The following is a 71,928-nucleotide window of genomic DNA, read 5'->3' on the forward strand; positions in this document are numbered from 1 at the left end:
CATGAATCATGTGGGTTGTTGATATTTATGTTTCTAAAACCCCTACTTCTGAGCAAGAGGGCGGGAGGAACTCCGCCTCCTGGGGAACCATAAATTCCTCACAACCGCAGCTTTAAATATGAACTTTTTCTGTTGGGGTTGAACACTTTCAAGAAGTGCGCTGACCGACCGACACGTGTCCTGGAGACAGCGAGAGAGAGAGAAAAAACATCCGTCATTCCACCACAGACAATTTATATATTTTTTTAAAAAAAACAAAAACATTAAAAAGTTCACAGAAAGTTTACCTTTTTTTTTAAGTGATCCCTCCCGCCACCCATATCGAATGGTGACTTTTTCTGAGTGTATATTGAAAGGGGGGAATTTATTCTTCAACTCGGATTTATGCTTTGGACACCGCTCCCTCCTCAGGAAAAAAGGTTTAGTTTTTGAGGAGGGGAAAAGACAGGAAAAATACTTGAGGCAAGTTTTTGTGTGTGGTTGGGTGGAAGGCGAAGGCGCAGGCGCAGGCAAGAGCGCCACAAATTCAAACGAGCAATTTCGTCCCTCTCTACAAGAAATAAAAAGCTTCTTGGTTTGTTTTGTACTTCTCTTTCCCGGGGGTTTGCTTTCTGGTTTTTTTTGAAGAGAAGGAAAAAGTATGGTAGACAGAGGGCCCTTGCTGACTTCTGCCATCATCTTCTATCTGTCAATTGGAGCTGCTATATTCCAAGTCCTGGAAGAACCGAATTGGACCGAAGCGGCGAAACGTTACGAATCCCAAAAGACCCAGATCCTTAAAGAACATCCCTGCCTCACCCAGGCAGCCCTGGAAAAGATCTTAGAGGTAAGAATTGGACCCCCACCACCCCCCCGCTTCTTCCCTCCCTTTTCTTTAATTCCCTTTGAATCATTCACTCACACTCTCCCGATGCAAAAATACCATTGCATTTACTAATCATAAAGATATTTCTTTGAATGGTGCAACTTCTGTACTCACCCACCCTCCCTTCCCCAAAACCTCAGGGTTTTGAACAGCTTTCCTGAATCCCTTTAAGAAAAAAAGCTGTCTTTCTCACGTTCCCCAAAGTTTCCCTCAAATTGTCTTTATAATTTTAAAGACCTTTAGGGTTTTAAAGTCACCCCCCCCCCCCAAATTATCTTTAAATTCATCAAGGTAATTTGGGGATAAGTTTAAAATATAAGTTTCCCCCAAATTACGTTCTTGATGTTGAAGTTTCCCCCCACATTACCTTGATGAATTTAAAATTAACCCAAATTATCTATAATTTTAAAATCCATGCCTGATTTTAAAATATGCCAAAGTTTCCCAAGTTAACTTTCATATATATATAATTTTAAAATATCCCAAAATTAAGTTTTTCATGTGTGACTTTTCCAAATTACTGAGCGACTCACGTTAACAGGACGTTTCGGGTAAAGGGACGTTACTTATTTCCTAATGGAAATGAAAATATACTTAAAAAAAACTCTTCCCTCGCGGCAATCCGACGTTTTGTTTTAAATGTTGAGCCCAGGCTGACAAGAGTCTCAAGTTATGCACTTAGAACTCGAGATTGTTTCATTTGGAGTATTCCCAAACTTCGGCATAACAGAAGCTGTGTTATATATATTTTTTAAAGTGTCGGCAATGGAAAGGGAGAGGGGAAAAAAAAGCGCAGAAAGTATATAAGTGATGAAACCTGGCTCTCTGTGAGGGGAGAGAATGCTCAATGCTTTACTGACCCTCTGTGGGAACCGGGCAAGGGGGGGAGGGAGGAGAACTCGCTCCCAAAGGCCTCGCTTCCCAGTGAAGTGCAGAACCTGGTGTAATAATGTGACGGTGGTCCCTGCTCGGCAGACACCACTTTACATTTTTAGAAAGAAACCTAATGCTGCAAATAAGACTACATCACATGTTAAGACTTCAGTGTGGCTGCAAGCTGGGAAGTGTGTGAGGTGTATCAGATTGTCTTCTGCGGCTCTGAGACAATTCCTCATAAATCACTATGTATTCATTGACTTGTTAATGTCATTCTAATATCCTTTTGGCAATAGAGAGTTTCTGTAGCTTCGCAGCGATCTCACCTCTATGGGAGATTCGTGATCCCCGTGCAAGTATCAATATTTGCAATGCCCCCTTTACACCCAAGAGGGGGAAAAAAAGTTTTTAAAAACTATTATAACTAACAAGCGGGAAACTCTTGTCTCTTCCCCCCACCCCCATCCAAAAAAAAGAGATACGTTTTCTGGGAATTCAGATGAAAATAAGTTTTCTTTTAAGCACCGCACCGTCAGCTACCGAAGCAAAATAAACATGAGCAGGAATTAGTGCACGCTGCTTATTCACTGATAAAAGACAACTCTCTCTTTACACCGCGGGGCAGAACACACTTGTGTACACACAATAAATAACTCAGCAACTGCGAGGCGGGAGCGGAGGGGATTTAAACAATTAACGGAGAAGGAAAAAAGCCGACGTAGTAGGGGGAGAATGTAGCGTGCTGGAGAATGAGAGCATTCTTGCACCAAAGGCCCGTGACTGAGGAGGGAATAAAATGTCAAAACTTTAAAACTTCGGATTGGATTGCACTTATATTTCCTTTCTTTGACTACGAGCCACATGCTCAGGTCTCAAGCTTTGAACCCTCCCCGGTTTATATTCCACCTGCAGATACAACCGAGCTAGTCTGCTGTACTAAGACCCCCTTTTGTAAAGTTGTGCTTGAATAAGGGGGAAGGGGGGTCGATCCGTCGCTGCAGTAACTCTTTCTCACAAACCCTAACGATGCAAATGCCTTGGCTGAAGAGAAACGCGGGGCAGCTGCAATGTCATTTCATTCCTGGCTACCTTCATGGAGGTGTCTGATCCCTTTCTCTCTGACTTGTATGAAAGTTTTTGTAACTCTAAGCTTATTATTGTCACAAGTAGGCTTGTATCAACACTGCAATGAAGTTACGGTGCAAATTACGTGGTCGCCACACTATGGTGCCTGTTCGGGTAAGCTGAGGGAGAATTTAGCATGGCCAATGCATCTAACTGTCAGCATAAATGTGTTTTTTTCAAAGATGTGGGCAGCAGGGTGGCACAGTGGTTATCACTGCTGCCTCAGCACTAGGGGCCCGGGTTCTGTTCCGACCTTGGGTCACTCTCTGTGTGGAGTTTGCATGTTCTCCCCATGTCTGCGTGGGGTTTCCTCCGGGTTCCTCCCACAGTCTGCAAGATGTGCGGGTTGGGTTGATTGGCCATGCTGAATTGACCCTTAGTGTCAGGGGGATTGGCAGGATAAATATGTGGGATTACGGGAATAGAGTCTGTGTGAGATTGTGATTGGTGCAGACTCGATGGGCCGAATGGCCTCCTCCTGCGCTTTAGGATTCTGTGAGTTCACTGAGCATTGGTAGCATGTTGCCTTGCTGTCAGGGGCAGTCACTCTCACTTCACCTCTGGGGTTCAGCTCTTGTTTTCTTTGGACAAGGAGGTCAGGTGCTGAGTGATCCTGGCAGCGTCCAAACTGAGCAGCAGTGGGCAGATGATTGTTGAATAAGTGTACTTGAGAGTACTGTTGCTGACCTCTTCCACCACTTTACTGATGACTGCGAGTAGACTGATGGGGCTGTAACTGGCTGGATTGGATTTGTCCTGTTTTATGTGGACTATGTGCAGCATAACATAATAACGGGTGGCACAGTGGTTAACATTGCTGCCTCAGTGCCAGGGACCCGGGCTCAATCCTCGGCTTGGGTTACTGTCTGTAGAGTTCGCACGTACTCCCTGTGTGTTCTCCGGTTTCCTCCCACAGTCTGAAAGATGTGCTGGTTAGGTGCATTGGCCGTGCTAAATTCTCCCTCAGTTTTCCCAAACAGGAGCTGGAGTGTGGCGATGAAAGGGATTTTCACAGTGACTTTATTGCAGTGTAATGTTCCCAGGCTACTTGTGATAAATTAATAAGCTAAAACAGTTGGACTGCAGTACTATTCTGCTCATGTTTCCCCCCCCCCCCCCCCACCCCACCCCATTCCTTTGCTCCCCTCTGCCATCCCTTTACTTGAAGTCATTTGCCTGTCAACCCTTCCTGAATATTGGGGAAGCGGTTGGGTGTTTTTCACAGTGAAGTGCACGTGTTCTGTGTTTTTGCAGAGACGCCAGTGGTGGCTCTGGACAGAAGTGAAACTTGGTGAGTAAGAAAGGGATTGTGATTCTTGATGGGCCTGGAGGTGGGTTTTTTCCATTGCAGAAGTTGTGAGAGAGAGAGCAGCGTTCGATATTTAGAGACAAGTTTTTGTCACCTGTCTTGGCGCTGATTTGTTAAGAGTTGGAAGAATGTTGAATTGAATTGATTGATTATTGTCACATGTATTGAGCTACTGTGATCAACACTAAGTCTGGTGGAACCATTGCTTCAGCTTTGAAAGCCTTGCTTCCAGAGGAAAGAAAATAATTCCGCCACTTAAAAATCGGCACAACTTACTCAGAAATTATACTGTCTGACCATTAGATGTTGGAGCAGAAGTAGGCCATTCAGCCCATTGGGTCTGCCCCACCATTCAATGAGATCGTGACTGATCTGAAATGATAATCCTCAACTTCACTTCCTGCCTTATCCACAGAGCCATACAGGTGGGACAGAGGCTGACTTAATTCAGAACAGCCTCTTTTTAAGATTTTGTTCTTCTTCCACTGCCTGTTTCTGTTCCTTAATTTTTAAATTGTAGAGTATTTTCTTTTGAGGGGTTGTTATGTTGGTGGTCAGTTATTGCACACCCCTCCATTTGCAACTGGCTAGTGTTCAGGAGATGACAATGGCCCTTTGAGAGAAGCTATCTACATTCGGGTATCCTTGAGCATACCTGCCATATAATGCTGTAAATTGCTTTTAAGTCTTTGCCAAAGATCAACATTGTAATTAGTTTTCCCATGAACATAGCACTTATCTCGCTCGGGAGCAAGGAGATAAATTAACCTTTACTTACAAAACTTGTAAAAGTTAGTCTTGTTGCTTTCATGGAAGGCCCATTGTGAAGTAGGTTTTCAAGATGTCCCACTCTCTGATTTGAGAACAACATTTGGTGTCACTGTCCTTACAGTGAGAGGAGGTGGCTTTAGTTTTTTTCTTTCATACAATGTGGGCATCCTGTCAGGGCCAGCACTTGTCCCCAGTGGCCCTTGAACTGATCACTTTCTTAGGACAGTTAAGAGTCAACCACTTTGCTATGAATCTAGAGTCACATAGAGATCAGACCAGGTAAGGACGGCAGCTTTCCTTCCCTAAAGGACATTACAGAACCAGATAGGTTTTCACAACAATTGAAAATTGTTTCATAGTTACCATTATTGAGATTCACTTTATTTTTATTTCCTCCAAGTTGTTGTAACTGAATTCAGATTCTACCTGCTGCCATAGTAGGATTTGAACCCACATCCCCAAAGCATTAGCTGGAGTTTCCAAATTATTAGCCCTGTGACTAGTACTGGTCCAGTGGTGAAGTATGAAGAGCAGTGGGTACTGCCAACATTTGAATGGAGCTATTCTGATCCCCCATGGTATGAGTAACGAAACACTGGTGCTATTCGATTGCTTGTGTGGAACAATCTGCTGTTGATTTTTGAAGAGTTTTTTTTACCAGCCGTGGCTTAATTAAATATCATTCTTTTGTCTTAGTCAAAAGGTCATGGAAAAAGTCCCACTCCAAAGACTTGAGTACTGACTCAAAGCTGACATGTCAAGTGCTGCACTGTCAGAGGTGTTATTGCCACTTGGGTGAGACATTTAACTGAGATACTTCCCACCCTCTCAGGTCTGCGTAAAAGATCCCATGTTCCAGTTTTGAAGAAGAGTGCTAACTGGCCAGAAGACAAAGCAACTTAGATAAGAAATCAATTAAAAAATGCAGAGACAAATTCAAATTCTCCCACAGAAACTGAAGCAGGTATGACTCGGTGTCCTCGAGTCCTAGAGCAGGATTTTACAGCCTCATTCGGGCAAGATGGGAAATTTCCACCGGAGGTCAACAGAGATTTCCATTGTCGGACCCTCGTCCGTGCTGATTCCATGGTGGGCGAGGCAGTAGAGTTCCGGCCATAGAACCATACAGCCCTTTGGCCCATCAAATCTACACTGACGCTAACTACCACTAAAGTCGTATTTGTCCCATATCCATGAATGTTGTGGTGTTTCAACTGCTCATCCAAATACTTTTTAAAGCTTGTAAAGTTTCTGGCCTCCACCACCTTCTGTAGAGCATTCTCACCACCCCCTCTGAGTGATTTTTGTTTTCTCAAATCCTCTCTGAATTTCCTGCCTCTCACCCTAAAACTATGCCCCCTCATGGTTGACCCCTCAGCCAAGGAGAACAGCTGCTTCCTATTCATCAAGTCCATTCCCCTCATAATCTTACACACCTCAACCATGTCTCCCTTAGCCTTCTCTGCTCTAAAGGACGACAATCCAAGCCTACCCAGTCTCTCCTTATAGCTCAAATGCTCCATCCCAGGCAACATCCTGGTGAATCTCCTCTGTACCCCACTCTTGTGCAATCACACCCTGCCTATAGCGAGGTGACCAGTGTTACACACAGTGCTCCAGCTGTGGTCTCACCAGTGCTCTGTACAATTCCAACATTGCATTCTTGCTCTTGTGCTCTACTCCATAACTGATAAAGTAAGTGTTGCATATTACCTCTCAACTACCCTATTCTACCACCTTCAGAGATCTGTGATTAAGCACCCCAAGATCTGTCTGTTCCTCTGAGCTTCCTACCATTCATTAAATATTCCCTTGTCTTGTTATTGCTTCTAACCTCTTCTTCTCCCATAGTTACCCAAATACTGACATGAGACTGATAATTATTTGGTTCTTTTCTACACACCATTCTTGAAAAGTAGTACCACATTAGCCATCTTCCAGTCCTCTGACACTTCCTGGCAAATATTTATCCCTCAACAAATATCTCTGGTAATTTATTTTGTTGTTTCTGGGAGCCTCTTTCTCCTCCCACCTCCTCCGCCCCCTCCAAACCATGTGCAAATTGGCTGCCTTACTGTTGAAGTTACAACAGTAACCCCTTCTTATTAGGTATGAAGTCCACAGCGACATCCTGAGGTCATCAAAAGTGCTTTATTAATGCAAATCCCGTAGAAGTTGTTGAAGCAAATTAATTGTAAAACTTAGGTTCCATGGTTAACTCGTTGATCTATGTTGCGTTAGCTGATCATATCTCAGGGGACTTGCAATCCATCAGCATTCCCGTTCCTACTGTAAAATGCACACCAGGATAGGTGTTTTCAGGTGCAGCTGTGAAGTGTCCATGGTTGAATATTGTATCAATGCTTATGTGCAAAGAATAAGCCACTTCTCAGAGGAATTAAAGCAAGAGACTGCAGATGCTGGAATCTGAAACCAAAACAGAAAATGCTGGAAAATCTCAGCAGGTGTGGCAGCATCTGTAAGAAGAGAAGAGAGTTGGTATTTCGAGTCCCGACAACCCTTGGGAAAGCTTTGACAAAAAAATCATCTGGACTCGAAACATTAGCTCTTTTCTCTTCTTACAGATCCTGCCACACCTGCTGAGATTTTCCAGTATTATCTCTTTTGGTCTCCAAGGAATCAGATATTTTTCTGGTGCTTATAGGAAGGGCACAGTAGAATGAATCAGTGTCCCCAGGAAAAGTTGGGAAAGGGAGTGGTTTTGAGTGAAGAGGGGATGGGAGCTGATATTGGAAGGGGGAAGAGTACTGAGGAGGTGGTGGCGGGGATGCAGATGCAACATATTTGTGCATTTATTTTGGGGGGAATAAAAAAAACATTCAAATATGTGTCTTTTCTTTTATAGTTCCACAAGTTTTCCCCAGTTGCCGGGTAATCTTTGTATAGGTGAGTGACGCTGAAACTCTACCCTCACCCACAGAGGGAGGAGTGGGAGAGCGTCGGTCACTCTTGCTAGTTGCAGCCAAGCTGGTTTTCATCTCTCTCGTGCTCTCATGCTCTCTCTCCCTCCCTCTGCTGATGAAACCGCTTTTGAAAGCCGCTCCTTGCTTGCGAAACCTAAGGAGATGTGACGGGGTGGAGGGTGGGTTGGGGTGGGAGTGGGAAGAGAGTTCCGATTGCGGCCACCTTGGCTGACCAAGACGTTTTGTGTTGTGCATGGGTGTGACGGTGCCTGCTTGTTGCATGAACTGTTTTGCCGTGAGTTTTCTGTCGGTCATTTCTAACTGAAATTTTAGTGCACTCTAAAATATATTTTCTCGTGCAGCTATGGTCGGCGACATAATTGCATCACGGCTGAATGGGCTAACGTCGCGGCGTACATGAGCGCTGCTGAGGAACGGTCCGCCAAGCAGTTCGCAGTGGTGGTGACCCCCCCCCTCCCCCTTCAGTAAGCTGAAATGACTGAACTCTACCTTTCTCTCTTTTTGACTTGACTGTTGGGGGGGTTTTAATTCCCTCTGCTTGCATGGTTCAGTGGCTGCGGGTAAAAGGGGCAGAGGTTTGGGGCAGAATTTTAACGCATTCGTTAACCAGCACGCATTCAGCTCACAGGAAAGGGGGACCCCTTCGTTCTGATTCTGAACCAGTTTGGGTTCAGTCGTGGCTACAGTGATGGCCCTTTTCACCCATATGGTAATGCCAGTGATAATGATTGTTTGTTTTAATAGATTCCTGTTCTGCTGATTGTCGCATTCCAACACGTACTTCAAAGGTTGCCCTTTGCCATTCACATGCAAACCATTTGATCACTTTTATAGCTCCCATCATCTGATTGCGAACTGCAAGGCTTGCATGGAACTTCTCAAGGAATCCTTCCAAAGCACATGAATGCTCGGCACAATTTTTAAATTCTGAGAGGATTTGACAAGGAACTCTTCCTGGCTACCCTACCTGTAGCTGTTGACTCCTTGCTGGAGTACTGCAAGGGATGCTAGTAGCCCTCTTGTACCATGGCTTAATTGCCAGCCTGATTTGTGCAAGCTTTGACAGTGAGTGTTGACTGGCTATTCAACTGCAGAAACTGCCACAGCCAAACCTGGTCCTGCCCTAAACTGACACATTTTAGGAGGAGTCGCTGAAGGTGATCCAAGCGTCAGGTCTTTAGGTGGTTTATTACACTGTGCAGATGGATTTATTTTGCTCTCATGGTATTTGTTTCCTCTCTATCAACCCCATTTTTTTTTTAGCTCAAAGGTACTCTCTCTCCTCAGCTAAACACTACTCAAATAACCCTTCTTCCTTCCAGGTCAATTAGACACTGACCTCTGGTGCTAGGGTCTGAACCCAATCCAGATTGATGGAGGGGGAAAATTCTCTGTCTGTTCTCTGTAAAAGGAAAATGAAACTGAGGTGTCTCAAACTGGTGGCTGGTGGACGTGGATCCACAGCAGTGCTACACACCAATTGACATTAAGTTAGTAACCTTGCCTGGAAATGCCACAGGGTTGATGGTGTGTGTTGGGAGGGGTGGGGTGGGATGGAGTGGTGGAAGATGATATCAAGATGCTAATTTGCCCCAGTTTGCAGTTGAGGTTTCTTGAATCGAGGATGTGAGAAATGGTGGCTTGAAATTCAATTTCTGAAAGGGGTGCAAAGTGGGCGGTAGCCAATCGGTCACCCATTACACATCCCAACCACCCATCTATTCTTTCCGTTCAATTCAATAGAACGAAAGCTGGGGCATAAGTATTTATCAAGCCAAAGTTGAATTGCGGCTAAAATGAGAAGTTGCTCTCTTTAGCAGAGCCCACGTCCCCTCGCTTCAAGAGGAAATAAAAACAAATGGTCCCGGGAAAGGCTTGGTGGGTCGAGCCTTTCATTTTTCTGCACCTTTCCCTCTCCCACAGTCTGTTCTGATCATCAGGCTCCAGAAGAGCATTTTCTGCTGCAGAAGGGCATTTTCTGCTTGATGTAGCCTGTAAGAAACCAGTAGCACCCCGTACCTGGGGGCCGCTGGCCACTGTTCTTAATCCCTAACTCCTTTTCTTTTCTCTTTTGTACGTTAAGTGGCATGACAGGGTGCAGCCGGAGGCAACTGCAACGAGCACTGATGTCTCTCGATTTTGACCCTGGTGATGCTGGGAGCACAGAAGAGCGTGGGAGAAATTGTACTGCAGTACCATCGGGCAAGTGACAGATTTTCCCCAAGATTTAGTTAGCTGTGCAAAGCTGGGCTTGAAATGTGACATGCCATGTGGCCAAGGAAGAGGGTATTTGCAAACACTCAATGGTCTCAAGACAGGACCTCAGAGCCTGCATAGCCCTTATGGACTAAATTGCCTTGTCTTGATCAATGTTGTTTTTTTCATGCCCCCCAACATTGCCTAATTTGAATTGAAGAGATGGGATTAAGACGCTTCCTTAATTATATAGTATGTGTAAATTTTAAAAAAAAATCGAGATGCATTTGTCATATTTGAGGCATCACATATCCAGGTTACTGATGTAATTTTATATACATAAAGTATTGTTTCCAAAAAAAGACACAGCCAGTGGTACCCTGGCTGCTTTCTATGGATGGATAAGAGTCTACTATTTGCAAGTAACTGCAAAACTGTCCAGCCTAATCGGCTGCCCTCCAGTGTGGGCCTAATTTGTGTAGATTCAGAGCAGGGTGGCTTTAAAAGCACACAACAAATGGGCAGGATTCTACGTTGTCTGTTGGTTCACATTGTTCTTTGCATGGTATAATGCTCCATTCTTTCCAAACCTACTCCCCACTTTGACTTGACACAATCAGTGCCAAGGAAGATCTGATCTTTAATCCATTTTAGATGTTTCCATAATTCAGAATAAAGTTTGAAGGTAGCACCAGCCTTCAGTATAGGGTAGACAAGAGGTAGCGCTGCTGTACTCGTTTGTCTGAGTGTCCAAGGCCTATCTCCAAAGCAGCAGCAACTCTGACTGCAATAAGGGCATTGACCTTAGCAGATGTGGGGAGCAGTCTAGGCCCACAAAGCCATTTTGTGGCCACCATAGTGGATGATAGGGAGCCAAAGTTAGACATTTAGAGTTTCAAAAGGATTTTGATGGACAGTCAAAATAGTATGCAAAATTGAACTTGCAGGATCTGGCACGGTCACTGCCATTTTGGTTCTCACTTATCTTGCTGGTCCCCCTGCTTTTCCCAAGTAGCTGCCTGAAAGTAGCATTGGACCGTGCAAAGTAGGGTCCTGTTTAAATGTCTCTCCAGTAAGCATGTGGTACACGTGTTTCCCTGGTCTTTACTCTCCTGTTTGACTGTGGCCTAACCATCAGGTCTTAAAAGGACCACTGAGGCCATGACCCAGAAGTGTTTAGTCTTAACTTTACACCGATGCGGAGTCAGAAGGAGCAGGAATATTTCTTCGCTTTGTGGATAAACTGTGGGCTACTTCCCAACTGAATTTTTCTGTGGCTGGGTCCTCATCCAAACTGGCCAAATTTGGGATCACAATTGTAAAAGGCCAATTGGTACATTGCTTGGCGCCTGCAGGTGTGCTACTACAATTGTGAAGCAGACCAAGGAGCACATAACCCGCAAGCTTCTGGCCTTGGCCTCTGGAATTGTTCCCTCTGTCCATTTGGTGTCCAAACCTGTTCTGGCTGCTAAGAAATGTGGATCGTAATGCATATGGATTCTCTGAGTGACACTAGGAACCAATGGACTGAAGGATGACAGAAACACAGGATTGTTAAGGCGCAGAAGACCATTTTGCCTATCGTGTTTGACTGAACTGCGGTGTACCCTGCCACACTCCAACCCCTCTTTTGTCTCGTCTGCAGAAGATAGTGAAGGAGGAAATGATTCCCTTCTTGACCTGTTTGGCCTTATGGCCATGTCCTCTGGAACCTTTCCTCCAAGGCAATTTTACCTTTCTATCTCCCACTCTGCTGACTTCTAGAAACTCTTCTTCATTTGAACGTTCTCACCTATTCATCCCCCATCCCACCCAATCTGCAACAATGTTCATTCATCTTGTGGAGGCCAGCTTGGATCTTTCTCCACATTTGAACTTTGTCATCCCAAGATAAAGGAAAAATTGTGTAGAAAGTATTATTTATTCTTCAGGCAGTTGTCTTATGGCTGCTGAGCTATTCCACACACTTTTGATAATCCTGTGTACAAAACAAGTTTGTCCTTTTACCCATTGCTGTTGAAAAAGAAAACCTATTTCAGTTACTTATCACAAATGTTGCATTGCTTCAGCTTTTCTTTGCCAAGGTCAGTGAGTATTACTGATTAATTCCAGGCCTTATCAACCAAGAAACTTTTTGACCTCCTCCTCCTCCTCCAGCATGGGATGCCTGCATCTTGGAATCAGGATATTGTGGAAACTTCCATTCTCATCATTTACACAGCAATCATCCTTCCCTCTCTGGAAGGTTTCAGTTTACTGAATTATTTCAACACTTGGGGGACTCTCTCTTTTTCGCCCCTCTGCCCCCAGGACCAGTAATCTTCTTCACTTTCTTTCTCCCTTAACTTTTCTAGCGGTAAGAAAAGATGATGGAAGGAGCTAAAATCATCGGTCTGACTCTTCCTGTTCCATTGTGCTTGGACCCCATCAAGTCCTGTATTTCAGCATCAGAAAACTGTGGGATTTAAACATCCCATCCAGTTTTACCTCCTGCCTTGTGCAGGAATGTAAGGATTAAGCCCTCCACCCTGACCCACCCCATCACAAACACCTCAGCTTCACTGTTGTGTACATCCAACCTCACAGAGTATGAATAAGATTCAATCCTGAACTGCTGTGCTGGAGGAACTAAGGTTTTTGGCCTTATATAGGGAGGACTTACATCTTCCAACTGTGTAGTTCAGATTTTTCCTGTCTCATCTGTCTGGAGTTTGTTGGCAGAAACCTACGTTCCCTCGTTATAAAATGTCAGGCTGCTTTGCGAGTGAAGGAAAAATGTCATTACACCGGTGATTTTCTTGGCACATTGCTTAATCTCTTGACTGAATGCAGGCTAATGTTCAATCCTCAGCTCCACCACTTATCTCTAAGTGAGAGCCAGTTACGGGTGGACATGCTGCCTTGGGGGTCATGTTCTCTCTCTCTCTTTTTCTCTCTCTCTCTCTTTTTCTCTCTCTCTCTCTTTTTCTCTCTCTCTCTCTCTTTTTCTCTCTCTCTCTCTCTCTTTTTTCTCTCTCTCTCTCTCTTTTTCTCTCTCTCTCTCTCTTTTTCTCTCTCTCTCTCTCTTTTTCTCTCTCTCTCTCTCTTTTTCTCTCTCTCTCTCTTTTTCTCTCTCTCTCTCTTTTTCTCTCTCTCTCTCTTTTCTCTCTCTCTCTCTCTCTTTTTCTCTCTCTCTCTCTCTTTTTCTCTCTCTCTCTCTCTCTTTTTCTCTCTCTCTTTTTCTCTCTCTCTCTCTCTTTTTCTCTCTCTCTCTCTCTTTTTCTCTCTCTCTCTCTTTTTCTCCCTCTCTCTTTTTCTCCCTCTCTCTTTTTCTCCCTCTCTCTCTCTTTTTCTCTCTCTCTCTTTTTCTCTCTCTCTCTCTCTCTCTCTCTCTTTTTTTCTCTCTCTCTCTCTTCTCTCTCTCTCTTCTCTCTCTCTCTTCTCTCTCTCTCTTCTCTCTCTCTCTTCTCTCTCTCTCTTTTTCTCTCTCTCTCTCTCTTTTTCTCTCTCTCTCTCTCTTTTTCTCTCTCTCTCTCTCTTTTTCTCCCTCTCTCTTTTTCTCCCTCTCTCTTTTTCTCCCTCTCTCTCTCTTTTTCTCCCTCTCTCTCTCTTTTTCTCTCTCTCTCTCTCTCTCTCTCTTTTTCTCTCTCTCTCTCTCTTCTCTCTCTCTCTTCTCTCTCTCTCTCTCTTTTTCTCTCTCTCTCTCTCTTTTTCTCTCTCTCTCTCTCTCTTTTTCTCTCTCTCTCTCTCTTTTTCTCTCTCTCTCTCTCTTTCTCTCTCTCTCTCTTTTTCTCCCTCTCTCTTTTTCTCCCTCTCTCTTTTTCTCCCTCTCTCTTTTTCTCCCTCTCTCTTTTTCTCCCTCTCTCTCTCTTTTTCTCTCTCTCTCTCTCTCTCTCTTTTTCTCTCTCTCTCTCTCTCTTTTTCTCTCTCTCTCTTTTTCTCTCTCTCTCTCTCTTTTTCTCTCTCTCTCTTAATTTTAACCATAATGTGTAATTACCGATGATCAACAAATAACAATTCCTTTCAAAAGGGAAGGTTTTTATTGCAGTGTGATGATGTTCAGTGATATAAGGGGATCGAATGGAGGTTTCATGCAAACACCAAAAATGCAACTTCTATTTAAAAGATGTCATGAACATATTCAAATCACTGACTTATTTCAATCAGTTATAAGTAGCCATGATGATCTATTTTATGTTATCAGACTTTGGCATTACATGCTGTTCTCACGTTATGAAGGTCTCGTTGCACATAGTCTTAAATGTATCAGTTCCCTATTGTTTTCCTTGCGTATAAATTACCAGAATGATACCAGAATTACCAAACGCCCAAGATGGGGGTGCAGTAAAAACAAAACTGCTGAGGTTTTTGTAGGGTAGTTCCTGTCATAACCTTGGGTAATTGGTGAAAACTCCAGAGAAATGGCATCACCAGCAACAAATTGTGTTTAAATAGAGCCTTTAACCCAGTGAAACCTAGTCCAAAGATGTGCGGGTTAGGTGGATAGGCCATGCTGAAATTGCCCCTTAGTGTCAGGGGGACTAGCTAGGGTAAATGCAGGGGGTTGTGGGGATAGGATCTGGGTGGGATTGTGGTTGGTGCAGACTCAATGGACTAAATAGCCTCCTTGTGCACTGTAGGATTCTAAGCACTTACTAGCTTAGTTTCTAGGCCACCCACGGAAATTTCTGGTGCACACATCCAATGAAATTCAATTAGCAGTTGAAGATTATGATGCTTTGCAATTTTCAGTCTTAATATTACAGATACATCTAGGCTGCACCATTTCAGCACGAGAACCCCAAATCAGTAATAATTTAGTAATAAATCCTGGCACTTATTATTTAATTGTTATGAGTTGTCCAGTTCTGTTTTAAGATATTAGACTTTTAATGGGCCGTTTTAATATTGTAAAGATTACTTACTACACAATGAACTGTGATGTCATGGGGAGGTGATAGCCTCGTGGTATTATCACTAGACTATTAATCCAGAAACTCAGCTAGTGTTCTGGGGGACTTGGGTTCAAATCCTGCCACGTCAGATGGTAGAATTTGAATTCAATAAAAAAAAAATCTGGAATTAAGAGTCTACTGATGATCATGAAACCATTGTTGATTGTTGGAAAAATCCATCTGTTTCACTCACATCCTTTAGATAAGGAAATCTGCTGTCCTTATCTGGTCTGGCCTACATGTGATTCCAGTGCCACAACAATGTGCTTGATTCTCAACTGTCCTCAGATAACTAGGGATGAACAATAAATGCTGGCTGGCCAGCCAACGACACCGTGAATATAAAAAAAAAACAAGTGCACCAGATGTATCAAGGAGGAAAGCTGCAATTTAATTCCGCTAAATAATTATTAATGTAAAACGCTTTGCTGCTAGGAGTGTTTGGGGTGGAGACCATGGCATCTTTTGAGGGGAAAGGTTGGATTAGATCTGAGCATGAAGCATGTTGTATGGGGCATGGGAGGGCAGGGGGACAGTGGTGGTGGTGAGATTAAATTCAGATTGCTGCAGCAGAGAGTCAACACTGATGATGGATCCTATAAACCAAGGAGTATCATTATGGGACACAGGGAGGCCATTTGGCCCATCAAGTTCTGATAGTCACCCATGAGGTTATTATAAATGACTATTGTACTTTTCAATTCTGAGGTGGCAAGGGTGCAATAACATGGTGAGAAATGGGACTAGTTCAGTTTCAGAGGTCTGGTTGGCATGGATGAGTTGGGCCACAGGGTCTGTTTCCTGCTGTATGCCTCTATGACACTATGATAGTGAAATAACAGTCGGAAGTGGACTTTCAATGTGCTTGGGAGCTGAGCTCAGATTCCTATTTCTGAAGTGGCTGCGACAGCTCTGGAAATAATTGGGAGTCGTCATGCGTAACCGCCTCCAGTGTTGCGTTTGAATGTGTTTTCAGATGTTACTATAAAACTCCTCAAACAAAACACTCTATTTGTGACTTGCGCCAGAAATAGTACAGGGATTTTTTTTTTTGTTTTCGCTACGGATATGAAGCCTTTGGGGACGGTTAAAACCTTGGAATCCTCTTCGATGTTTTGGCTGGCTTGTGCACAGACTTAACTTTGAAATGACCTATAAGTAATAAAAAAAGTTTAAAATCCAAGGAAGTAAGTTCACTGAATGGTGGGCTGTTGCCTTTGAATACTACTTAAATTTTAAAATTACTTATTAATGTAAATAGGGGAGGCGATGGCCTCATGGCATTATCACTAGACTATTAATCCAGAAATTCAACTAATGTTCCGCGGATCCACCAAGGCAGATGGCGGAATTTGAATTCAATTAAAAAAAAATCTGGAATTAAGAATCTGCTGATGACCATGAAACCATTGTCGATTGTCGGGAAAACCCATCTGGTTCACTAATGTTCTTTAGGGAAGGAAAGCTGCCATCCTGACCTGATCTGGCTTACGTGTGACTCCAGAGCCACAGCAATGTAGTTGGCTCTCAACTGCCCTTGGGCATCTAGGGATGGGCAATAAGTGCGGGCCAGCCAGTGACACCCATGTCCCATGAATGAAAAAAAAATATATAGACCTTTGCATTTTTGCTTTCACTCTTTTGACGTGTACTGGGAGACTGATCACCCTGGGATCTACTCTGGTGGCTGTTATTCACATGGTGCCTGGAAGGATGAGCACCATAAAATCTGTTCCACAGTGGGGTTGCATATTTTGTGGCACCGCGCCCTTGTTCATTCAGGTCAGCTGGTAAAGGCATCATGAGGCATGTATCAGTAGTGTGCTATCACCCACCCAGTTGGCAGAAATTTGGGTTGGAAGCGAGGTGTATTTCTGATTTGATTGAATCGTAGATTCTGAGGTCACCCTCTGATTGGTGGAGGGAGTAGAAGACGATTGACCTGGTTGCTGTTGATATTCAGCTCTTCTACTTTTTTTCCTTAGTCCCTGGGAGCAAGTTGCTGTCTTTTTGTGTTCATTTTCCTTGTTCTCCTGAGGTCCTTAAACCATTATACACAATTGGGATGAGTTATACGCACAAACCACAGTAGCAGTCTCTCTGTGCCAATTCCATGAACTGATGTGAACTGTCTTAGTGCAAGCATACCATTTTCTGTAATAATGTGATTGTATTTTGTTTTTACTTTTTATTTAATGAGACAATTACTTGGGACTGAATAAATGTACATAGATAACCAGCGTCCCAGTGCTGCTTCTTCATCAATTATTCTTTCTTCATTTTAGTTGAGTAACTACTCTACATTATGGAACCAATGAACCCAGTAGTGACAGTGAGATATGTAAAACAAAAACTTTTTTTAAAAAAAAGTCATTCATTCATTATTTTCCTCATTAATGCGTTTTTTTTTTCAAGAGCCAAGATATCATTGACCTTTGTTGACACATGGGGTTGGGTGGAGTGCTGTAGCTTGACACTGAGGGCCATTGGAGGAGGGGGGGACGAGGACACCGTTGGGAACCTGCCTTTTAAAAGCTCCCATGGCCCTGCCAGTGGCTCAATGGTGAGCAGAGTAAGGGTGATTTTGGGCGGTGTCTAAAACTTAGTTTTACGCCAACATGAATTCCCTATGGCATCTTCCATTGGTGCTCAATGCAGTGGATCTGGAAACCTGCTGGAGGCTGGCATGAACCTGATTCCCCCCACCCACCCACCCTCTTATGGGCTGCAGATGAAGGCCCAAACAGAATCTTATACCCACACCTGATTCTTTGCAGAACCAATGGGAAAACACGCTGGTCCAGAACACATCTGGAACAAGGTGGTGTGCAGAAGTAAATGAACGCCTGGGGCTGCCTCCGGAGTTTGGGACGGACGGCCGCCAGCAACCCTGGAACACCACACCAGTGGTGGCGGGGGGAGCACGGATCAGATAGATGTCTTTTTGGCTGCAGTCTGTATACGATTTGGATGAAACCCTACAGGTTGGGAGAGGTGAAATTGTGTAAATTGGTATGTGGTGATGTCTAGCTCATGTCTGTTCAGAGGAAAAGCCCGTGCCCGTGAGGAGAAGCCTCTGCATTTAGACTGGCAGCTCAAACAAGACTACAAGAATAGAAATCTAATATGTGTCGGCTTTTTGTAAATGATTCGTTCTTTATGTGTAGGCAACATTCAATAGTTATCCAGTCTTAATGGCTGATGTAATCATTGCTGATTCGACTAGTTTAGTTGCAACTGTTGAACTGCAGCTGCGTGTAATAAATATTAACTTGATCCTTGGTGAGGAGCCAGTTTTCTTAAAGGCTTTTACATTGACCCTTGGTCACATGTGCGTCGCGACCAAGTGCTGACTCCCTCTATCTACTTTGTAACCTCCATCTGCGTTGAAATCCCGAAAGAGCTTTCAGGCATTTCTGCAATTAATTACTTACTAACAGATCTTGTGTGAGTGGCAAGAGGTTATGCTAAAAATCTGACATCAAAGGTGTGGCTGGAATTAAGCCTTATAATTATCAAGAAGTAAGCCCCATAGGTAAGATTGTATATATTACTGTCCAGTCACCCATGGGCCATTCACTTAATTGAAGTTGATACTACACAGGCATAGAGGCTTGCAGCATGGAAATAGACCCTTCGGCCCAACTTGTCCATGTCGCCCAGTTTTTAACTATTAAGCTCGTCCCAATTGCTCGCATTTGGCCCATATACCTCCATACCCATCCTACCCATGTAACTATTCAAATGCTTTTCAAAAGACCTGTCTCCACCACCACTTCTGGCAGCTCACCTCAGACACCCACCACCCTCTGCATAAAAAAAAATGCCCTTCTGAACCTTTTTGTATCTTTCCCATCTCACCTTAAACCTATGCTCTCCAGTTTTAGACTCCCCTATCTTTTAGGAGATCAATGTTTTTGTCTACTCCCATTATGTTGGATGGGGAGGCAGGCAGTTGTTCAATATATAAAACAACACATAAAAGGTTGTATTGGGTAGAGAGAGAGAGGAGAAAAAAAACAAGTAGGTCTTTGTGTTCTGGTTACTAGGTATACAGTTGTGGTTACTTGTTATACAGTTCTGTGACCATGTTTCCTGATCGAGTGGTGGAGTGAAATCTACAATGGGGCCAATTGTGGACAATTTTCATCCCATGAATTCATTTCAGTTGGACTGCTCAATCATACTTGGCCTTTTTGTGTCTTCCTTTTGGAGAAACAGAAACTTTTGCCCTGCTCACAGTCAGACAGAGAACGTGCATTCTGTCTGACAATATTGTGGCAGTGAACAGAGTAATCCTCAAACTGTTGTGGTGGGCTATATCTGTGAGAAAATGTTACGGTGCTTTCTGTTCCCTAAAGGACATGAGTGGCATAGTGGTATTATCACTGGACTGGTAACCCAAAGACCCAGAATGCTGGGCCAGGGTTCAAATCCCACCATGGCATTTGAATTCAATAAAAATCTGGAATTAAAATTCTCCTGATGATCGCAAAACAATTATTGTGAGAGCCCAGCTGGTTTACAAATATCCTTTTGGGAAGGAAATCTGCCATCCTCACCTAGTCTGGCCTACGTATGATTCCAGACCCACAACAATGTGGTTGACTCTTAAATGCCCTTTGAAATGACCCAGCAAGCTACTTGGGGGCAATTAGTGATAGGTGACATGAAAGAAATACTATGTAAGTAATGGTGTTCGTAGTGTAGTTTTAACTGTGGAACTTTCTACATGATATTGATTCTAATACTGAGCAGCTCAGTAACTCATGGTGAATATTCAAAATTGAATCCTGGTGACATCAGTGGAAACTTGTTTTTTGAAACTAAGTGAATGTTGCGATGGGGAACTTGAGGGTGTTTACGATTTGCAAACTTTGATGAGCCAAGTAGACCCCTCCCCGCCCACTGTGACTATCTTGTGAAACCTCTACGCAAGCTGAATTCAAACAAAAAAAAGCCCATTTATGTTCCGCGTGAATTTTAACCAGTCACGTTTCCAAGAAAAAGAAATGAGATTACCAGTCACGATCGATGATGTTCTATTCAAATCATTTTCTTCTGAATTAGTTGTTTGTTTCAAACAGTGAGTACTTGTTACATGATGGTCCTTGTGTTTAACCTTTGGTGGAGGTACTGTCATGAGGTCTAAGACAGATGACTCATTTGTTCACTGCATGCAGCTCTGCTGTCTGGACTCCAGTCCCAACCATACTCGTGGTACTGTTTTTTCGCTTTTTGCAGAAACTAAAAATATTTTACACTACTTAATAGGACAGCACAGTGGTTAGCAGTGGTGCCTCACAGTGCCAGGGACCCGGGTTCAACTCCGGCCTCGGGTCACTGTTTGCATGGAGTTCGCACATTCCTCCCGTGTCTGCGTGGGTTTCCTCCGGGTGCTCCGGTTTCTTCCCACAGCTCAAAGATGTACAGGTTAGATTGATTGACCATGCTAAAGTGACCCAGGGGGAATAATGCCTGGGTGGGATTGTGGCCGGTGCAGACTCGATGGGTCAAGTGGCCTCCTTCTGCACTGTTAATAGGAACAAAGAAAATAAATGTGATTTGCAGGACGGGGCATTTTGGAACACACACTTGTCAAAAAAATGTCGACTTTTTAACAGAACTGGTGGAAGCTTCAGCTCCTGGAATTTTCTGCTTCTCAATGGCCTAGTGGTATTATTGCTAGACTATTCATTCAGAAATTCAACTAATGTTCTGGGGACCCAGGTTCGAATCCTGCCAAGGCAGATGGTGGAATTCAAATTCAATAAAAAAAATCCAGAATTAAGAAATATTAATATTTCTTTGCATTTCTCTGTAATTTTCTTTGTTCTTTTTAGTTAAGTTGGGCAGCATGGTCGGTGCAGACTTGGAGGGTTGAAGGGCCTGTTCCTGTGCTATAATTTTCTTTGTTCTCTTTGTTCTCAATGCAATTCCCCTCCTCCTAAGAAAGCTGTGTGTTTGACCAAGCATTTGCTCACTTTTCCCAATATTTCCTTACGTGCTGTTTGTTTTAGTTTTTTGTATTTTTTCAAATATTTATCCTCTTTCCTTGCAAAGACAATAAAAAGCATTCATATAGTGTATGTTATAAAACGAGGATGGCCTGAAGTATATTCAGGGAGGTGATGACCTAGTGGTATTAACACTAGACTACTAATCCAGAAACTCAGCTAATGTTCTGGGGACCTGGTTCGAACCCCACCACGGCAGCTGGTGGGGTTTGTATTCAATAAAAGATATCTGAATTCAGGAATCTGCTGATGACTGTGAAACCATTGTCAATTGTCAGAAAAACCCATCTGATTCACTAATGTCCTTTAGGGAAGGAAATCTGCCTTCCTTACCTAGTCTAGCCTACATATGACTCCAGAGCCACAGCAATGTGGTTGACTCTTAGCTGCCCTCTGAAATGGCCTAGCAAGTCACTCAGTTTCAAGGGCAGCTAGAGATGGGCAATAAATGCTGGCCAGCTAGTGATGCTCATGAATGAATTAGAAAAAGAACTTTTGTCACACTCGTACGAGATATGGTGGCCAATCTGTGTAAGCAACTAATGGGATAAGGGATTCTGGGTGATGCCAGTTGAGGGGTAAACATTGGCCAAGACACAAAGGAAAATTCCCTCTCTTATCCAAAAGGTGGAACCTCTAACAGCCCTCCTTGCATACTGCACAGGAATGCGTCAGTGTGAGTGTGCACTTAGAGTGAGAATAGAGTCATACTTGTATCCAATGTTCCCTTACCTCGGCTCACAAATGAAGAGCGGCCAGCTGGCATGAAGTATATGGCTATGATGGAGCCTTACGTTATACAGTTCCTATCTTATAGAGGGAGTAAACTGGCAGAGAGGAAGAAATGCAAAAAAAAAGAAACCCACTAATTGCAGCAAAAAGACTGGGTGTGTACGTCCAGAAGTAGCCAGGAGAGTTGCTTACTCTTTAATTAGACTCTTGAGCTGAGTGTGAGTTCAGTGTTAAAGCTGCAGCTTAGTTTTGCAGTGCTTTTATTTCCCCCGTCTGAGTTACTGCAGAGGCATTTTGATCCCAGCTCTAACTGGTACACTGCTTCCACCTCTAAGCACCGAAACCTGGCAGATGTACAGTTGCTGGAAGCAGATTGGAGAAGAGCCACAAGATTGATTCTTGGTTGCAAGGCCTGAGTTCCATCAAAGAATTGGGGGAATTTAGGCCTTTGTGTCTTGGAGCAGGTGGTCTCACCACAATCTCAGAATGATCCTGGGGCTTTGCAGTTCACATAAGCTTAGCTTGTATTCTTTTCCATTTTGAAAATGGAGGCTATCTAAGCAAGGTGTTTAACATTTTAAGATGATTCAATTTAAGGTAGATACGAACAAATTATTACTTCTGCTGGGAGAAGCGAAAAGTAGGGCGGTACTATGGCAAAGCTATTGTTTTACCTTATAGCACCAGATTTGATTCTAGCTTTGGGTGACTCTGCGTGGAGTTTGCATGTTCTCCCTGTGAAGTTCCTCTGGGTGTTCCACTTTCAGGTTAGGTAGATTGACCATGCTAAATTGCCCATTAGTGTCCCATTAGTGTATAGGTTAGGGCGATCAGTGGGGCAAGTACATGGGGTTACAAGCATAGAGCCTGGGTAAGATGTTTTGCTGGAGAGCCGGTGCAGTCTTGATGGGCCAATTGGCAGCCTCCTGCACCGTAGGGATTCTGTGATTCCAGAGATGCATCTTAGCCTTAAAATTAAAGCTAAGCCATTCAGGAGTGAACTTAAGAGGCAGTTTCTCAGAAAGGGTGCAGGAATCTGGAATTCTCTTTCTCCACCACCCTTCAAACCCTTTAACGCTCAACCTGTACACAGACCAAAAGGCTGTGGGTTCTGGGGCACAATTGGAGTTTACAAGACTGAGGTTTGTTGATTTTGGTTAGTCGTTAGTATCAAGGAAGTTTAATAGTGCAGTGGTACCAGTCCCTCTATACCTCTGAGTCAGAAGTTCTAGGTTCAAGTTCAGCTTCATGAGTTGATGGCATCTGAAGGTGCATTCATAAATCCTTTCAATACACCAGACTGCAGGCAGTAAGAGCGGGAGAAGTTCCTGGTTAAATCACTGCAGTACTTTGCCAAATATAATCCTGGACAAATCCAGTGGCCATTCCTGGTCACTCATAGAGTATGATCCCTGAAGGAGGAGGAGGAAGGCGATTAAGAGATATGGAATTCAGGAAGGTACATTGACTTTGAGGTACAGATCAGCCAAAGTATAAAGAGCTTTTTTGATTATGTTTGATTTGTTATTGTCATGTGTGCTGGGATACAATGAAAAATATTGTTTTGTGTGTATTATACAGACAAAATGTACCCTTCATTGAGTACATGGGGAGAAAGAAAGGAGAGCATGCAGAATGCAGTGTTACAGTCATAGCTAGGGTGTCGAGAAAGATCAACTCGGTGTGAGGTAGGTCCATTTGAAAATCTGATGGCAGCAGGGAAGAAACTGTTCTCAAGTCAGTTGGTACGCAACCTCAAACTTGATGGAAGAAGGCGGAAGAGAGGTGGTGTCAAAATTAGAAAGTGATGCGAGTAGGACAAATGGACACAAGTTCAAATATTAATAGAAAAACCAATGATATTTTTATCAAAAGAGAGGATGACTCATAAAAAGCATTTTGATTTGGAGTGTCAGCGAAAAATTAGGAATGAAAGAATGATTGTATATTGTAATGATGGGAATGATTTAATACGGGAATCACCCGATCTCTCTTCTTTTTTCTTGTCCAGAGCTATCTCCAGTTGGTTCCTCAGCTGTGATAGGCATATTTTAGGGACCATAACGTATGTGTTTTTCTATTGTGTACTGATGCCAGGCAGCGCCCGGGATTGGCGGGGTGGGGGAAGGAGGAAGTAGAGAAACAATTACATTGTTTTCAAGGGTACAGACAAGGTAACTTTTTTTTCCTTCATAATCTAAAGTTAAATCATAACCAAGGCCACAGATTTGTAATTTTTTCACAGAAAATGGTGGAATGCAAAACTCCAAAATACTGTAAAAGTGGAGTTCCATGTTAACTAATGATGATTCACTGCCTTCCCCCCCCACACCATCCTTTCTTTCTTTTAAACTACTCCCCCCCCATCCCCCCTGCATCCCACCTTTCCTGCCCTCTGCTGCTTTCAGAATGTTTTCTTTGCTTCCTCTTTTTTAATGTTGAGTTATGATGTGGAGGTGCTGGCGTCGGACTGGGGTGGGTACAGTAAGAAGCCTCTCAACACCAGGTTAAGGTCCAGCAGGTTTATTTGGAATCACGAGCTTCAGAAGCGCTGATCATTCATCAGGTGAGTGAGTGAGCCGTTCACTTGACGAAGGAGCAGCACTCCAAAAACCCATGATTCCAAATAAACCTGTTTGACTTTAACCCGATGCTGTGAGACTTCTTAATGTTGAGTTAGGAAGCGCAACTAAGAATTTAAGGTGAGGGATGGGAGGGGTACGGAAAATAGCTTGCAAAGCAGTGTTGGGAATGCCTGACCCATGGGCCCGGTGTTGCTTATATATTTCTGTACATTGCTGTGAAACATAATTCTATCGGTAATAACACTGTGCAGCAAGGTTTAGTTTAAACTGCTGTGGGAGAGGCGGGCATGCCATTCCACAATGTCTCAGTGTGGTCAGATGTTACCTGACTTCAGTGTTGTTTCCAGGTCCTGCATGGTAGGAGAAGGAATGGTCCGAAAACAGAAAATGCTGGAAGAATCTCAGCAGGTCTGACGGCATCTGTGGAGAGAGAATAAAGCCGGAGCTACCTCACACTGCCAGGGTTCGATTCCTGGTCGGGTCACTGTCTGTGCTGAATCTGCACAGTCTCCCCGTGCCTGTGTGGGTTTCCTCTGGGTGCTCCGATTTTCCTCCCACAGTCCGAAAGACGTGCTGATCAGGTGCATTGGCCGTGTTAAATTCACCCTTGGTGTACCCGAACAGGCGCCGGAGTGTGATTTACGAGGGGATTTCCACAGTAACTTCATTGCGGTGTTAATGTAAGCCTTACGTGGAATCGTCATCAACTTCAAATGATAAAAGCAAAAGAAACATGAACACTTTAGATTCAGAGGGAGGACACATCTCTGACGGTCAATGTTGTGAGCAATCGGTATGTCCCTCGCTTCACTTGCCTTTGCTTTACAAGCATATCACTACAGTCAGACCAGTACAAAAAAGAACTGTGCGGGCATAAACCAGCAGAATGTAGCAACACTGCACATAGACAACAATCAGCAGACTGTCTCATGGGCCACACTCAGAACCCAGATGGGCCACATGTGGCCCCAGGCTGCAGGTTGCCCATCAAAGGCCTATGTTGTTATTTAGCTGAAGAACGCGAGCGACTCTAATTGATTCACCAGAACTTTCCAAATTTATCCTTTGCTGACTAATTTATGACTACCTCAGGGTTTCAAGGCATACAGGCAGGATTTTTGGTGTCTAGCATGGGGTATGGTAAACATAAGCTTTTATCACATAACTACTAATTAGGAATTCAAAAAAAAAATCCCAAAGCGAAATTCCAGAAATGTTTCTCTACCAGTGAGAGGGTGGAATCTGCCAGGCTGAGAATCTCACAGTCTGATCTTGGCCAGGTCACCCTGTGGGAGTTGGGATGCCTGATGGTTGCATTGGACAGACAGAGGAAAGCATGTGTGAGCCCAACAGAGAGCACATCTGGCAGGGGAATCCTGCTTCCCAATAAAAGAAAAAAACATTTGAGGCTAGTAAGGCAATATGAAAAATGTGTGTGTTTGTGTGTGTGTGTGTATGTGTGTATACATGCACGCCTGTGGGGGTGTGTATGTGTGAACATGCGTGCCTGTGTGTGTTGGGGGGGTGTACGCGCACGCATGCGTGCCTGGGTGTGTGTGTATGTACATGCGTGCCTGGGTGTGTGTGTATGTACATGCGTGCCTGTGTGTGTGTGTATGCCCGTGTGTGTGCATGCATGAGACATGTGTGCCTCTGTGTGTGTGTGTGTGTGTGTGTGTGTATGTACACCTGTCTATATTTGTGTACGTGCGTGATTATGTATTGATTTTTACAAGTACAATTAACAGTGTAGGACTTCTCCAACGGCTGAGTAATTTGGATGTCTGTGTTTGTCAATACTGGTGTCTTACTGCATTAAAAAGGCATTTTATTTGCTGCTGATGCTGATAAGTGATTGTGATTGCTGAGTCATGGGGCAGAAATTCAATTTCGCTTCTTTACCCATACAAAGATTGGGTGTTCTCTGCGACCCCAGCCTTGCAGCCATTTTTTTTGTGAGTGATTATGGGGTTTCTGTGTTGCCAGATACATTTGCTTTAGTGTGTGTGTGTGTTTCTGTTAGCCAGTCTATGGCTGTCTATCCAGACTGGGAAGGAGCCTGTGACTTTCTTGGAAAGTTCCACTGCCTTCACAATCCCCTTTTAGGCTGAGATAGATATAAAAAATTGTACTTGTTGCTTGGCCATTGTTTTAAAAGAAAGCTCCCCACCCCCACCCCCCCCCGCCCCCTTTTGATTGTGATCCCATGGCAGTTAGCAGATTTGTGTTACTCTACCCACTTGAACGCAGCCCTTGGTAAACAGCGTTGTTATTTAGTACCTCCATATCGTTATATTTCTGGATAAGCTGTTTTAAAGCAGATAGACTTTAATTGTGCGACATTCACTATCACCACCACATCTGCCAGCCTGACGACATACAAGTCAATGCGGTGTGGTTTGCACCACCTGCTAGTTGAACCTGTAACTGTGCTCATGAGTAAATTCAGAGGGACTATGGAAATGTCACAGTGCCACCATTTACACGTCTTTTTTTCCTGAAATCCCAAGAATTAGAACATAAGGAGCAGGAGTAGGCCATTCAGCCTTTTGAGTCTGCTCTGCCATTCAGTACTCTCTTGGCTGATCTTTTGCCTCACTGCTTGGATATACTTTCTTCTGTTTGTGTCAACTTGGGCTCAAACGAGCAGACAGCGACTGAGTGGTATTGTTATTTATCCAGAAACTCAGCTAATGCTCTGGGGATTTGGGGGCACTGTGGCACAGTGGTCAGCACTGTTGCCTCACAGCGCCAGGGACCTGGGTTTGATTCCTTGCTTGGGTCACTGCCTTTGTGGAGTTTGCACGTTCTCCCTGTGACTCCTCCCTGTGACTCCGTGGGTTTCCTTCGAGTGCTCCAGTTTCTTCCCACAATCCAAAGATGTGTGGGTTAGGCGGATTGGCCATGCTAAATTAGTGGTGTACTCTTATGAAATTTCCTCTCAACTGCAGTCATTTCTCCTGATGGTTGTTCCCCAATCAAAATGGTGCATACCTTTCACTGCTGTAGCTGTTTTTGGTGCAGATAAGCATGTTCGCAGTCAAAGTGGAAAGGAGGGACTCTTTTAGACATTTTTATGTTTTAAAACTAACTTAATTAACAGCAGTGCAAGTGTCACATGTCAATTGCAAAATCACGCGAACTGGAAGAAATGTTTTCAAACCGCAGTTATGATGGAATTTTGTCACTGAGTACTGTGTAACTTTAGTCACGAGGTCGGTTTGTTTGGAAGTGACTTTTTGCCCTATTTTGAGCTGGTCCGTCTAAAATGACAACCTATTCTCCCATTGCTTGCGGCAATCGGGTAGAAACCAATTGATCTGCGTAAATCACTCAATCACAATCCCATTGCACCCTGTTTAATAGAATACTTCCAATGTATGCTCTTGGCAGCCCTCAGTCCCTTGACTTGCTCTTCTGTTGAATTTTAAAATGTTGCCTTGACCACTTTGCTTAGCTGGGTACATCTTGTGATCTGAAGATATACCTGAAAGCAAGAGTGTTTTTTTTAGCTTTTTAGTGAAGTATCTTGGTTTGTTTTTAGTTGTCTTGTTATGACTTGTCTTTCCATGTAGCGATTCCACAAAGTCTCATTCTGTCTCAAATCTGGAAACAGTGTAATCTAATTTTGTCTATTCCTCTCAAGTAAGATATTTCACCAGCTTCTGAAAAGACTAATGTTCCAGGAAAAAGTCTTTAAAACGTGGACTATAAGAAAACTTAAAGGACCAATGTTCCTGTTAAAAGTTAGTTATTCTGTGCAACCTATTTTTTTTGCATGTCCATGCATCGTTTGTCCAAGATTAGGCCTGTGAAGTCTGTTTTTTGGACAAGTGGATTTGTAGAAGCCCAACCTTCCTTTAGGTCACAGTTGTATGGGAAAACTATTCCTGACCCCTTTACCTTTTTAGTCCGTGTTTATAGCGAGCACTGCCGTCTCTGTCTTCTTGATTTGAATTATTCCAGCACAAAATCTTTATGTTTGTATTTCAATAACATTATAATGTTTAATTAAATCAATTTTTCGTAAAACAGCCCTGGTCGGCTGGATATAGGCCTGGGGCATGTACCAACCGTTGTCGGCCGAAACACATTCACATTCTTTGTCTGAAGTCAATGGGTCAATACCCTTTCACGTTCCAAAATGAACAGGTCTTTGCAAAGTTGCCTCACATTATAGAAACTTCTAAATGTTCTGCCAAACAAGCCAGGGTGGAAATGTAGTATTTATTTTGCAGACTCATGTGTGCCTTGCTTAATTTAAAGGAGATTACAGCACGATGCCTGGCTGTTAAGATAAGCTAGAGCACATGGTAAAGTGTTATTGGGGTAGGCCTCCAGCTGCTGCTATCAGTTTGTTCACAAACTGGGTTATCTGTGTTTCCAGTAGGGATGTAGCAAAACACAACAAGATACACACCATCTTGTCTTGAGAAAGCCTTTGCCTTGACTCTTGTTTAGGTGTCTGTGTGGAGGTTAATTTAAAGTCACAAGCAGGCTTACATTAACGTTGCAATGAAGTTACTGTGAAAAGCCCCTGGCCACCACACTCTGGCGCCTGTTCGGGTACACTGAGGGAGAGAATTTGTCATGACCGATTCATCTAATGTTGAAGGGGATGGGGGAATATGGAGGTAGATGGGGATGGGTGGCGGGGGATAAAATTGCCAAGTCTCCACTTGGTCTCTGGAATGACGCTGCAGCAGACAACACGCCGCTGCTGTGTACCGAGCTCAGGAGCTGGAGGAATATTTGTGATGTTTTCAAAACGGTTGGGTTGGAGGGCATCAGGCAGAACCACTTCCTGCAAACCTTGTGCGCAGAGTTTGATGTGGTGGTGACGCTCTCCAGCGATTCCCAACATTCCCGTTTGCTTTGCTTCTGCAACCATTCAGAAGCAAAGGAGTCGAGTGAGCTTTTCTCGCTGGTGGTGGGGGAATTGTAGGGGGAAGGGGAAGATTGGTGAGTGGTGGTGGGGGGGGGGGGGGGGTGTGTCGTTGTTGTGGTGGGTAGAGGAACACCACTTTTGAATATGTTGTTCTTTAGCACAGAAATGAAATTATTTGGTGTTTTCTGGAAACTGCAATGACATGAGTTCAGTCAAAACTCTGACGGCGCCACCCGGCTGCTCTTCACCCATAAACACTCACGCAGAGTGCCAAGTGACTGGTTTGTTGTGCTGTGTGTGTAATGATCACCTGCTGAATTAGTAGCAAATCCCTACGCCAAATCAATGTTGCCCGTTCTCTCTCAGAGTGCAGCATTGCACAGACTGAAGAGGCAGCTTCCTGTTTTCTGAACTGTGCTTGCTATAACTGTGCACCTATAATTAAATCGGTCTCTTGCAGACTCACCAGGTCTGCGGGTCCTTTTTGCTCTTTTGAAATTGCTGTTGCCGTCTACGTTGCCGCAGATTCTGACGGTAATGATTTCTATTATTAACCCTTGGCCACCGTTCCAATTCAAAAAATAAAACAAACGTGCCTTGCGTCCCTGCTGATTCTGTTGACCCCTGCAGCTTCTCCCTGTGTTGTGTGCTTTGTGTTTGTGCCTCTGCCTCTCTGTCCTGCTTTGTCATTCTCTCTGTCTCATTCTTTCGCTGCACTGAGGGTGACACGGTGGCACAGTGGTTAGCACTGCTGCCTCACAGCGCCGGGGACCCGGGTTCAATTCCAGCCATGGGTCACTGTCGGTATGGAGTCTGCGTGTTCTCCCCGTGTCTGCGTGGGTTTCCTCTGGGTGCTCCGGTTTCCTCCCACAGTCCAAAGATGCGTGGGTTAGGTTGGTCGGCCGTGATAAATTGACCCTAGTGCCAGGGGGATTAGCAGGGTAAATGAGGGTTATGGGAATAGGGCCTGGGTGGGATTATGGTAGGTATAGACTTGATGGGTCTGATGGCCTCCTTCTGCACTGTAGTCGTTCTATGTACGTGGTGGCACTTTTTGATGCACTGTTTTAGCTGTGAAATATCTTGAGATGAATGGTGCTCCGTGATAAAGGCTTGTTGTGAAGTAATGGCAGCGGCGTGTCATTTAAAAGGTTGTGAATCGATTTGATTATTGAGCACCACTGGATCAGGAGGAACGTTTGTCATCTATAAGTACTCAGCCATTGACTATGGACACAGGGTGGGATTTTGCGGCCTCGCTCGTCTCGAAACCATAAAATCCTGCCCAAGGCCAATGGACCTTCCCAATTGGGAAGGGAAGGGAAAACAGCCCCAATTTGCCCAATCTTCCCTCATAACCCAGTCCTTCCATACTAGGCAGCATCCTGGTAAACCTCCTCTGCACTCTCTCCAGGGTATCCACCTCTTTCCGGTAGTAAGGCGACCAGAACTGGACACAGTACTCCAAATGCGGCCTAACCAACATTCTATACAGCTGCAACATTAGACTCCAGCTCTTGTACTCTATACCCTTCCTATAAAGGCTAATATATCATAGGCTTTCTTCACAACCTTCTCCACCTGTACTGTCAAAGACTTGTGCACTTGCACCCCCAGGTCCCTCTGCGTTTCTGTGCTCTTTATAGGTCTACCCTTTGTCATATAACTTCCCCCTACATTATTTCTCCCAAAATGCATCACCTCACATTTATCAGTATTAAATTCCATCTGCCATTTATCTGCCCAATATACCAGCCTATCTATATCCCGTTGTATTGCCTGGCACTGCTCCTCAGTGTCTGCCAGTCCAGCCATCTTAATGTCATCTGCAAATTTGCTGATCACACCACTTACTCCCTCTTCCAAATCATTTAGGTATATTACAAATAGAAGAGGTCCCAGTACTGAGCCCTGAGGCACATCACTGGTGACAGACCTCCAGCTAGAAAAAGACCCTTCCACTACTACTCTCTGTCTCCTATTACCAAGTCAGTTCTCAATCCATCTAGATACCAGGTAGCACATTTATCCCCTCTCAGGAATGTTCTGTTTTTAAATGAACTTTTATGATGGTACAAAAACATGTGATTTCCAGACAAGTTGAACGAAACACTTCAGGGGTGGGGAGAACCAGGAGTGCATCCTCATGCTGCAACAACTCACTGCATTGTGAGGGTGGAAAGTGGGGGGAGTCTCTGAGGGCTCTTACCTGAGGCTGACTTAATAAATTTCCCTGCTTTTGTGTTTGCAGACTGTTGAACAAGCTGCTGGACAAGGCGTGACCATCACCGGTAATAAGACCTTCAACAACTGGAACTGGCCCAATGCGGTTATCTTTGCTGCAACCGTTATCACCACAATCGGTAAGTAGCCTCTCACCAGCAGCAGATCTGAGTATCATGGATCCCGCTATCGGATTGGATCATTTATCGTGTTCTCTTTGTTTTCCCCCTCCCTTCTCTTCTGCTCCCCTCACCTCTGGTGATGACAGGTTATGGAAACATTGCGCCCAAGACTTCACAGGGACGCCTCTTCTGCATCTTCTATGGGCTGTTTGGCACCCCGCTCTGTCTCTCCTGGATCAGTGCTTTGGGGAAGTTTTTCGGAGGACGGGCCAAGAAACTGGGTGAAGCCCTGACCAGGAAAGGCGTGAGTCCGGTAAGGAGCGTCCGCTATTATTTCCTCTTCATTCTTGGCATTTCAAATTCCGAGTAACTTCCAGCAGGAGTAGAGGGAAGAATCCGTGTAAGATTGGTAAAAGAACATTGCTGGAAGAAAAGTGTTGTGCCTGAGCCACAACCCATAAAATTAAGATCATGCCACAAAAAAAATCTGCTGGATTTCCCTCTCCTGATCCTTATCCATTGACCTTATTCAACTGTCTGTCTGTTTGGACAGAATCGCACTGGAAAGAAATACTTGCACTGATTTAATGCTTGTAATGGCTCGAGGATGCCACAAACCACTTTTGCAGTCAATGAATTATTTTTTTGAGGATGGTGTGTTGTAATGTGGGGAACATGGCCACCAATTATTTTCTGGAGCCAGATCCCACAAACAGCGATAAGGAAAGATCATCAGTTTTAGTGATAGTTGGCGAATGGATATTGGCCAAGATCCCGGGAGGAACTTCCTTGCCCTTCTGCAAAGAATGCCACACAGTCTTTTACACCTACCTGAGAACACAGACAGGTCTCGGTTTGAGACCTCACCTGAAAGATGGCACCTCCTGACAGTGCCATACACCTTCAGAACTGTACAAAATACTCTGGCCAGATTGTATCATCAAGTCTTTTAAATTTATAGGTTTTTTTTTAGTTATAATCACAAGTATGCAATGAAGCTGCTGTGAAAATCCCCTGGTCACCACACTCTGGAACCTATTTGGATACACTGAGGGAGAATTTAGCATGTTGCTATTGGAGGAAACCCACACAGACACAGTGGGTTTCCCACTGCAAAGACAGTGACCCAAGCCCGGGAATTGAACCCAGGTCTCTGGCGCTGTGAGAATCATAGAATCCCTACAGTGCAGAAGGAGGCCATTTGGCCCATCGAGTCTGCACTGACCACAATCCCACCCAGGCTCTATCCCCGTAACAGCACACATTTACCCTAGCTAGTTCCCCTGACACTAAGGGACAATGTAGCATGGCCAATCCATCTAACCCGCACATCTTTGGACCTGTGGGAGGAAACTGGAGCACCCAGAGGAAACCCACGCAGACGTGGGGAGAAAGTGCAAACCCCACACTGTCACCTGAGGCCAGAATGAAACCTGGGTCCCTGGTGCTGTGAGGCAGCAGTGCTAACCACTGTGCCATCGGAGTTGGTTTTGAATTTACAACAGTCTGACTCAAAGTCAAGTGTGTTACCAACTGATCCAAATAGCAAGCCCATCTATCATAGTTAAACCGCATTTTTGAAAAGAGAGGATAAGTTAAAATTGGCTTTCTTGGCACCAAGCCATCAATTGAAATTGGAGTTTAAATGATGGAAAACCTGGAGCAGAATTCCCTGGCTGTTAAGGCTGCAGGATTCTCGCTGTGGTGAACGGTGATTTGGCTAAGCACCAAATTCTCCGCCTTGACTTGTAGCGGCAGTGGGATATGAAAAGCCGGAGAATTCTAGCCCACTTGCAAGCAATGTGACCTTGTTGAAGTATTGCTGCTATGGAAAGTCACACCACTCAGTTCTTGTCCTAACACTCTGTTTCATCCTTTCCTTGAACAGCGGAAGGCCCAGATAACCTGCACGGTTATTTTCATTGTTTGGGGTGTCCTGGTGCACCTGGTAATACCGCCCTTTGTCTTCATGGTGACTGAAGGATGGTCGTACATTGAAGGCTTGTATTACTCTTTCATCACAATCTCCACCATTGGATTTGGGGATTTCGTGGCAGGTAAGAGTCATTTTCTGATTAAGTTGCCTCTTATTGGGTTACGGGCATAGAATCGTCTTTCAGATCAAATAAAGCTGAAGTTTGAAATGATGGTGAGACTTGAACACCAAGACACTTTTGTTTGCATGGCGCTTTGCAACAGTCCCTTCTATCACAAGTCACGACACAAGAACCCAGTAGGACTTGGCTCCCCACTACCCATTATTGTAACACAGCCAATGTTGTACACGAGCTTATATTAACCTGCAACAGTGATTGCTTAAGCTGGAGCTCTTTCAGTGGGCATATAGCTCCAGAGTGGCAATCGCTTTTGTTCTACGTGAAACGGAACGAGTACCTGCAAATATTTCTTGCTTTTAGCACACTAAGAAAAGAACCCTACAAATGGGCCGAGGCAAGAATGAATGGTTCATTTGCTGTGCGCAGTGTCATCATAGAATCCCGACAGTGCAGGATAAAGACCATTCAGTTCATCCAACAACAATCCCACCAGGCCCTATCCCCGTAAACTGATGTATTTACCCTACTAATCCCCCGACACTAGGGGAGAATTCAGCGTGGCCAATCCACCGAACCCACACACCTTCAGACTGTGGGAGGAAACCGGAGCACCCAGAGAAAATCCACACAGGCACAGCGAGAATGTGCAAACTCCATGCAGACAGTGACCCGTGGTTGGAATTGAACCCCAGTCCCTGGCACTGTGAGGCAGCAGTGCTCACCACTGTGCCACCAAGACTCTAGCCCTGGCAAGGTAAAGATCCTGTTACACTTAACTCTTTAAATATCACACATTTCTTTGGTTTTGGTAAAACGGGGAAGCAGAATTGCTGGGGCTGAAGGTGGTCTGGCTGACATGTGACTCCAGAGCCACTGCAATGTGGTTGATTCTCAACTGTCCTCCAAGGACATCCAGAGATGGGCAATAAATGCTAGCCAGCCAGTGACACCTATATTCCGTGAATAAATTAAAAAAAAAGTTGGACCTCAGCATTTGATCTTTCTGATATGTGTGCAATTGCACGAAATAGTGGTTAGACTTTTGTAAAATTTCACTCCTCATCCTCATTCGCCTTTCACTTCCTTTTTTCTGAGGTTTCTTTCCAGAGTAGGAGGGGAAAATTAAAGGGAAGAACCATTACTAGACTGCTCTTATCTACCTCACCAGTCAGCATTTGTAGAGCGTTTGAGTCAGGATGTTCTAACTGACTTAATGCTAAAGGATATGTGGCCTGCCCAGATCAAACAAAGAGGGCAAGAATAAAATCATTTAACATTTTTAGTTATTCATGGGATGCGGGCCTCGCTGACTAGCCAACATTTATTTCTCTAGTTGCCCTTGGAGGGCAGTTGAGAGTCAACTGTATTGGTGTGGCTCTGGAGTTCACATGTAGGCCAGACCAGGTAATGACAGCAAATTTCTTTCCCTAAAGGACATTGGTGAACCAGATGGATTTTTCCGACAATCGACAATGATTTTATGGTCATCAGTAGATTCTTAATTCCAGATTTTTTTGTATTCAAATTCCACCAGCTGCTGTGGCAGGATTCAAACCTGACTGCCAGAACATTAGCTAAGTTTTTGGATTAATAGCGTCCAATGAATGACTAAAAGTGTTCATACCACTAGGCTATCGCACCCCCCGCGCCCCCCAATTTGTGTACAAAAGAAATGAATTCGTCACAATTGATATCATAGATTTGGGTGAATCGTCTTCACTTTATGTCCACCTGACTTGACTTTTCTTTGACTTTTATTTGCGTAGCTACAACAATTTTTAAATTTGTACACTTTTTCCGTAGGTGTGAACCCAAATGCAAACTACCATATCCTTTACCGATACTTTGTGGAGCTGTGGATCTACTTGGGTCTGGCATGGCTTTCCCTTTTCTTCAACTGGAAGGTCAGCATGTTTGTCCAGGCGCACAAAGCCATCAAGAAACGGCGGAAGCGAATGAGGGAATCTGTGGTAACTGTGCCGAAGGCCCAGCCTCTCGACTCTAAAATGTCGGACTCCAAAATGTCAGAGTCCACCGAGGTAAACATCTTTCGCTTCCTTTCCAAGAAGCAAGAGAGCTACAATGATCTCATCAAGCAGATTGGCTCAAAGACTTTGAAGAACAACAGCAGCAAACTATTGGGTGTTCAGGTCCCTGCCAAGCCTGCACTGAAGGAGGAGGGGAATGGTAAACCTGGGGCCGTTCAGCTGAGAAGAATAGGCTTGAGACGGTTCTGTTATGAGCCACCCAGTCAACCTGCCATGGAAGACACCGAGATTACTGTACCGCTGAATGAAGGAAAAGATCTGAACTCTCCGGCAGACTGCACTACGCAAGAGAACCAACTGGACAAAACTGCCTGCGAGGATTGTTCGGTGTGGGATACGCGCGCCCGCCCACCACTGTTCTTTGAGAACGTCAACATCCGATTCATAGACGAGCAAAACCTGCTCAGTGACGATGAGAAGATGGAGCTGTCACTGGATGAGAACATGGTGGACGAGGAAGAGTCTGACAGCCTGGTGCTGACACCGGACGCCATCCATCCAGACTTCCAGACGTGCATGCTGGGAAGTCCACCTGACTATGAGCAGCTGATGAACAGATACAATAAAGTGCACAACAACAAGGTGCACAATGTTGAAGTGGTGATATAACCAAAGGCGTCCGGGACTCTCCCCTCCAAATTTCCTGGTCCTGCTTTGCTCGTTTGGCGCTAGGACCTGAGCAAAAAGCGGACGGGTGAACAGACACTCCCCTGTTGGTTTGGAGGAGCTGCTAATGACTCTTGGCTGTATAGTCAAAACACCTCCAAGACACAATCCTTTTTTCTTCCCTCCTTCAAAACAAAGACAAGAGGCCTTAGCTGGAAGAGGAGCATTCCTCTTCTAAATAGGAGAGCTGGAGAGCAACACTTCCAGCACAAATGTTGACTGGGATGGAAACTGTGACAAAAACAAAAACATTTCCAGAGACTGAAAGAACTCATTTATATACTGTGACTTTTTTTTGCTTCCTTTTGAAGTTTTCTTCTTTAAAAAAAAACTCCTTTTTAAGCTTTTATTTTTGAGCCAGGAACTGTAGACGTTAAATAAGACAGTCGCTTTTAGTTCCAAGTCTTTTCAAGGCCATACTGGCACTGAAGTTTTCCTTCTGACCCAGATTCAATGATATACAAATGGAAAATTCTGAGAGCTCAATTTCTCTCTCCTTTTTTTTGCTGCTTGAGAGATTGGGGGTGGGAGAACTTGTGGCTTACGGCATGTTCAAGTGACTTGTTTCAGCGATGTGATTTATTGCTGAGAAAGTGCCACTTACGTTGCCACCGGGACTTATTCATGCAAAATCATGTATTGTGCACAAATTTCCAGGCTGCTGCATAATGCCAAATCCCTGTCCTAGTCACCACAATGCAGTCACAGATCCTTGATTGTGACCTGGACCTTATGAGTGACTCTTGTGTATATTTCTGTATATATTTCTGCCTTTGTGACTTTTCAAAAAACTTTTAAGACGTTAAATACTCCAGAGACAAAAATTTATCAGACTTGGTTATCTGATACAGAATCCAGAAGAAAAACAGCTGGAAACGGCTAAGTCAAGCTGTGTTTTCCATACGCTTTTCGATCTGAAGTGATGGGATCTGGTGATAAGCACAGAGGAGTAGCTTGCGATGAAGTCGCTAGAACGAGACTCCTTCTTTCTCTTTTGTACCCCACCCCCCCCAATCCTCTCTTCTATCCCCTCCACATGTTTTAACTTATAAATAGTGGTGCGAATGAGCCATTGCACCTTTCCTATTCTTCATCCTGTTGCAGGATCATTTGATCAGATGCGACAAACTTTACCAGTGGAAACTGCAATTTATTTCTTGGCACTTAATTGTTTACATGTATTGCCAGCCTGGTACTCAATTTGGTGACAGGTGGGTAGCTGTGGGCCGAAAAATGGGCCATGAATTCAGGCTAAGCGCCTGGCTATGGTACATTTACTTAGGCCCCAAGCGCGTCGCAAAGACACGATCACTACAAGCACATTATCGCAGATACACATTTGTTACTGGGGTTATGTTTTCCTACTCCAAAGAATATATCGGTTAAAGAATGGAGCTAACTGCTGGAACTCGAGTTTAATTGTGCTTTTCCTCTTGTGGGCGAAGATAGCCTCAGGGGAGAAAAGAGACGATTGTGACATCTGTGTCCCACTAATCGCAGGCTGCTCTCTTCCGTTTTTGGATTGGTGGGAATATTTCTCATAAGTGGCACAGTGGCATGAAGGTACTAAGACCATAAAATCTGCAAGGCAAGGTTCCCGGTGAGGAACCTTGCCCTGACTGAGGTGGGGGATTGTGCTCGAGGAGTCGAGATCACCTCTCCAGATTTATCCTGTTTTACCTAAGGTCGATAACCATTAAAGATTCCTAGTCTTAATAAGCTGCTATTTCCTTTGGGGAAATACTGCACTATTGTCCAGGGAATGAAATGGTCAGGCATTGATGTGTTTTTAAAGATTCATTATGACTTGAAGGAGCTGGATGATATTGAAGATTATAGAAGTTTTAAAAAGTTTTTATTTGTTGTCTTCATCAGTCTCAGTTTTTAACAAGTGGAAATCAATTTGAAGATTCCATAGAACACTCATCCCACTTGGTTGTTCTGTTAATTTAAATTACAGATGACTCCATTGAAGTATATCTCATTTGTGTGTGTGTGTGTGTGTCTCTTTCTCTCTTGCACAGTATGGTTTAACAACCATGCTCGCATGTAAGGAGCACTGGCCCCACTTTATCTGGCAGGTTAGGTGGGGATGCGCTTGTTACGGAAATTCCTTACAGAGAAACAAAGGCAGCGAACAGCTAGGCTGACCCTGGCCAAACTTCTCCTTTCCTTCAAGAAGACCATTCCCCGCCCTCGCGTCTGCTAGAAACATGTAGAATATTTAGACACCGCCCCCCCCCCCCCCCCCCCCCACCCCCGCTTAAAGGCAGCCAGAACCTGACCACATGTCGAATGCTGGAAGTCCGTTACAGAGCAGGGGCTGTGTCACCTCACGATAAAGCTCCATGGTTGCTTTAAACTATTGAGAGCAGAAACTCCATGCTGCCGGCATATTATTACTGTAAGTTCATTACCACTTTCATTAATGTGGTAGTGAACACATTACCACATTAAGTGTTCATTACGACACATTGCCACCAAGCTTGGCAATGAGCTTGGAGATGCCCCTCTCTTTTATTTAATGTGGAGATGCCAGTGTCGGATTAGGGTGAGCACAGTAAGAAGTCTCACAACACCAGGTTAAAGCCCAACAGGTTTATTTGGTAGCACCTGTTAGACCTTAACCTGGTGTAGTGAGAATTCTTACTTTTATTTGAAGCAGGATTTGGGAGAAAATAAAATAATGGGAGCAGTGAGAGGCAGGATTGCCTAATTGATATTAGTCTATGGGCCGTAGAGGTTGAAGAGCTAGCACTGGGTTTATCTCCCTCTTCCCAAAAAGGTAAATTTGCATTATACACACGTTCTCAAGGTGGGTTAGTGTCAAAGGTGAAAACTTTTTAAAGGTAAAGGAAGAGGTAAAAGCTGTTCCTTTCACTGTGTCACTCCATGTATTGAAAAACTGTTGAACTCCAGAAGCCTGATTGTTGTATTTATTCCTCGAAATGTCTTGTATTAAGTGCCGTCCTTTATGGTTCTCTGTAAACTGTGGACCTAATTTATTTCTATGTTCATTTCGGAACATAAATAAATTTTTTTATATGTACAATACCAAATGTCTTAGCGGCCTTATTTTAAACAAAAAAACAAAGAAACCTGTCCCAGGTCTTTAATATTGTGGAATGTAAATAGTTGTTTAGTAGTTCAGAAATGAGTATCGCTGAAATAATGAGGCATTTTGTAGAAGTTTTTCACCTCTCACTCATCAGGACAATCGTAAGAACATCATTGTCAGGGGAAGTAACAGATTTGGACTGTGCGAGAAGAGAGTGCTGATTGGTAAGCTCTGGTGGAGGCATGGGCATGGAGCATGCACCCGAGCATTGGTATTCTTTCAATTGTTCTGATCAGTGCAAGATATAAAGTTTTGACAAAACATCTCTTTTTCAGCAAGACTGTCATGTTTTACCCGCTTCAGTTCTCCAAAATCACTTCATGGTATCACTACAGTGCAGAAAGAGGCCATTCGGCCCATCGAACCTGCACCAACAACAATCCAGGCCCTATCCCCATCACCCTACGCATTTACCTTGCTAGTCCCCCTGACACAATGGTGCAATTTAGTATGGCCAATCAACCTAACCTGCACTTTGTGGGAGGATACTGGAGCAACTGGGGGAGAACAATTAAACTCCACACAGTCACCTGAGGCTGGGATTGACCCTGGGTCCCTGGCGTTGAGGCGGCAGTGCTAACCACTGTGCCACCATGCCACCCTACTACTTCATTTACCTAACACAAAAGCAAAATACTGCACATGCTGGACACCTGAAATAAAAACAGAAAAGAAATGCATTCTGAAGAAAGGCCATTGACCTGAAGATGTTAGCTGTATAACTCTCCACAGATTTTGTCTGACTTGTTGAGACTTTGCAACACAATTTATCCTTTTATCTCTTACTGTCTCTTCAGTCCATAACGTTAGAGCTAGATCAATCATAGAGTGATCTCAGAAAGCAGTTCTTTACATGATAGAATCAAGGAATATGGGGATAGAGTGGGAAAGGAATAGAGATGGCAGAGTGGTTAGCACTGCAGACGCTCAATGCCAGGGACCCAGGTTCGATTCTGGCTTTGGGTCACCATCTGTGTGGAGTTTGCATGTTCTCCCCGTGTCTGTGTGGGTTTCCTCCCACAATCCAATGATATGTGGGCTAGGTGATTGGCCGTGCTAAATTGCTGCTACGGGCAGGCTTTTAAGACCTTTCTCGGATAAGGTCATGAAATCCCGCCTGAAGCTTACAGAGATTTCTGTTCTGTGAGGCAGCAAAATTCTGGCCTTAGTGTTGGGGGACAAGCAGCATAAATGTATGGGGTTAAGTGGCTAGGGCCTGGGTGCGATTGTTGTGGGTGCAGGCTTGATGGGCCAAATGGCCTCCTTCTACCACGGTAGGAATGCTAATGAAAGTAGAATTGAAGGGTAGGATGTCGCACATCATACTGAAAGAAGAGCTTGCTTGAAGGATCTTATGATCTATTCCTGCTGTTTTACGAGCATGAGAAATAGCTCATGTTGTTGCAGCCCATACAGCTCAGCAAGTGTACTCCACATTTCAGTACGATCGTGGGTGACGTTGGGTGTGAATTCTGCTTTCCTGCTCACTCCCCATGATTCCCTGAGGAACCAAACTCTCTGTGACTCAGCTGGTAAAGTATTCAACAATGGAGCATTCCCAATCCACTGGGGTGAGGATTCCAAAGATTCACAACGCTTTGAGCAAAGTAATTTATCCTCATCTCAGTCCTTAAATGATTTTCCCCCTTACCTTGAGGCTGTGCCTCCTGTGATTCACATATGCCGATCATTGGAAACGACCTCTGTCTCTACCCTTTCAGAATCTTATTGATTTCAATGAGACCACCACTCCTTGTAAACTCCAGTGAATGTAGACCCAATTTGATCAGTGACTCCTAATGAGTCAATACCCTCACCCGGGGGGCCTTTTTAGTGAACATTTCCTTTTCCACCTACTTTATGGCCTTAATTATGGAGACCAAAACTGAAAATAGGATGGGGGACCTCCCCCAGCTGGGTCCTAAAACCTCCACCATCACAGACACATGCACCTTTGTGGGTGCACATTCCAGAGTGTGCTCAGGGTGGTAATCTGGGTGAGCCCCAATGGATGACATGGTGGCACACTGGTTAACACTGCTGCCTCACAGCGCCAAGGACCCAGGTTCAATTCAAGTCTTGGGTGACTGTATGAAGTTTGCACTTTCTCCCTGTGTCTGCGTGGGTTTCCTTTGGATGCTCCCACAGTCCAAAGGTGTGCGGGTTAGGTTGATTAGCCATGCCAAATTGACCATACTGTCAGGGGAATTGGCAGAGTAAATGTGTGGGGTTGCGGGAATAGTGCCTGGGTGGAATTGTGGTTGGTACAGACGCAATGGGCCGAGATTCTATAATTCTAGGTATCTGAATGGGGATGTGAATAGGGAGGGGATAGAGGGATATAGACTGGGTAAGGAAAGAAGTTTTGTTTTAGCTTAGTTAGAGCATCATGATCGGCACAGTCTTGGAGGGCTTAAAGGCCTGTTCCTGCACTATGCTTTTCTTTGTTCTTTAAAAAAAATTCCACTTTTCTTACAACCGAAGTGAATACTTGTGGAGCTTTCGAGCTCTTTCCCTTTCCCACCAGGAGGTTAATTGACAGGTTTGAGATTGAGCCAGAATGATTTTTGTGAAGCCAAACTATATAGCAGATCACAGAACCAAAGGTGGGTAAACGGAGTTAAGATACAACTCATCAGGTTGAAAGGCCTGGTCCTATTCTAATAGCATTCTGCACTGGGAACCTCAGACTTTCTCTAGATTTTTACAATTTGGTGCAGGTTCAAGGGAAAGAGGGAGAACCTGGAATGACTGCTACCTACGATGACTGGATCTTTGGTTTAGTCATAGAATCATAGAATTCCTACAGTGCAGAATGAAGCCATTTGGCCCATTGAGTCTGAACTGACAACAATCCAACCCAAACCCTATCCCTGTAACCCCATGTATTTACCCTAGCTAGGCTAAACACATTTCCCTGACACTAAGGGGTAATTTAGCATAGCCAATCCACCTAACCCGCACATCTTTGGACCGTGGGAGGAAACTGAAACACCAGGAAGAAACCCACGCAGACACAGGGAGAAAGTGCAAACTCCTCGCAGACAGTGACCCGAAGCCAGAATTGAACCTGGGTCCCTGGCGCTGTGAGGCAGCAGTGCTAACCATGTGCCACCCTTCTTGAGTAAGGCACTGTTTAGTATTCCCTGAATGCTTTTACCGCTGTGTCTTGTCACTACGATTTTAAAAGTAGATATTCTATTCAAAATGAATCATGCACAACAAGTGGGAAAACTTATCTAATGGCATTCATAACCTCAGCTGACTGCCAAAGTGCTTTATAGTCAATGAGCTGTTACTGTAATAGACTAGTTAATCTGTTTTAGTGAGGGTAGTTGAGCAATAACTATCGGGCAAGGTACCAGGACAAACCCCTTTGAACATTGTCATGAGTTCTACTTAGCAACACAACAGCAATTCATGAAAATATCATCTTAGATCATGTGTTCAAATCCTTGAGTGGGGGTTGAACTTTCAGGCCTTTTGACTTAGACGGGATGTCTAAGCTAAGTCGAGGTAATGTGTAGACTAGAAGAAAAGTGCTACTCCAATTAGGAATGTATTGCAGAATTTTCTAATGCTATCTTCAAATTGATGTCACCTGTCTGGGGAGAATATTTTACATTTCTCCATCTCATAGAATCCCTACGGTGCAGAAGGAATGCATTTGGCCCATCGAGCCCTCACCGACCGCAATCCCACCCAGGGCCTATCCCCCTAACCCCATGTATTTACCCTGTTAATCTCCTTGACATTAAAGGGGCAATTTAGACCCTTTAATGCCTCTATGACTCTATAATCAACCCCTCACATCTTTGGACTGTGGGAGGAAACCGGAGCACCCGGAGGAAACCCATATAGAGACAGGGAGAACAGGCAGACTACAGGCAGTAACCCAAGCCAGGAATTGAACCTGGGTCCCTGGGGCCATGAGGCAGCAGTGTTAACCACAGCGCCACCATGCTAGAGAGGAAACTAGATGGGCCAAAATGCATACTTCTGCTCCTATGTCTTGTGATTTTTTTGTGGGGAGCTGGCAAGGGCTCAACAGGCCAAATGGCCTCCTTTTGCCCCATAACCATTCTACGGCAGGGGTGGTCAGGTGTGGCATACTGATCTCGCACTCCTTGCAGTGTTTGTGAACAGCTGCTGTTTTTGCCATTTCTGCTTCTGGCCAGTGTGCTTGGTGTTGGGTGGGAAGATTCAACTGACCAGTGGGCAGTATAGTGCCATCTTCCAAACGTTGGCAAGGTAACTCAAACACAAGACAAATCCAGCTCCACAATTATCACCTAGTCCCACTAAATGACATCAACAACCCACTTAACGGTCCTGTCATGATCTTTTTGTTTACATAGAATCCTACAGTGCAGGAAGACACCATTCAGCCCATCAAGTCTGCACCAACCACTATCCCATCTAGGCTCTATTCCCACAAATTTACCCACTAATCCCGGGACACTAAGGGCAATTTAGAATGGCCAATCAACCTAGCCCGCACATCTTTGGACTGTGGGAGGAAACTGGAGCACCCGGATGAAACCCACGCAGACACGAGGAGAATGTGCAAACTCCACACAGACAGCGATCCAAGTCCAGGAATCGAACCCAGGACCCTGAAGCTGTGAAGCAGCAGTGCTAACCACTGTCCTACCTTGCCAGAATATTCTATTCCTGTTTATAAATTGCTTTTTACGAGAAAGACATTTTCACAGGGGCAAATTGGAGCAGTAGATAGGCAATATTATCACTATCTGCTATTAATCCAGACAGTCAGGTAATGTTCTGGGGACCCAGGTTCAAATCTGCCATGGCAGAGGGTGGAATTTGAATTCAATAAAAAATGTCTGGAATTAAGAATCTACTGATCATCATGAAACCACTGCCAATTGTTGGAAAAGCCCATTTGGTTCATTAATGTCCTTTAGGGAAGGCAATCTGCCGTCCTTACCTGGTCTGGCCTACATGTGACTCCAGAGTCACAGCAATGTGGTTGACTCTCAACGCCTCTCTGAGATGGCCCAGCAAGCCACTCAGTTTGAGGGTGACTAGGGATGGGCAATAAATACTGGACTGGCCAGTGGTGCCCAAGTCCCACGAATTAAAAAGAGATGGTGGGGCAATATTTAACTCTGATACATTTAACTACTTTTGATACAAAATGGCCTTCAAACCTTTCAGCCTTTCTCCCACTGAAGATCTTTCACTCTGAGCATTTGGATGAGATTTTTTTGAACCTGAGGCACTCGTGAAAATCGATCTCATTGCAGCAAAGATGAGGAATGACCTCAAGGCCTTTAAGCCAAAGGGAGCCTTTCATATCCCAGGCAGCAACTTTGAGAAGCCAACAATAGCCCCTGACAGAGACAGACAATTGGCCTGTGGTTTCCTGGCTACAGCCAACTGCACTGCGAGTCTGAAGTACTTAATTAAACGAAAACCAAATCTACAAAAGTGATTCATACAAAGAGGCCCTTGGCCTTTGCAACTTGCACTTAGCTCTCCAGTTAGCAGTTGTGTTCTTGCCTCACTCACCCACCACCAGCTCCCCCTCCTCCTTCCCCAGCTCCCTCTCCGTAAACACAGGATGCTTTAAAAGGAAGGAGTTAGCAGAACACAGCTTAAGTTAATTGTTATCCTGTAATGTTCTCAAACTAAAAGTGAGACTGAAAACATAAGAGGACAGTCATGACTGCTATTTTTAAAAAATCCCAGTGCCCGACCTTGCAATAACCTAAACAAAGAACCAGACATAATATTGTTTGAAACGGTATAGACCATCATATTTTTGTCAGTCACATCTTCATATTCAATTGACGACAGCTGTGAAAATAGACTTTGATCAGTCAAATACATGTTGTGCCTGGAAAGAGTATGTTAAGCTGTATGAAGTGAAGGTTTAGTACTGGTGATTACATGCCTGCCACTGGTGGGGAGCAGTTTAAGGTGTTGGATTAAGAGAAATACGTAGGATTAATATGCACTGGCAGACTATTTTTTTTTGTCCTATAACGCAGCAGCACGTTTTACGAACCAAAACTCATCACTGAACATAGTGCCAGACAAGAGCCTAAAGGGGGTGGCACAGTGGTTAGCACTGCTGCCTCACAGCGCCAGGGACCTGGGTTCAATTCCAGCCTCGGGTCACTGTCTGTGGGCAGAAGATCGCTCATCTTGCGACATTGCCACTCTTTTACTGCAAGCTTGCGCTCACCACGGCCCCCACTGGGGTGGCACACTGGCACGGTGGTGAGCACTGTCAGTGCCAGGGTTCGATTCCCAGCTTGGGTTATTGTCTGTGCGGAGTTTGCACGTTCTCCCTGTGTTTGCGTCAGTTTCCTCTGGATGCCCTGGTTTCTTCCCACAGTCCGAAAGACGTGCTGATTAGGTGCATTGGCCATGCTAAATTCTCCTTCAGTGTACCACAACAGGTGCCAGAGTGTGGCGACTAGGGGATTTTCACAGTAACTTCATTGCAGTTTTAATGTAAGCCTGACTTGTCACACTAATAAATAAACTTTACTTTCAATGAGATTGTGACTGATCTGATATGATAATCCTCAACTCCACTTTCCTGTCTTATTTCCATAACCCTTGATTCCCTTACTGATTAAGAATCTGTCTATGTCAGCTTTGAACATGGTTCACAACCCAACTCTAATAGTAAAGAATTCCATAGTTCACTCCCCTCTGAGAGAAGAAATTCCTCATCTCTGTTTTAACTGGGCAACCTCTTACAATGAGATTATGTACTCTGGTCCTAGACTCTTTCCACAAGGTGAAACAACTTCCCAGCATCAAATTTAGCTAATCCCACTTGACCACTTTCTGGTGGTCTGGAAAGTCTTTTCCCTTAAGGTACTCATCCAATTCCCTGTTGAAAGCAATGATTAAATCTGCCTCCGTCACACGTTCAGACAGTGCATTCTGGATCCTAATATCTCAATGTATCTCAAAGGATTTTCCTTCACCATTCACTTGAAATCTGTATTCTCTGGCTTTGATTGGATTTATTATTGTCGCATATATTAGGATACAGTGAAAAGTATTGTTTCTTGCGCGCTATACAGACAAAGCACAGCATTCATAGAGAAAGAAGAGCTTGCAGAACGTAATGTTACAGTCATAGCTAGGGTGTAGAGAAAGGGCAACTTCATGCAAGGTAGGACCATTCAAAAGTCTGATAATGGCAGGGAAGAAGCTGTTCTTGAGACAGTTGGTACGTGACCTCAAACTTTGGTTTCTTTTTCCTGACGGAAGAGAGAATGTCTAGGGTGCATGGGGTTCTCGATTATGCTGGCTACTTTTCTGAGGCAGCGGGAAGCGGAGACAGAGTTCTTAGACAGAGTCAGAGGCTAGTTTGAGTGATGGACTGGGTTTCATTCATGGCTCTTCGTAATTTGTTACAATCTTGAGCAGAACAGAATACCAAGCTGTGATACATCCAGAAATAATGCGTTCTATTTTGCATTTGTAAAAGTTGGTGACATGCCAAATTTCCTTAGTCTTCTGAGAAAGTAGAGGCGTTGATGGGTTTTCTTAACTATAGTGTCGGCATGGGGGGGGACCAGGACAAGTTGTTGGTGACCTGGACACCTAAAAACTTGAAGCTTTCAACCATTTCTACTTTGTCCCTGTTGATGTAGACAGGGGCATTCCTTAGCTATGCTTCCTAAAGTCGATGACTATCTCCTTCGTTTTGATGACAATGAGGGAGGAATTATTGTCGCCGCACCAGTTCACCAGATTCACTATCTCATTTCTGTGCTCCGTCTCATCATTGTTTGAGATCTGACCCATACAGTGGTGTCATCAGCAAACTTGGAGATTGGCTCACAATCCTTCCACCTCTATCAAATCTCCTCTGAACCTTCTCTTCTTCAAGGAGAATAGCTCTATGTTTCTCCAGTCTATGCATGCAAAGTCCCTCATCAGTAGAACCATTCCTGCCAATCTTTTCTGTATTCCCTCTTGAAGCTTATGCATCTTTCTTAGAGTGCAGGAGTGCCCAGAATTAGACTCCAGTTGAGGCCAAACCAATGTTTAATATAGGTAGGGAGATGCCTTTAACCTTTCGGGACAGAGGTGAGAAGTGTCTTCACTCAGAGAGTGGTAAGACTTAGAATTCAACACCATAGAAAGCAGTTGAGGCCAAAACATTGTAGCCGGAATTCTCCTGCCGTTTGCGCAGGCGGAATTCTCCAGTCCCGCCGCCAGCGCAGTTTCCCGCCTGCCTGGGGTGACCTCAGTGGGAATTCCCATTGACAGTAGTGTGCTCAGAGAATTCCGTCACCAGCAAACAGTGTGCCACCTCCTGCCAGCAGGAAGCAGGCTGAGAGAATCTTGCCCTATATGTTTTCAAGCAGTTGGATATAGCTCTTGAGATGAAGGGGATCAAAGGATATGGGGGGAAATCAGGACCAGGCTATTGAGTTGGATGAGTTGCTGGCGCAGTGGCACAGTGGTTAGCATTGCTACTTCACGGCTCCAGGGACCTAGGTTCGAGTCCCAGCTTGGGTCACTGTCTGTGAGGAGTCTGCACTTTATCCTCGTATCTACATGGGTTTCCTCCGGGTGCTCCAGTTTCCTCCCACAGTCCAAATACGTGCAGGTTAGGTGCATTGGCCATGCTAAATTGTCCCTTGGTGTCAGGAGATGAGCAGGTTAGAGGGATTAGTGGGTTAATTATACAAGATAATCGGAGTAGGGCCTGGGTGGGATTGTTGTTGGTGCAGACTCGTTGGGCAGAATGGCCTCCTTCAGCACTGTAGGGATTCTATGATCAGCTATGATTATAGTGTATGGTGGAACAAGCTCAAAGGGCCAAATGGCCTACTCCGGTTCCTATTTTGTATGTTTCTATCAAAACCTCCTTGTTTTTTCACTCCACCGGTGGGATTTTCTAGCTCCGCCCACCCTGGTGAAGGCCAACGGATTTTGTCTGCACTGCCGAACCTCCTGTTATAGATCCTTCCAGCATGTGTCCCGAAAATCCTGGCCTATCCCTCGAAACCCAGGGTTCAGTACGAGGTGAGTCAATAATATTATTTTTCTGGTTAGATTTGCTGGCAAATGCACTTGATAAAGTATAAGCACCTTTATCCCCACTGATAGGATGTTTACCTGGAGTACTGGGTGGGTCCCAGGAACTCTGGAATGCCAGGGTAACACAGCCCAATCGAATAAACCATGGTAATTACTGGCAATGGCTCTTATCATTACTTTTAAAATGGAGACGCTAGCGTTGGACTGGGGTAAACACAGTAAGAAGTCTGACAACACCAGGTTAAAGTCCAACAGGTTTATTTGGCAGCACAAGTCACAAGTCTTTATATGTCTTGTTTGTGAACAGAACTCCGATTCGTCTGATGAAGGGTCAGCGCTCCGAAAGCTCGTGCTACCAAATAAACCTTTTGGACTTTAACCTGGTGTTGTCAGACTTCTTACTATCATTACTTTTAATCATAGCACTCAGTGCCTGTTGATAGGCATGCATAAAACACACACCATGTTATTTGCCAACCATTCCAATCTTCATTGAATGTAAACGCCTGTGATAAGCAAAGGGCAGGTTAAAGGTAATCAGGGATCAGGACCTGTAGGTGATCACCTTGAGACTGGTCAGAGTGGAGGCTTATGAAGATGCCTTACTGAAGGTCCAATCCACACAGATATTGATGTCATCGGGGTGTAAACACATAGGTGGAGGAAAAGGATCAAACTGGGTGATTGTATTGAATGGCGGAGCAGCCCAGATGGGCTGAATGGTCTACTCCTGCTCCTAAACTATATTGGATCATTCCTGAAAATGCACTTTGCACTTTGGCCTTGCCACCTGCAGTTAACCAGGCCCCTATTTAACGTGTGGGTGATAGAATATTCATTGCGTGTTGGCCTTTACTTTGGTATTGTGGATGGTGCGATCATCAGTGAGGGGATGGAAAGGAAAGAGCAAAGAACAAAAAAAATTACAGCATAGGAACAGGCCTTTCAGCCCACCAAGCCTGCTCTGACCATGCTGCCTGAATGAACTAAAACCCCCTACCCTTCCGGGGACCATATCCTTCCATTCCCATCCTATTCATGTATTCATCCAGACGCACCTTAAAACTCACAATCATATCTGCTTCCACTATTTTACCCAACAGCGAGTTCCAGGCACCCACCACCCTCTGTGTAAAAAACTTGCCTCGTTCATCTCCTTTAAACTTTTTCCCCCACGCCTTAAACCTGCGCCCCCCTAGTAACTGACCCTTCCACCCTGGGAGAAAAGCTTCTGACTTTTCACTCTTTCCATGGCCCTCATAGTTTTGTAGACTTCTATCAGGTCGCCCCCTCAACCTCCATCATTCCAGTGAGAATAAGCCAAATTTTTCCAACCTCTCCTCATAGCTAATGTCCCCCATACCAGGTAACATCCTGGTAAATGCTTTCTGTCCCCTCCCCAAAGCCTTCCTTCTGGTGGTGTGGCGACCAGAATTGAACACTGTATTCCAAGTGCGGCCTAACTAAGGTTCTATAAAGCTGCAACGTGACTTGCCAATTTCTAAACTCAATGCCCCGGCCGATGAAGGCAAGCATGCCGTATGCCTTCTTGACTACCTTCTCCACCTGCATTGCCACTTTCAGTGTCCTGTGTACCTGTACACCCAGATCCCTCTGCCTATCAATACTCTTAAGGGTTCTGCCATTTAGGGGACTTTTTTAAAATTAATTTGTGGGACATGGGCATCACTGACTGGCCAGCATTTATTGCCCTCTTGTCCAGAGGGCAGGTGAGAGTCAGCCACATTGCTGTGGCTCTGGAGTCACTTGTAGGCCAGGCTAGGTAAGGACGGCAGATTTCCTTCCCTAAAGGACGTTAGTGAACCAGATGGGTCTCTCCAACAATGGACGTGGTTACATGGTCATCAGTAGATTCTTAATTCCAGATTTTTTTTGATTGAATTCAAATTCCACCGTCTGCCGTGGTGGGATTCGAACCCGGGTCCCCAGAACATTAGCTGAATTTCTGGGTTAATAGTGTAGCGATAATACCACTAGGCCATTGCCTCCCATTGGTGAATGGGGAATTGAGGATACAGTCACTGGTATTGAGTGCATGGACTGATGGACAAAGCAGCCAGAATGGGACTGCCTTCTTCCTCCTCCTCTTCCTCCTTCTCCTGCTCCTCAGCTGTGACCTTGTGGCGACGAGGACCTGCCGCACACGGCTGCGAGTCTCCACACCCGCTGTGCTGCACACCGCAGGCCTGCAGCCACACAATAATGATCTGCTCCGTCGCATCTCTTATATCAGCCAGGTTCACACGGCAGCCGTGTTCCCGCGTGGGCACCGTCTAAACTGGTCATCGGCAGATAGCCCTTGTTGCCGAGGAATCACCCTGTGGTTGGCTGTGGTGACATATATGTAACTGGCACAGTGGATGCCACCAAACAAAGGCATCATGGCTGCTGCAGGCATTAACGTTTCTCTGTGTTCAGTCACACACCAGACTCATGCTAAGGAAATGGAATCTGTTTCAGCTGCGATCCATCTCGGAGCTAAAATGAGACACCCACAAAGCAGTGGATGTGCAGTCGGTGGCACCCTGCACCGCGGGAAGCCTGCACACGTTCGCTCTCCTGGTCTGCTTGCCTCTGGTAAGAGAAAATGAAAAGTAGGCATATATCTTTGAACAGCGAGGCTCGGTCATCTCCCTAATGCAGCATTTATGGGGAGTATTATCGCTACACTATTCATCCAGAAACTAATCCGCTAATGTTCTAGGGACCCAGGTTCGAATCCCACCATGGCAGGTGATGGAATTTGAATTCAATAAAAAAGAATCTGGAATTAAGAATCCACTGATGACCATGAAACCATTGTCGGAAAAACCCATCTCGTTCACTGATATCCTTTAGGGAAAGAAATCTGCCGTCCTTCCCTGGTCTGGCCTATATGTGACTCCAGAGCCACAGCAATGTGGTTGACTCTCAACTGCCCTCGGGCAACTAGGGATGGGCAATAAACGCTGGCCAGCCAGCAACACCCATGTCTCACAGATGAATTTAAAAAAATTGATGGTAAATACACTCAATGACCTGCCTTCCACAGCCTTCTGTAGCAATGAATTCCACAGATTCATCACCCTCTGGCTGAAGAAATTTCTCCTCATCTCATGTCGAGGCTGTCCCCTGGGGTCCTAGTTTCTCTTACTAGTGGAAACATCTTCCCCACATCCACTCTATCCAAGCCTTTCATTAATCTGTAAATTTCCCTCTGAACTTCGAGTACAGAATGGGTGCTAGCTGGAACAGCAACTGTCGCCACCTGCAAACTCATATATCCTTGAGGGTACTCACTGCCTGCTGGTCACCTCCCTCACCAATATGGCACCTAGTGCACCAAAAATGTGCATCCAGGTCATGAACATCTTTTTAGACCTTCAATAGCCCAAAACTGGATAATATAAATCCAAATGTTTTGCCCATTGCATCACTGAAGCATCTCAAGCCACAGTGAACTACTGTTGAGGAATAGCGACCATACCAAACATGGCAGCCATTTTATATGAACCACGTCACACAACTGGCCATAAAATGAGTGGCCAACTTGTGCAATTTTGTTTTTAGAATCGTGTTGGCGAGGAACGTAATGTCAATCGAGAATGTCTCCTTTTCCTGCGAAGAATGACTGCTTGGCAATGTGTGAAGGGTTTGCAATTTCTCAATACCTTAAGAGAGAAAAGAGAAGAATTACAGGGAAAGTGACAACAAGAAGTGACTCAACATGTTGACAGGGTGCCACCTAAACTTGCCAACCTCAGACAAATGTGATTACAGATCCAAAGGTGGGTGTTGAAAATTACCCGAAGGAGGTCATTGAATTCAAAGATAAGCTCAAGCTCAAAAACACACTATCTGAAATCTAAGATAACATTATCTCCTGAGTACTTACAGCATGATGTCAACAGTTTGGTTTATCTATTATCCTTGTTATCAGAGGCATGACACTTCGATTAGAGTTCTCTATGCTACGAAGATAGACATCTTTGTTGATATGCAACGTGTGTGACGCACTGAATGGTTTATTTTATTACCCCCATGAGGTATACCCTGGTTAAATATTCACTTTGCATTTCTTAATTATTGAGGGTGGGACTTTCTCTTTGCGTGGTAACTTCTCCCCTTCCTTCTCCGACAGGTCAGCAGAGGTCATTTGGTCCATCGTGCTTGAAGCAACTCTCTGAGAGTGTCGTACCCAGGCCGTCTCCCCCGCCCTATCCCTGTAACCCCAAACATTTCCCACGACTAATCTGTCTAATCTACACATCTTAGGACACTAAGGGGCAATTTAGCATGGCCAATCCACCTAATCTGCACATTATTGGAGGGTGGGAGAAAACAGGATCACCTGGAAGAAACCCACGTTTGTGCCGCTCTCAACTCATATTTTCTTTTATTCATTCATGGGACATGGGCATCGTTGGCTGGCCAGTATTTATTGCTCATCCCTAGTTGCCCTTATTCAGAGGGCAGTTGGGAGTTGACCCTATTGTTGTGGCTCTGGAGTCACATGTAGGCTAGATGAGATCAAACACGGCAGATTTCCTTCCCTGATGTACATTAGTGAACCAAATGTGTTTTTCTGACAATGGTTTCATGGTCGTCAGTAAATACTTAATTTCAGATATCTTTTATTGAATTCAAATTCCAGCATTGGCCTTCATAGGATTCGAGCCCAAGTCCTCAGAACATTAGCTGAGTTCCTGGATTAACAGCCATACCACTAGGCCATCGCTTCCCCTCATTCCAGGTTGGGTTCAAAGTAGGTCTGCTTTGGATGACAAGCATTGTTCAGTGTGCAGGGAACAGTAGCGTATCTTGAAGCCCAGTCTGACGTTAAATACTGTGAAACAATTCTTGTGTGTTTGCATTCCACAAACTCACTCTTCAAACATATTAAAACTTGAGGCAATCAATGAAAAAGCAAGTCCCTGTCAGCAAGAGTGAGACTTAACTTGAAGAGATCTACCTTACATTAAATAGCAGCTTATTGATAACTGTTCTTACCATGATTCCCTGGATGGTGTAATGAAGTGATGGCATGTGCAGACACCAATTTAACAGGACCCTTACCCACCCCTGCTATTATATCCGCTGTTGATGAGAGTTGCCATCCTGCATGATTATCGAGCAACAAGGGACAAGGTATAGACAAGGGAACCAAAGATGCACACAACACATCTGTGATATTACTCAATAGGATAGCAGGTTTGAAAGGCTGAATGGCCTACTCTCCTAAGTCTTAGCACAGTGGTTAGCACTGCAGCCTTACGGTGCCAGGGACTCGGGTTCAATTCCGGACTTTGGTGACTTGTGTGGAGTTTGCACATTCTCCCCATGTCTGCGTGGGTTTCCTCCGGGTGCTCCGGTTTCCTGCCACAGTCCAGAGATGTGCGGGTTAGGTTGATTAGCTAGATTGAACTTAATATCAGGAGGGGTTAGCAGGGTAAATAGGTGGGGTTACAGGACTATGGCCTGGGTGGGATTGTGGTCAGTGCAGGCTCGATGGGCCAAATGGCCTCCTTCTGTGCTGTAGAGATTCTATGCTTCCTATGTTGCTATGCATGTTCAATCTGGATCACTACGGCATGCATGCACTTCTGGTGCAGAATTGGACCACCCTCTGCATTGAAGTCTAGAAATGTTCAAAACTGTTTATTCTTCCATTAATATCCCTTTGTAGTGGGCGCTGTCACTCTGTGACTCAACATGGGCTTTTGAGGTGACGAAACATTTGCGACATTGGTGGTATTTTAAAGAGCATGTTGTCTAAACAGAACCGATATTAAGAGAAACAAGTTCTGCAGTTAAACTGCCCTTGCTAATAGATCCAATATGCCCAGCTGGCGTTTATAACGGTTCTAATTCTGTTTTTATTTTCTGGTCAGTAACTCCTACTGTGATAATTCACTGCAGTGACATGAAAATGATTGTGAACATGTGTCAATTATGCCGTGTTAGAAGATTCCACTCCAGCTTCCTAATGCAAACAGTTTGGTTTCAGATGAGTTCTCAACAATCAAGTTACTGCCCAGAGGCTGTTTCAAGATTTGCAATTAAAGTCAAAGTAAGGGTCATGTTGACTTAACTGGATTTTATGAAGGCTGCACCGCTACCTGGCTTTGAACTGTGCTTTCCAAATTCATTGAAGCCTTTTGCCTTCTTCCAAATGTTCCTTTCTCTCCAATCAGCTGTGATTAATGTACAGTTCGATGGCCAAACACTCATGATGGAGCATTGATTTGATTTGCTGGAGAGTTTGAAAGAGTTAGAATGAAGTTTTAGAAGCATAGAATGAGAGAAAAAGATAGAAATGGAAGGTATGCTGGGCACAGCTTGCAGGAAGCCACCTCGCTCTGGTGCCATCTTGCTGATTGTTGACTTGACCATGGAACATTGTTCAATGATGTACTGTGCGCAGTTCTGGTCGCTTCACTACAAGAGGGATGTGGAAGCTATTGAGAGGGTGTAGAGCAGATTTACAAGGATGTTGCCTGGATTGGGAGGCATGCCTTATGAAGATAGGTTGAGGGAGCTAGGTCTCTTCTCCCTGGAGAGGCGAAGGTTGAGAGACGACCTGATAGAGGTTTATAAGATGTTGAGAGGTATAGATTGGGTGGATTCTCGGAGGCTATTTCCCAGGGCTGAAATGGTTGCTACGAGAGGACACAGGTTTAAGGTGCTGGGGAGTAGGTACAGAGGAGATGTCAGGGGTAAGTTTTTCACTCAGAGGGTGGTGAGTGAGTGGAATCGGCTGCCGTCGGTGGTGGTAGAGGCGAACTCGCTGGGGTCTTTTAAGAGACTTCTGGATGAGTACATGGGATTTAATGGGATTGAGAGTTACAGATAGTTCTATGGCCTAGTAGGTGGGGATATGATTGGTGCAACTTGTGGGCCGTAGGGCCTGCTTGTGCTATAGTGTTCTATGTTCTATGTTCTAATGATAAATCTGTAACATAGAAAGAAACTCGAAGCAGGAGTTGACCATACAACCCTTTGCCAATTTTTGTGCTTCTTCCTTGAATCTGATATTGCAATAAGTCTTTGGAGGCAGAAGCCCCTTCACCAAAATTTACAAACTCTAACAGCAATATACAGAGCGCTAGTAGTTTGCAATCTATCTCCGGGGGTGCCAGAAGAACTGACATGCCTGGTTAAGTACAAGGAAAAGACTCCCTGAATGGCCCATCAATTGGATCCTTAATCAGGGAGCTCATACTCCAATAGGCCAACCTCAATGGCCTGATTGAAGTCATTGCAGATACTATCTCTAATTTCCCTTGTAAGCCATGGTCTGACCACAATTCTCTTACCACTTTTGCACCAAAGAGGAATAAATAACTTCTGGAGTTCACCTATTCTAAGCAGGATTAAAAAAAAAATTATGGGACATGGGCATCACTGGCTGGCCAGCATTTATTGCCCATCCCTAGTTGCCCGAGTCAAGTGTCTGCCAAATTGCTGTGTCTCTGGAGTCACACGTAGGTCAGACCAGCAGATTGCCTTCCCTAAAGGATATTAGTGAATCAGATGGGTCTTTCTAAGAATTGACGATGGTTTCATGGTCATCTTAATTCCAGATTTTTTTTTAATTGAATTCAAATTCCATCATCTGCCAAGATGGGATTTGAATCTGGCTCCCCAGAATATTAGCTGAGTTTCTGGACTAATAGTCTAGTGATGAGACCACCAGGCCATCATCTCCCCTAAGTTATTGATGTTTGCTCTTGTCTCTCTGTCTATCAACTCTGAGTTATCAATATTTCTGTCCACATTTAAGGGTTTAGACTTCCATCAGTACTTTTTAAGAAATTAGTTTATGGGATGTGGGCATCACTGACTAAGCCAGCGTTTATTGCTCATTCCCAACTGCCCTTGAGAAGGTGATGGTGACCACTGTGCCACCGTGCCAACCCTTTTTAAATTGTGCCACTTGCCATGGTGGGATTTAGTCCCCAATCCCCAGATCACGTCAGTCCAAAACCACAGCAATATGGTTCACTCTTAAATGCTTTCAGGGATGGGCAATAAATGTGGCCCAGCCAATGAAGCCTACAAATCTAAAAGAGAGTGTGGCATGCCCTTGGTATTGCATAGAAGTGCCGGCTGAGAAGACGTACTCAAACCTCTAGAGTGGGATTGGAATCCACAAGTATCTAACTCAACTGTTACTTTTAAGCAGCAATAGAACACCGCTCGAAGCAAAGTTGCAGCCACATCCCGGCATCCGTTTCATGTTATTTTATGAGGTGGGAAAAAAAGCGTTGAGACAAAATTTGGTCTCGCGCAAAGTCTAGTATTTAAAGTCGAAATGCCAGTGACTCAAGGGCAACCTCACACCAGACAAAGCAAACTGTGTTTTTCTCAGATGTTTGGAGACTTTGGAATAGTTCATTTAGACTGCCAATGAGTGAAGTGTCTGTGTGAACCAAATGGGAACTTTTCCAAGGCAGATGCATTGAGGGGGATGTAGAAATGGGAAGAAACATTGCTGCAAAATAAGGTGCGGAAAGACAGAGCGACCTCTGTCTGTTCAGTAACTTTCATTACATGACTAAACTCTTAGCCTTGTTTTCAAATCCATCTATGGCCTTGCCTTTCCCTACTTCTGTAACACTCCTCAAACTCTACAATCCTCTAAGATCTCTATGCTCTTCCAATTCTTGCACATCCCTGATATTCAACTGATTCAGCAATGATGACTTTTTAAAAATTCATTCGTGCGACATGGGTGTCGCTGGCTGGCCAGCATTTATTGCCCATCTCTAGTTGCCCAAGGGCAGTTAAGAGTCAACCACATTGCTGTGGCTCTGGAGTCACATGTTGGCTAGACCAGGTAAGGACGGCAGAATTCCTTCCCTGAAAGGCAGGTCTTTCCGAAAATCAGCAATGGTTTGATTTGATTTATTTGATTTGATTTATTATTGTCACATGTATTAACATACAGTGAAAAGTATTGTTCTTGCGCACTATACAGACAAAACATACCGTTTATAGAGAAGGAAATAAGAGAGTGCAGAATGTAATGTTACAGTCATTGCTAGGCTGTAGAGAAAGCTCAACTTCATGCAAGGTAAGTCCATTCGAAAATCTGGCAGTAGCAGGGAAGAAGCTGTTCTGGAGTCCATTGATACGTGACCTCAGACTTTTGTATCTTTCTCCCAATGAAAGAAGGTGGAAGAGAGAATGTCTGGGGTCCTTAATTATGCTGGCTGCTTTGCCAAGGCAGCGGGAAGTGTAGACAGAGTCAATACATAGGAGGCTGGTTTGCGTGATGGATTGGGCTACGTTCATAACCTTTTGTAGGTCCCTGCGGTCTTGGGTAGAGCAGGAGCCATACCAAGCTGTGATACAACCAGAAAGAATGCTTTCTATGTTGCATTTGTAAAAGTTGGTGAGAGTCATAGCTGACATGCCAAATTTCTTTAGTTTTCTGAGAAAGTAGAGGCGTTAGTGGCAATGGTTTCCTAGTCATCAATAGATTCTTAATACCAGGTTTAAAAAAAAAATCATGCCATGGTAATATTTGAAGCAGGGTCCTCAGAACATTAGCTGAGTTTCTGGATTAATAGTCTAGTGATAAAACCACTAGGCCATCACTTCCCCAAACATGCCTCCATTTGCCTCACCTCTGGAATTCTCACCCTCAATCTATCCACCTCTTGTCTCTCTTTCTCTAAAACACCCTGAAAGCCTAATTCTTCGACTAAAGCTTATTGGTTGCTTCTCCTATTGTCTCCGTCAGTGGTTTGGCATCGGATGACATTGAATAACTTTGGTTTGATGGACTCCAGGATATTTTGCCAGGTGCTATGTGAATGCAAGTTCTGGTTGTCGCAGACGGTGCTTCATTCTGCACTTAACTGTTTTGTGGTCAGCTTGTTGAAGCTCGATCAGCAATGCACAGCTGCAGAGAGGCACTGGACCCTGTTGACACAAGGTAAATATATCATCTTTCAGTGAACAGTTGATGCTTTTATTCCCTCTCGCTCTGAGGTTAGTTTAAAATATCTGAAATTACAGAAACTCAGCTGAAGCGCAGAGCAAAAGCTGTATATAAATTCCTGAGGCTGGAATAGTTCACAAATTAATCATGGAAACTTTGCCAAATCACCAACTGTTTCCTTTAATAATGTGTTCCCACTGAAAATTTATTCAGCTTTGAACTTAATCTCTCTTTTGGTGCATTTCCCCATTTTACCACTAAACCTCCTTGCCTGTTAATGTACAATTTGCTGCTTTGATGGTTAATCAGTTCTCACAGGCCAGCACGGTGGCACAGTGGTTAGTACTGTTGCCTCACAGCGCCTGGGAGCCGGGTTCGATTCCCGGTTTGGGTCACTGTCGATGTGGAATTTGCATGTTCCTCCCATGTCTGCATGGGTTCCCTCCAGGTTCCTCCCATTGCCAGAAAGGTGTCCTGGTTAGGTGCATTGGCCGTGCCAAATTGTCCCCTCAGTGTACCTGAACAGGCATCAAAGTGTGGTGACCAGAGGATTTTCGTAGTAACTTCATTGCAGCCTACTTGTGGCACTAATAAATAAACTTTATTAAACACTGGAGCAGTCTACACAGAAGCAGTCCATCTCTGTATGCAGCAAAACATTGACAACAACCAGGTGGGCTGATAAATGCCAAGTAGCATTCATGCCACACATGTGCCAGGCAATGACCATCTCCAATACGAGAAGATCTACCCATTACCCTTTGACATTCAATAGCATTACCGTTGCCGCATCTCTCACTTTCTTTTTCTTCTCTATGAACAGTATGTTTTGTCTGTATAGAACGCAAGAAACAATACTTTTCATTGTATCCTAACAGATGTGACAATAATAAATCAAATCAAATATTAACATCCAGGGGGTTATTACTGACCAGAAACTGAGCTGGACTAGCCATATAAATACTCTGGCTACAAGAGTGGGTCAGATGTTGGGAATTATTTGGTGAGTAACGCGCCTCCTAATTTACCAAAGCCCGTCATAGGATCATAGAATCTACAGTGCAGAAGGAGGCCATTTGGCCCATCTGTCCACCATCCAGAAGTCCGGAATGTGATGGCGTACTCTCCCTTTGTCTGGAATGGGTGCAGTTCCAACAACAATCAAGGAGATCAACACCTTCCAGGACAAAGTAGTTCACCTGACTGGTGCCACATCTACCTCCCTCCACCCCATTGCACAGTGGCAGCCGTATGTACCACAGGCAGCGTCTCACCAAGGCTCCTCAACAGTAAACCCATGAACCACCTGGAAGGACAAGAGCAGCAGACACATAGGAACACCACCACCTACAAAGTTCCCCTTCAAGCCACGCACTATCCTGACTTGGGAATATGTCACTCGGAGCTGGGTTCAAAATCTTGGAACTCCCCACCTGACAGCATGGTGGGTGTGCCTACACCACATGGACTGCAGCGGTTCCAGAAGTTAGCTCACCACCACCTTCTAAAGGGATGGACAATAAATGCTGAACTAGCCAGCGATGCCCACATCACATGGATAAATGAAAAAAAAAGGGGGAATTCTCAGGTGGGATTTTCCGGCTGCACTCATCCCAAGGCCGGAAAATCCTACCCTGAGGTCAATGAACCTTTGCATAGTCTGTGTCAAAGAACAAAGAACAGTACAGCACAGGAAACAGGCCCTTCGGCCCTCCAAGCCTGCGCTGTTCATGCGCCCAACTATACCATTCATTTGTATCCCTCTATTCCCCGTCTGTTCATGTGGCTATCTAGATAAGTCTTAAATGATCTCAGCGTGTCCGCCTCAACCACCCTGTTTGGCAGTGCATTCCAGCCCCCCACCACCCTCTGAGTAAAATACGTCCCCCTCACATCTGTGTTGAACCTTGCCCCCTTAACCTTGAACTTGTGACCCCTTGTGTTCGTCACCTCCAACCTAGGAAAAAGCTTCCCTCTGTTCACCCTATCTGTGCCCTTCATAATTTTATACACCTCTATTAGGTCACCTCTCATCCTCCGTCTTTCCAGGGAGAACAACCCCAGTTTACCCAATCTCTCCTCATAGCTAAGAGCCTCCATACCAGGCAACATCCTGGTAAACCTTTTCTGTACTCTGTCCAAAGCCTCCACGTCCTTCTGGTAGTGTGGTGACCAGAACTGGACGCAGCATTCCAAATGTGGCCTAACCAATGTTCTATATAGCTGAAACATCATATGCCTACTTTTATACTCTATGCCCCATCCAATAAAGGCAAGCATGCCATATGCCTTCTTCACCGCCTTCTCCACCTGTGCTGCCACCTTTAGGGATCTGTGGACTTGCACCCCCAGGTCCCTGCCTGCCAGCTACGATTCCCATGACAGGCGGGGCAGGAAGATTCCGCTGTTTGTTTATGCATGAAAACACATGGGGTGACAAGATCATGCCATACAAAGAGTTGTAACATGGTACTGTGAATTAGTTGACCCCTCACATCTCTGCTTGGAAACAATTACTTTGTGGACAAGACCCCTCTACCTCCATAATTTGATTTGATTTGATTTATTATTGTCACATATATTAACATACAATATTGTTTCTCGTGCATTATACAGACAAAGGATACCGTTCACTGAGAAGGAAAGGAGAGGATGCAGGATGTAGTGTTACATAAGAACATAAGAACATAAGAACATAAGAAATAGGAGCAGGAGTAGGCCATCTAGCCCTTCGAGCCTGCCCCGCCATTCAATAAGATCATGGCTGATCTGTCATGGCTCAGTTCCACTTTCCCGCCCTCTCCCCATAACCCTTAATCCCCTGGCTTACCAAAAACCCATCAACCCCTGTCTTAAAAATATTTAGCGAGGCAGCCTCCACCACTTCAACGGGCAGAGAATTCCAGAGATTCACCACCCTTTGAGTGAAGAAGTTCCTCCTCAACTCTGTTCTAAACCACCCCCCCTTTATCTTGAGGCTGTGCCCCCTAGTCCTACTGTCCTTTCTGAGCAGGAAGAGTCTCTCCACCTCTATCCTATCCATCCCATTCATCATCTTATACGTCTCAATGAGATCCCCCCTCATTCTTCTAAACTCTAACGAGTACAAGCCTAGTTTATTCAGCCTCTCCTCATAGCTCAACCCCCTCAACTCCGGCATCAGCCTAGTGAACCTCCTCTGCACTCCCTCCAAGGCCAAAATATCCTTGCGTAAGTGCGGCGACCAAAACGGCACACAGTACTCCAGCTACAGTCGTAACTTGGGTGTAGAGAAAGATCAGCTCAATGCAAGGTAGGTCCATTCAAAAATCTGACTACAGCAGGGAAGAAGCTGTTCTGGAGTCGGTTGGTACATAACCTCAGACTTTTGTATCTTTTTCCCGACAGAAGAAGGTGGAAGAGAGAATGCCTGGGGTAGGTGGGACCCTTAATTATGCTGGCTGCTTCTCTGAGGCAGGGGAAGTGTAGACTGAGTCAATAGATGGGAGGCTAGTTTGTGTGATGGATTGGTCTACATTCATGACTTTTTGTAGTTTCTTGCGGTCTTGGGCAGAGCAGGAGCCATACCAAGCTGTGATACAACCAGAATGCTTTCTATGGTGCATCTGTAAAAAATGATGACAGTCATAGCTGACATGCCAAATTTCCTGAGATTTCTGAGAAAATAGAGGCATTGGTGGACTTTCTTAACTATCGGCATGGGGGGACCAGGACAGGTTGTTGGTGACCTGGACACCTAAAGACTTGTAGGTAAAGTAAAGATAAAGTTTATTTATTGGTTACAAGTAAGGCTTACATTAACATTGCAGTGAAGTTACTGTGAAATTCCCCTAGTTACCACAGTCCAGCGCCTATTTGGGCCAACTTAGCTAACCAGCATGTTTTTCAGAACATGGGAGAAAACCAGAGCATCCAGAGAAAACCCACACAGATACAGGGAGGACATGCCAACTCCACACAGTGACCCCCAAGCCAGGAATTGAACCTGGGTCCCTGCTGCTGTAAAGCAGCAGTGCTAACCACTGTGCTGCCCTAAAAACCTGAAGATCTGGACCACTTCTGCTTTGTCCCCAGGCACAGCCTTGAAGAAATGAAACACCTACCAAAACATCCAGGCCTTGAGGTGCCTTGAAGTGTCATGACTTGTAATGTTACAACTGAGACATCTCACTAAACACAGCCACTCGCACAATGAGCAAAGTCATCATGATCAGTTAGTTTTCATGATGTTAACTGAGGGAGAAATATCAGACCACTGGGGATAGCTCCTCTACTCTTCTCCAGAAGCATATCATGGGGCCTTTTCGGTCCACCTGAGATGGCCAGGCAGGATCAGGGTTCAACATCTTATCCGAAAGACAGCGCTTTTGACAGTGCAGTGCTCCCTCTGTACTGCACAGCAGTGTTAGCATAGGCTGCTAAGCTCAAGTGCTGGACTTGACCCGACATTGTTATGACTCAATGGGTGAAAGTGTGAACCACCGGGCCAAGGCTGACAGTTAAAATAATGTGATTTCTGTTAACACAACTTCATACATTAGTCTTTAGATTGTGAAACTGCAGATATTGGCTCATGTGTGGCTAAAACGGAACCCTACCAGCCAATTATGTTGCAATTAACCACAAATGGTTCTCCAGTGGCAAATTGTAATTTTCCCTCTCCTCCTGCCATCATAAACATGCAGGCAGTGTATATATCCATTGTGTGTGTGTGTGTGTGTGTGTGTGTGTGTGTGTGCACATCTACCTGCTTGCATATGTGTGTGTACATGTGTGTATGTGAATTTGTGCGTGTGTGTGTGCGAATGTGTGTGAATTTGTGTGCATGTATGTATGTGTGCATGTGTGTCCATATATGTGTGTGAATGTGTGTGTGTATATGTGTGTATGTGAATTCGTATATATGTGCATCCACAAGCATACGTGTGTACGTGTGTCTGTGTGTCTGTGTGCAAATGTGTGTGTGTGAGTGTGTGTGTGTGAGTGTTTGTGTGACCGTGTGAGTGTGTGTAGTTGTGCTTCTGTGTGGGAGTGGGTGTGTGAGTGTGAGTGCGTGTAAACATATGTGTGTATGTGAGTGAGTGTGTGCATGTATGAGTTTGTGTGTGAGTGTGTGTATGTGAGTGGGTGTGAGTGTGAGAGTATGTGTGAATGTGTGCAAGTGTGAGTGCAAGTGAGTATATGTATGTGTGTTTGTGTGTATGAGTGGATGTGAGTGTGTGAGTGAGTGTATGTGTGTGAGTGTATGTGTGTGAGTATGTGTTTGTGTGTGTGTGATTGTGAGTGTGTGTGTGAGTGTAAGTGCGTGTGAGTGTGTGTGTGTGACTATATGTGCATGTGTTTGTGTGTGTGAGTGCATGCGTGTGTGTGTGTGTGCAAATGAGTGTGTGTGTGTGCGACTGTGTGTGTGTGTGTGTGTGTGTGTGTGTGTGAATGTGCATGTGTGAGTTTGTGTGAGTCTGTCTGTGTGTGTCTGTGTGTATAAGTGAGTGTGTGTATGAAAGTGTGTGAGTGCGTGTGTGAGTTTGTGACTGAGAGTGAGTGTGAATATATGTGTGAGTGTGTGCAAGTGTGACAGTGTGTGTGTGTGAGTGCATGTGTGTGTGTGCGTGAATGTAAGTGTGTGAGTGAGTATGTGTGAATGTGAGTGTGTGTGTGTGTGAGTGTAAGTATGTGTGTGTGTGAGTGTGTGTATGTGTGTGAGTGAGTATGTGAGTGTGTATGTGAGTGAGTGTGTGAGTGTGTATGTGAGTGAATGTGTGTACGAGTGTGTGTGTATGAATGCATGTGAGTGTGTGTGTTGTGTGAGAATGAATGTGTGCGAGTGTGGACATCCATGAGTGTGTGATTGTGTGAGTGTGAGTGTGTGTGTGTGAATGTGTCTGAATGTGTGTGTGTGAGACTATATGTGTGTGTGCATGTGTGTGTGTGTGAGTGTATGCGTGTGTGTGTAAATGAGTGTGTGCAAGTGTGCGTGTCTGTGCGTGTGCATGTGAATGTGGGTGTGTGAGTTTGTGTGAGTGTGTGAGTCTGTGTATAAGTGAGTGTATGTGTGTGTGTGAATGCGTGTGTGAGTATGTGAGTGAGAGTGTGTGTGTGTGTGAATGTGTGCGAGTGTGAGTGTGTGAGTGAATGTAAGTGTGTGTGTGTGAGTATGTGTGAATGTGTGTGTGTGTGTGTGTGTGTGTGTGTGTGTGTGTGTGTGTGTGTGTGTGACACGGTTGTTAGCACTGCTGCCTCACAGCATCCTGAGTTTGATTCTCGGCTTGGGTCACTGTCTGTGTAGAGTTTGCATGTTCTCCCTGTGTCTGCGTGGATTTCCTCCGGATACTCTGGTTTCCTCCCACAGTCCCAAGACGTGATGGTTAGATGCATTGGCCATGCTAAATTCTCCCTCAGTTTACCCAAACAGGTGTTAAACTGTGGTGACTTGGGGATTTTCACAGTAACTTAATTGTAATGTTAATGTAAACCTACTTGTGACAATAATAAATGAACTTTAAAACTTTGACATCAGGTGTCTGCACCATAAGAGTCTAATAAGATATGAAAGAGCGAATTGCGGAGTTAAATATTCAACCTCGTTCTTTTCTCAAAATTTGAAACCTGCTGCACCTGTTTAACATCCTCTCTCTTCCCTGTAACAGCTGTGGCCTTTCTCTGAGGGAGGCTAACAGTCGTTGGTAAATTCAAAGCTGTGCTGTGTTATTTTCCATCATGGGGAACGAGCTTGGTACGAATTGCCCAAACATGGCCCAGGAAGTAAATGTGAACCCAATCCCTGTCGGTGAAAGGGCAGTCAGGTTGCTCCTTAAGTGGGGTGGGTCAATGCAGCTTTTCACAGTAGTATGAAGATAGCAACACTTGTCCTGTGCAGCTGAACATGTTTCAGAAGAAAGATCTTATTTTGTAGTTTATTTTTTTCACAGGAATTGCAAGTTGCCTTACATTAACACTGCAATACTGTGAGAATCCCCTCGTCACCACACTGTGCCTGACACTGAGGGAGAATTTAGCATGGCCAATGAACCTAACCAGCATGTCTTTTTGACTGAGGGAGGAAACCGGAGCACCACATAGATACTAGACTCCCCAAGCCAGGAGTCAAACCTGGGTCCCTGGTGCTGTGAGGCAACAGTGCCACTGTGCCACCCTTCCTTTCTTTCATTGGTTTACAGAACATGAAAATCATTTTTATAGCCATTACTTATTGCCCTTGAGATGGTGGTGATGAGCTGCCTTCTTGAACCATTGCCATCCATGTGGTTTAGGTACACCCACAGTGTTGTAGGAAGCGGTTCAAGCATTTGACAGTGAATGAATGGGGATGCGGTTCCAAGTCAGGATGGTGAGTGGCTTGGAGGGAAACTTACAGTTGGTGGTGTTCCCAAGCACCTGCTGCCCTTGTCTTTCTAGGTAGTAGAGGTCATAGGTTTGGAAGGTGCTATTGCAGGAGCCTTGATGAGTTGCTGCAGTGCATCTTGTAGATGGTAGACAGTGGCTGCCACTATGTGTTGTTGGTGGATGTTTGTCAATGGGGTGCCACTCCAAGGATTGCTTTGTCTTGGATGGTGTTGAGCTTCTTGGGTGTTCTTGGAGCTGCACCCATCCAGGCAAGTATTCCATCACACCCCTGACTTGTTCCTTGTAGATAGTGGATAGGCTTTGGGGAGTCAGGAGGTGAGTTATTCGCCTTTAATAGAATCAGAATGATTGCAGTACAGAAGGAGGCTATTTGGCTCACCCATGTCAGCTCCCTACAGAAAAACTCAAACTTGCCCTTTCCCCCAACCCTACAAATCCTCTCTCTTATGCAACTCTCTTTAAAAATCATGACTGAATCTATCTTCAGGCGGTTCATTGCAGATCCGAAACATTCCGTGTTCCCCATGGCGCCATTGCTTCTTCTGTCAATTACCTTAAACCTGTGCCCTCTGATTTTTAACCCTCCCTCCAAAGAGAACGATTTATGTAGTTAGCACTGCTGCCTCATAGTGCCAGGGACTTGGGGGGGGGGTCACTGCCTGTGTGGAGTTTGCATGTTCTCCCCATGTCTGCGTGGGTTTCCTCCCGGTGCTCCAGTTTTGTCCCACAGTCCGAAAGACGAGCTGGTTAGATGCACTGGCTGTGCTAAACTCTCCCTCAGTGTATCCGAATAGGCACCAGAGTGGGGTTACTAGGGAATTTTCACAATAACTTCATTGCGGTGTTAATGTAAGCCTACTTGTGACATGAACAAATAAACTTTAAACTTTAAAAGTTTAAACTGTCTAGACATTTCATAATTCTGACTGCCCCATTCAAACCTCTTCACAATCTGTATCCAAATTGTGACTGTCTCTTCCATTCAAAGAACAAAGAACAAAGAAAATTACAGCGCAGGAACAGGCCCTTCGGCCCTCCAAGCCTGCACCGACCATGCTGCGCAACTGAACTAAAACCCCCTACCCTTCTGGGGACCATATCCCTCTATTCCCAGCTCATTCATGTACTTGTCAAGACGCCCCTTAAAAGTCACTACCGTATCCGCTTCCACTACCTCCCTCGGCAGCGAGTTCCAGGCACCCACCACCCTCTGTGTAAAAAACCTGCCTCGTACATCTCCTTTAAACCTTACCCCTTGCACCTTAAACCTGTGCTCCCTAGTAACTGACTCTTCTACCCTGGGAAAAAGCTTCTGACTATCCACTCTGTCCATGTCCTTCATAATCTTGTAGACTTCTATCAGGTCTTCCCTCCACCTCTGTCACTCCAGTGAGAACAAACCAAGTTTCTCCAACTTTTCTTCATAGCTAATGCCCTCCATACCAGACAACATCCTTGTAATTTTTTTCTGTACCCTCTCCAAAGCCTCCACATCCTTCTAGTAGTGTGGCGGCCAGAATTGAACACTATATTCCAAATGTGGCCCAACAAAGGTTCTATAAAGCTGCAACACAACATGCTAATTTTTAAACTCAATGCTCCAGTCGATGATGACAAGCCTTCTTGACTATCTTCTCCACTTGCATCCCATGAGCTATAACGTTTCTCACTAGTCTGCTGTGTGGCACTGTATCGAATGCCTCATTCATCTGAAAGTCAGAACCTCTGTTAGGATCTGCAGTCTTCTCTCTGTATATCACTGGAGTGGCAATCTACATTACTAATGTGTCAGGAGTGGGTTGTGAACCCTCAACTGAGAGAGTGGCAGCTGAGTCAAGGCCAATTCCTGAAAAGGTTACAGATGACTACATTTCCACAAAATGGTGAGTCACAACAGGGAAGAAAGATATCTGATCAGTTTGGGAAATAATAAACTTGAAATCGGCATCGAAATTTGGCAACACATTAGATTCATAGAGTCCTAGAGGTTTACAGCATGGAAACAGGCTCTTCTACCCAACTTGTTCATGCTGACCTTTCTTTCTTAACCACTAAGCTAATCCCACTTGCCCACATTTGGCCTATATCTCTCTACACCCTTTGCACCCATGTAACTGTCTAAATACTTTTTAAAAGCCAAACTTGTACCCACCTCGACTACTATCTCTGCAGCTTGTTCCAGACACTCACCACCCTCTGTGTGAAACAACTGCCCCTCTGGACCCTTTTGTATTTCTCCCCTTTCACCTTAAACCTATGCCCTCTAGTTTTAGACTCCCCTACCTTTGGAAAAAGATGTTGACTATCTGGCTGATCTATGCCCCTCATTATTTTATAGACCTCTATAAGATCACCCCTCAGCCTCCTGCGCTCCAGGGAAAAAAGTCTCAGTCTGGCATGGAACATTTAAGTTATGAAGAGAGGTTGGGTAAGCTTAGGTTGTTCTAGTTGGAGCAGAGAAGACTAGAGGACAACCTGATTGAGGTGTTCACGATTATGAGGGACATGGACAGAGTGGATAGGGAGCAGCTGTTCCCCTTAGTTGAAGGGTCAGTCACACGAGGACATAGGTTCAAAGGTGAGGAGCAGGAGGATTAAGGGGATGTGAGGGAAAACTTTTTTGCCCAGAGGGTGGTAACGATCTGGAATGCACTGCCTGGGAAGTTGGCAGATGTGGGATGCCTCACATCCTTTAAAATGTACCTGGATGAGCACTTGGCATGTCATAACAGGCTATGGGCCAAGTGCTGGTAGAAGGGAATAGGTGGGAGGTCAGGTGTAGTATGTAATGTGTCAGTGTGGACTCGATGGGCTGAAGGGCCTATGAAAGGCATGGATAGGGTGAATGTACTCAATCTTTTTCCCAGCGTTGAACAATCAAGAACTAGAGGGCATAGGTTTACATTAAGAGGGGAAAGAAATAATGGGAACTAGAGGAGCAACTTTTTTATACAGAGGGTGGTACGTGTGTGGAATGAGCTGCCAGAGGAAGCGGTTAAGTTAGGGACGTTGACAACATCTAAAAGGTATTTGGACAGATACATGGATAGGAAAGGTTTAGAGGGATATGGACCAAATGCAGGCAAATGGGGTTAGCTTAGTTGGGTTTTTCATTGGCATGGACCAGTTTGGGCTAAAGGGTCTGTCTCCATGCCAGAGGTTATATTATTGTATGATTCTGCATTGTATGATTCTCTGATTCTATACTACTTTTCCTCAGTCTGGACTGCAGCGATCAGATGCATGGCCCCCAGTATGGGTGATGACAAAATTAAAAGAACTCCTCAAAAACCGGCATCCCTTCACCAAGACTGCCTTTATTTACAAACTTAACTCCGCTTCTAAGAGTGCTTGAGGTACAAAGTCAAAATTGGGAATGTCGGTACCCCTGTCACGCCCAGATTTATACACAGCTGAGACCCTCTGATTGGACAGGCAATCGTCACCTCAATCAGGGAGCTCATACTCCAAGAGGCCAAACTCATCGGCTTCAATGAGGGCTTTGGAAAAATGGAAGATTGTAGGATAGATTTCCCCTCATACATGTTTCAGAGCGATTGCCAGAGGATTTTGGTTCTGATTATACAACCGTTACCCTTCTAATCCAGAATTAATAAAAACAAGAAGAATAGCTTCCTCCAATAATCGGTCTTAGGGTGAAATGCCCAAAGGGACACGACTTTTCAAGCAGCTCCAAATGTCTAAACTGTGACTCAAACAATTAATTGTTTTTTGCGGCTTTTCTGCTTATACGATTTGATTAATCATCTGTCGGGAGCTTTAAGTGGATAAGGTTGCACAGGGGACATCTCCCATCATGAGTAATTCAGAAACTTGGGCTCATAAATCAGAGATCATAAGATCGTAGGAACACAAGAATTAGGAGTAGGCTGCTCGGCCCATTTCAGCCAGCCCTGCCGTTCAATAAGAACATGGGTGATCTGAGTGCAGTCTAACTCCTCTTGTCTGTCCCCCTATCATCACAGAATCAGAGAATGTATGGCATTGAGACAAGCCCTTTGGTCCGTACTGGTCCATGCTGACAACAAAAGCCCGTCTAAGCTAACCTGCATCTGGTCCATAAGCCTTGCCTCACTTGTCAATTGCAAATCTGATTCATGGTCACCATAACTGAGACAACCATGTGCCCCATTGCCATCCCCTGCTGTGATAACAATTAAACCCGTGTCTCCAGAACATTAGGCAGGGCCCCTGGCTCGCTAATCTGGTAACATTACCCATTAGGCCACCCCTCGAGCACATTTGCTGGTGTCAAGGGTTTATTCTTGTTCCCGAGGCCAGATGGTGCTTGTCTCTATGCAAAGAAGCGTGACTTCCAGCAGCGGTTTACACATTGAGTCATGTGACCAGCTTAGCTGGCTTTTCTACATCACTGGAGAGTTAAGAGCAGAGAGGAAACAGCTGCATTTGGAGCCTGTCTCAGTCCATTTCACTGGTAACCAGTGAATTAATCAACACTTTGAATGCTGTGTGGCTCGGGCTGGGAATCAGAATTGTCGCGTTCTCTCCAGCCTCTATACTTATTGTACCTGGAATCACAGAATGAGGCCATCCATCTAGAGTCATAAAGGATTACAGCACGGAAACAGACCAACTTGTCTATGCCACCCAGTTTTTGCCACTAGGCTAGTTCAAATTGCCTGCATTTGGCCCATATCCCTCTACACCCATCTTACCCATGTAACTGTCCAAATGCTTTTTTAAAAGACAAAATTATACATGCCTTTACTGCTGCTCTGTTCAGACACTCACCACCCTCAGAGTGAAAGAATTGCCCCTCTGCACCCTTCTGTATCTCTCCCCTCTCACCTTAAACCCAGGCCCTGTAGTTTTAGACTCCCCTACCTTTGGGAAAAGACCTAGCCTGAACGCACAACAATCCCATCCAGGCCCTATCCCCGAAACCCCACATATTTTTCCATTAAAGAACAAAAAAGAACAATCTGAGAAAAGAAACCAAATTATTAATGGAAACAATCATGCAATCAGTGCGCGCATTTGCCCTTTGTATAACATTTCTTCTGAGGATGTCGGTGACTAGGCAAGATTATGTTTATTGTCTATCCCTGGTTTCCCTGGGAATGTGGTTCTTGCAACCCACGACAGTCCTTGGGATGATGTGCTCTGACAACAATTTTATGATTTGGTTCCAGCGACAGTGACGTGAAGGGAATTCTTACAATTGTACTAATGACACCGCTGTTCTTGTCTTTCTTACAAATTATCTGGACTTCAGAATGCAAATGTTGCAAAGAATTATCTTTTTCAAGTCTGCATTGTGCTTGGGGTTGTTAGGAGATGGGCGCAGTTGAAATAACCTTAGTGAGTTGCAACGGTGAATCCTGTAGATACTTGACTTGATTTGATTTATTATTGTCATGTATTAGTTTACAGGAAAAAGTATTGTTTCTTGCACGCTATACAGACAAAGCATATCATTCATAGGGAAGGAAAGGAGAGGGAGCAGAATGTAGTGTTACAGTCATAGCTAGGGCGTAGAGAAAGATCAACTTAACGCGAGGAAGGTGCATTCAAAAGTCTGATGGCAGCAGGGAAGAAGCTGTTCTTGAGTCAGTCGGTACCTGACTTCAAACTACTGTATCTTTCTCCCAACGGAAGAAGTTAGAAGAAAGAATGTCCGGGGTGCGTGGAGTCTTTAATTATGCTGGCTGCTTTGCCGAGGCAGCGGGAAGTGTGAATGGAGTCAATGGATGGAAGGCTGGTTTGAGTGACAGACTGGGCTAAGTTTACGACCCTTATAGTTAGGTGGATTGGCCGTGCTAAATTGCCCCTTAGTATCATGGGGATGAGCTAGGGTTTGTGTGATGGATTAACCTTCATTCATGACTCTATGTAGTTTCTTTCTGTCTTGGGCTGAGCAGGAGCCATACCAAGCTGCAATACAACCAGAAAGAATGTTTTCTACGGTGCATCTGTAATGCAGATATTACCATGGTACACATGTGATCGAGAGAATGGAAATTGCATGTCAGCACCCTTCAGAATAATCTAGACAGGTTGGGTGAGTGGATAAATTAATGGTAGATGCAGTATAATTTGGATAAATGCGA

At 44.6% G+C, this 71,928-nt stretch overlaps 1 protein-coding gene across 13 annotated transcripts; it reads left to right on the plus strand.

The window, feature by feature from the left end:
• The first annotated feature begins 504 nt into the window (after positions 1–504).
• kcnk5a (potassium channel, subfamily K, member 5a) lies at positions 505–36,677 on the plus strand. 13 transcript variants are annotated; one of them, XM_080192995.1, is made up of 9 exons: positions 709–826; positions 4,121–4,157; positions 5,779–5,910; positions 7,813–8,355; positions 9,975–10,093; positions 31,495–31,606; positions 31,735–31,901; positions 33,477–33,645; positions 35,449–36,677. In XM_080192995.1, exons 5-9 carry the CDS (start codon positions 10,043–10,045, stop codon positions 36,300–36,302), a joined length of 1,353 nt encoding a protein of 450 aa, XP_080049121.1. In that variant the 5' UTR covers positions 709–826; positions 4,121–4,157; positions 5,779–5,910; positions 7,813–8,355; positions 9,975–10,042; the 3' UTR covers positions 36,303–36,677. The 13 variants fall into 13 exon arrangements, with proteins under 13 accessions (XP_080049119.1, XP_080049121.1, XP_080049125.1 ...); XM_080192999.1 differs by lacking the exon at positions 5,779–5,910 and having other exon boundaries at positions 7,813–7,853; positions 8,233–8,355; XM_080193005.1 differs by lacking the exon at positions 5,779–5,910 and having other exon boundaries at positions 8,233–8,355.
• The last annotated feature ends 35,251 nt before the right edge of the window (positions 36,678–71,928 follow it).

This window comes from Carcharhinus amblyrhynchos, chromosome 7, assembly GCF_965287045.1.
Source record: "Carcharhinus amblyrhynchos chromosome 7, sCarAmb.v2.hapA, whole genome shotgun sequence".
In the NCBI taxonomy this organism is placed as follows: Eukaryota; Metazoa; Chordata; class Chondrichthyes; order Carcharhiniformes; family Carcharhinidae; genus Carcharhinus; species Carcharhinus amblyrhynchos.

What these genes read in the sequence shown, in the direction of transcription:
- kcnk5a (XM_080192993.1), top strand. Translation starts at nt 641, where the DNA reads ATGGTAGACAGAGGGCCCTTGCTGACTTCTGCCATCATCTTCTATCTG. An exon ending in AACCGTTATCACCACAATCG is followed by an intron (nt 31,607 to 31,734) that starts GTAAGTAGCCTC and finishes TGGTGATGACAG; the next exon opens with GTTATGGAAACATTGCGCCC. An exon ending in CCAGGAAAGGCGTGAGTCCG is followed by an intron (nt 31,902 to 33,476) that starts GTAAGGAGCGTC and finishes TTCCTTGAACAG; the next exon opens with CGGAAGGCCCAGATAACCTG.